This window comes from Vicia villosa, linkage group LG4, assembly GCF_029867415.1.
Source record: "Vicia villosa cultivar HV-30 ecotype Madison, WI linkage group LG4, Vvil1.0, whole genome shotgun sequence".
NCBI classification, from domain to species: domain Eukaryota; kingdom Viridiplantae; phylum Streptophyta; class Magnoliopsida; order Fabales; family Fabaceae; genus Vicia; species Vicia villosa.
Window position 1 is genome coordinate 138,163,815 of NC_081183.1, and position 72,089 is coordinate 138,235,903.

The 72,089-nt window shown below is 36.6% G+C and overlaps 1 protein-coding gene and 1 long non-coding RNA gene across 2 annotated transcripts; one reads left to right on the top strand and one right to left on the bottom strand.

Annotated features, from left to right (window-relative positions):
- The first annotated feature begins 24,466 nt into the window (after window positions 1–24,466).
- On the top strand, window positions 24,467–27,053 carry LOC131599773 (uncharacterized). The gene is made up of 6 exons (XM_058872038.1): window positions 24,467–24,668; window positions 24,813–25,194; window positions 25,332–25,528; window positions 25,615–25,756; window positions 25,934–26,093; window positions 26,255–27,053. Exons 1-6 carry the CDS (start codon window positions 24,595–24,597, stop codon window positions 26,293–26,295), a joined length of 996 nt encoding a protein of 331 aa, XP_058728021.1. The 5' UTR covers window positions 24,467–24,594; the 3' UTR covers window positions 26,296–27,053.
- Window positions 27,054–30,416: 3,363 nt separating this feature from the next.
- Window positions 30,417–30,901, bottom strand: LOC131599774 (uncharacterized). Its single transcript, XR_009282907.1, has 2 exons — window positions 30,642–30,901; window positions 30,417–30,554 (listed from the first exon to the last, which is right to left on the bottom strand). It is a non-coding gene; the product is annotated as an uncharacterized LOC131599774 (long non-coding RNA).
- Window positions 30,902–72,089: the final 41,188 nt, after the last annotated feature.

A 72,089-nucleotide genomic window follows, 5' to 3' on the forward strand; every position in this document is an offset into this window, starting at 1 on the left:
ATTCGAGAGGGAAATGGACTCCCAATTATGACGGCCCCTACGTGGTCGAGAGAGCTTTCTCAGGAGGAGCCTTAATACTCACGACTATGGATGGAGAAGAATTCACCCGTCCTGTGAACGTCGACGCAGTCAAGAAATACTTCGCCTAAATAAACAAAAGAACAGCTCGCTAAGTTGAAAACTCGCAAAGAGCGACTTAGGCAAAAAAGAGCGTCTCGGTGAATCGAAAACCCGAAAGGGCGATTCAGGCAAAAATTAGAGACATAAAAAATATATTAATCAATCCCGGTAGACTTAAAACCCGAAAGGGGTAGTTTACGCAAAAGTTAGGGATATATGGCAAGTAACTGTGTTCAGGACACACTTGATCATTCAAAATCCATAGCGGAGTATTCATCATCAGCAGGTCATCTTCTACAAAGCACGAATACAGCGCAACTCGGAGTGGAAGGGAAAGATAACGGTCGTCACGTTTCATCGTAGCCCTTTTCCCGAAAATTACCAATTTCCAACTTTGTAAATACTCCATGGAATCAAGCATTTGGCTGGTTACCATTCCATATATAATAATTTGAGCCTTGTGCTTTTCCTTTGCAATCTAGTCTTATTCAGTTTCTTGAAATGCATTTTAAGTTTAAACAGTCATTTTCTTGAAACAAATGTTTTCATAAAATAAAAATGAATTTACTTGCAAAAATAAAGGTGAAATTTCTTTCTGCGGTTTACAAACAATAGGAAGAATGCAAACAGTTGCTCCGAGAACGGTTGAGACTCCGGGAACCAAGTTTTCCCCATGAGGTCGCTTTGCGAACATCTCCCGATGACGGATTTTTTACTTCAATTCATATTACTCATTTCGGACAGCGGACAACTGATAACCAGGTATTCCCAACAGAGTCCGAACTACAAGAAGAGGACATCTTCTGATCCACAAGAATTCAAGTCGTATCATAGGATTTTCCATCCGCGACAATTCTGTTCACATTCACTTTACATTTTATCATTGTCATAATATTCATGCATACATTACATCATAATTGCATAGTCGCATCAGGCTTTGATCCTGTGAATGCCTAAGTCATTGAGGCATGAACTCGAGTTTCCCCTGCAAGTTCCGGAGAAACTTTTTCCTTCGAAACAACAGTTCATACACAAGGATCTCCCCAAGCAAGTCAACAGATGGTAGTCTCCCTCAAAGAGATAGTTTGTTCACTTTTGGAATTCCTCAGCCGAGATTCTCCTGCAGAGCGACATTCGACAGTCTTCTTCAGATAAGATAGTCTGCTTCACATTTTGGAATTCCCTGGAGGTTTGGAATCTCCCAGCAGATCGACAAATGATTCCCCAGCAGAATCAGTGAATGGTAGTCTTCATCCAGAAGATAGTTCATGATCCCCAGCAGAATCAGTGAATGGTAGTCTTCATCCAGAAGATAGTTCATGATCCCCAGCGGAGTCAACAAATGGTAGTCTTTTCCCAAGAAAAGACAGTTTGTCTGTTAAATACTCAAGAGATCGACAAATGGCAGTTTCTTCAAACAGTTTGTCTGTTTCAGGGATGTTTAGTTCCCCACAGAGTCGATGAATGGTAGTTTTCCTCTTAGGAAAACAGTTTGTTGATTCCCCAGGCACCAGTCGACGAATGGCAGTTTTCACCCCGAAAACAGTTCGTCCGCCTTCAAACAAAGTCATTAGCCCCTCAAAAGGTCATGAGGCCATATGACATTCTTTCAAAGACGTCAAGTCAAAAGGGAAGATGGTGAAGTTTCTTTATTACCATCAAATGATATCTCATCTCCAAGTGCTGATAAGAAGTTTGATGAGGAAACAACCCTTTGAAGTTTCTTTATTACCATCAAATGGTATCTCATCTCCAAGTGCTGATGAGAAGTTTGATGAGGAAACAACCCTTTGAAGTTTCTTTATTACCATCAAATGGTATCTCATCTCCAAGTGCTGATGAGAAGTTTGATGAGGAAACAACCCTTTGAAGTTTCTTTATTACCATCAAATGGTATCTTACCTCCAAGTGCTGGTAAGAAGTTTGATGAGGAAACAAATCTTTGAAGTTTCTTTATTACCGTCAAATGGTATCTCATCTCCAAGTGCTGATGAGAAGTTTGATGAGGAAACAAACCTTTGGAAATTTTCTCTTTATCTGAGATATTGTCCAAAATCACAACTGAGACCAGTTTCGAGATTTGGACATCCGGGACGAGAGGAGGTTGTTTACCTTTTTCTAAGTATCAACACTTAGTTAAAGAAGATGGATTGCGCATCCTACATTGCCATCCATTCACCAGAATCCACATCAAGTATTTCTGCAGGAGTTTGTCTCCTCATCCCCCGCCAAGTGCGACAACGGGATCAAATCATGCAAAGATTTTATCATCTCAGGAGCGCCCAAAATTCGGGCATTCTTTGATATTTAAGTCTCTTTTACGCAAGAGAGATCGAGATCTCAATCTCTCTCCCTCCAGATAAAAGAAACTTAAATAGGGGCATCTGTCATACCCTAATTTTTGACCCCCCTGAGATGACATATCTTCAGGATTTTCATCAAGTCAAAGTAAGTACCCAGGGCAGTCTGGCATTCAATCGAGGGTGTTCAAAGACAAGAAAACTCAGGCAAAGGATCAATCAATAGAGGGATTAGTCTCTAATACAATCATAAGACTCAAAAGCTTCATTATTTCACCTATGATTGATTAGACACCCAGTCATCTAAGTACAGAATTACTCAGATCAACAGACTAGGGTTTGGAGCCTATCAAGGACTAAAATCAGGGATCACTCTTGGGAAACCCTAAAAAGCCCCAGGGGATCATTCAAAGACATCAACCATCTTCAAATAACTCATATGACAAGATCTACTGGACATTACACCTCAATTCAAAGTCTACAGTCATTATTTTCACATGGTCGACAAATTAGGGTTTTGACCTAATTCACCAAGATGGTTGACTTTTAATCAGGGCATGGATCCAAAACTCAAGACATGATTCAAGAATCTCTACTACCTCAATATAATCCATTTACATCATTCATTTGAGGAGAATATCTTGTTTCTTCACAAAAGCCCAAAAATTCACTTTGTCAGGAAAAAGTCAACTGTGAAGGATCATCATTGACTTTTAAGGTTTTTGGTCAAAAAATGACTTTAAAAGATCAATATCATCAATATATGGATGTAAAAGTCATTTGACCAAAGAAATTCAAAGAAATTCATCAAGGAGCAAAAAGTCGGGAATTAGGGTTTTTGAGGGCATGGTGAGAACTCAAAATTTCACCTACACAACTCAAAAAACTTCCAACATGAAAGTTGTAGATCTTGCAAAATAAAACAACATCTTACAAAGGAACTTTTTTCAAAAGATCAACCATTTATGAAGTTTTGGAAATTTTGAAGTTTAGGCCATAAACACTTAAAAATTTTTCTAAGTGTTTTAACCTAGTTTTCATCCAACTTTGGGCTCATTTTTCACAAATTTCCCAAATGATTCTGAAGAAGACATAAACTAATGATTTAAAGTAGATGTTTAGGGCTTTCCAAATTGTGTTCAACCTTCTCCAAATTCAATTTGAGCTAGGAGTTATGCTTGTTCAAAGTTGGCCTCATGAAGTAAAATTATAGGTCATGTGCAAATTGGAACTTTGCAATTTTGTGCATTTTGCTTCATGAATGGATGCTACACGACCCATAACATGTATGAAACAATACCATGCATTCATTTTCACCATGCCATGATAATTGAAGAAGATTCCTAAAACAAGAACATGTGATTATGTAATGATTACTTTTGAGAATTTATGGCAAATTGATGAATCACCCAAGGAATCTTCTCACCAACCAATTAGAGCTCACTTTGCATCTGAATTGTCCCCTAAGATCAGATAGAATCAATGGATAGGGGAGGTGGCTCGAAAATGCAATGATCACACTTGGATATTCTTTGAAATTTCTTCATGGCTAAGAAACCAAACTTGCTTCACTAAGCAAGCTCACTCTCCCAATCAGTACTGAGACATTTGCCTATAAATAGAGGCCTCATTCTCATTCAAAAAACACACCAAAGCAACCATATTCCTTGCTTTCTCTTTCTCTTCTCATGTTCATTGTTTTTCAAAGTTCTTTGGCAAGAAGAATCGATTTCTTCAAACCAGAGCTTATCTTTGGAAAGTGAGCATTCTAACATCTCAAGGGAGGTCATTTGAGGTGATCCAAGCACCTGGATCACTTCTGTAAGTAGAGGAACACCATTGTTGCTCTCACTTTGGAGCATTTGCAGTTGGAGGTCCATAGAGTGATTCAGGAGGTTTCAAGTCAAGCCAATCATCCAGGCACACTCCTCAGGTCATAGTGAAGCTAACCAGATGGCTGCAGCTCATCTGTAACTCCAAATTCAACAACCTCCATGTTCACTTGAAGCTGAAATCGAGGGAGGTCCATATAACAATTCAGAAGGATTCAAGCTACAATAAGCATCCAGTTAGCATCATTGAGTCTCAGGGAAGCTATTGAGATCATTCATTCAAACCCAGGTGCTCTCAATCATCCTCACGACCTCCATTTTCAGAGGTAAGTTTCTGAACTTCACCTCTTTAATTTAAGCACTGACTGAGTTAAAGCTCGATTCTATCTTGTTTAGTATCATCAGAGGATTGAAAACCCTCTATCATCTTGCATTTATTCATCTTGTTTGTCATTTAATTTCAAATTTAGGGTTTATATGTTCTTAGAGTTTTCTGAGAAATTAGGTAGCTATAGTTCATATAAATAAATGTTAGTTACATATCTGGATTCGTGAGGAAATTTAGAACAAGATTGATGTTTACATCATGTCATTTAGTTGAGAAACCAGAGAGTTAGGATTTTGAAAATCTTTGAGCTCGAGGAAGAAGATGACTATGGCCATGGCGCGCAAAATTTCAATCTGGGGCCAAAGTTTATTTTATTTTGAATGGTATGCGTTCCTTAAACGACTGAACAAACTTGCCCTAGTGGCCTCCCATACGCCCTTAGTCTCATCATGCCTCAAGTCTGGGGTTCGAATCCCCCTCGCCCCAGACTTTTTGTTTCTTTTATTTTTCAATGATTTACTAGTTGTTTTGAAACATAACCAAATGAATGCAAGTTACTATCACCACACGCGCGTTGGCTCAGTGGTGTTTGTTTTGAGTGTGTAACCTAGAGGGCGTGGGTTCAAACCCTCCAAGGGCCAAAACTATTTTTTTAACACACAATTTCTTCCATTTTCTCACAAACTTCACATATTTATTTAACCTATCAAATTAATTTATTTTCACTTCATTTTTCACACACTTATCATTTAATATACCTATTTTGTGAATAATAAAAAAAAAATCATAAAAATATTATTTATTTCATATATTTTTATCAGGTTTAAAATAGTATGTTTTAAGTGTTTTCTTAAATACTTTAAATACATATATTCACTTGTTTTAACCTAATCATTTTGTAAATAAAGTTTATGATAAAACCCTAATTGTTTAGGTCTTAATTAAGTAAAAATCTTTATTTTTACTTTGATTAAGTTGACTTTTGTCAATATTCAAAACTGTTTTCAATCTCTAATTAAATGGATGATTAAGGTTTTCAAACAACAAAACCTTGTATCATTCCAAATCATTTTCAAATTGCTTTTACACCAGTACTGTAAAGTACTGGGCCTCTAATAGAGTGTAAGTCCCAAAAACCTTCTCTTCTTAGCTTGTTTTCAAAACTGTATTTTCAAAATCTTCTTTCTATTTTCAAAACATTCTTCTGGTATTTGAAGGGCATTATTCCCGGTGAAACTCTTCAGATACCTATGTGACCTTTGTCCATCTTCACTTCTTCTGTTTTCAAAAACCACAAAATCTTAACTGTTTATCATAAATATTCAACTGTTATCAAAACAACAAAAATTACTGGTAAGGCTTTGAACATACTTCTTCAATGGCCTCCACTCCATCCAGGTTAGGCTTTACAAGCTTTCAATTTACAGTCTTTATTTAAATTACTGTCAAATATAAACTGTGCATATATATTAGTTTAGAACTACGTTTGAGTATAAACCTTAGGACAGTTAAACTATATATATATTATAGGAATATGACCTAGGATTGAGAATGTCTTCCCGGTGAAGGCTCTTTCCTAATTAGAGATCTGTAGTTCAAACCCCCAAGATGAATTATTCCCGATGAAACATCTTGGTAAAAACCTTAGAATCCAAATATAGGACACATCCACCCAAAGAGGAATTATTCCCGGTGAAACCTCTTACCCATTTGCTTACAGCCAAAATAAGTTCAAAACTACATAGCTTTCTCTTGTGCTATAACAAGGACCCTCGATTAGCCTCCTCTTGGGCTTTGTACAAGGACCCACAGGCTTCTTAAAAGCATTTCCAGCTTCCTCTTGAGCTTGTATACAAGGACCCATCAGGTTTCTTATAAACATAGGAACAGGTCTTTAGTCACCTTTTAGCCTACCCTGGTGAGTTTCTTCCAATTTAAACCAGACTTTAAACAAGCTAAGTTTGTCTCAATTTTGCATTGAGTACACCTTTTGGAATGAGAGACATGGACAGTCTCTGTCACCCTTATCTTCATCAATCTTCCTTAGCAGAGTCTAGGATCTATGTTTATTTCCTCCTCAGCATGTGTCAGCCTTCATCTTGGGCTTTAAACAAGAAGTCTCCATTAGATAATCTTTCTGCCATTCATTTTCAAAAAACCCCTGGAAAGGGTTAGCCTCCAACATCTGTCTAAAAAATGTCAAACCCCTGGAAAGGGTTAGCCTCCAACATCTGTCTAAAAAATGTCAAACCCCTGGAAAGGGTTAGCCTCCAAAGTCAATTAAAATCAATCCATTTCAATCACAAAACCCCTGGAAAGGGTTAGCCTCCAAAGTCAATTAATAAAAAATGTCAAAAAATAAAGATTCATTTCTCTTAGGAGATAATTTCCCCAAAAGAGTCAAAACCCCTGGAAAGGGTCAGCCTCAAAAAAAAAAACATGATAAAGTCAGTCTTTTAACAGACAAATTTTCCAGCTGAGTCAAAATCCCTGGAAAGGGTTAGCTTCCAAAGAAAAACAGTCTTTTAATAAATAAAACCTCCTCAGTAGAGTCAAAACCAACAAAAATAGTTAGCCTCAACCTTGGGCTTCATACAAGGCACCAAACAATAAAACTCCCCTGTCAAGAGTCAGCCTCAACCTTGGGCATTGTACAAGGCAGATAATAGAGTCTCCCCAGTGAGTTCTTCATCACTCAGTAGCCACAACCTTGGGCTTTGTACAAGGCAGATAAACCATATTTTTCATGTGTCAAAGATTCCTAATACCTAGGATCTTTTCCCCATATAGTCATCCATACTTAATTCATTTAAGAGTCCGCCACAACCTTGGGCTTTGTACAAGGCAGAAAATACTGTTTTTCCTAGCTAGAGTCAGCCACAACCTTGGGCTTTGTACAAGGCACGTAAAATAGAGTCATTCATTCAATTATCCTCAACAGTCAGCCACAACCTTGGGCTTTGTACAAGGCACACAAATAGAGTCTCCCTAAGTAGAGTCAGCCTCAATTCTGGGCTTTGTACAGAACACAAAAATATCATGTAATTAATCCCCAGTGGAGTCATCTCCCAGAGTCAATAATTAATTAATCAATCAAAAAAAGCCTCAAGCTTGGGCCTCATACAAGCCAGCTAAAGTCAAATCTTTTATACAGTAGATAGACATAGCTTATCTCTATAGAGAGATATTTTTACTACTCTACCACATTCAAACAAACATTACATTTCAATTTCAATTTTAATCAAGTCTCCCATTTAGGATTTTGAAAGGCATGAGCTGGCAGTAAAACCCAGACATGTGGTAACTTTCCCTAATTTGGATGAGCATCTTTCTTTCATTTAAGAGGCATTTGACTGGTATACTTGCACATACACAAGTAAGGTCCCCCTCTTGAATGAAATGAATTCAGTTATTCTGTCACTCCTTTAAATGTTTGTGGTAGAATAGTACAAATACCTCTCTGTAGAGATGATTTCATGTCTCTTTACTGTAAACAGAGATTTAATTCCAAGCTTCAACCTTGAGCTTCAAGCAAGGCACAAAAAACAATTAATTTCCCTAGTTAGTTCCCCGAACTACATTAAGCTCTGACTTCCACTAGGGATATGTAGGCATGAGGTTCACAAGGAATCTCAGCGAGCTAATAAAATACCAAAAATAGTCAGTTTGTCTGTCTGTCTGTCTTTTAAAATCAATTCAATTCCTTCTCCTAATACAAAGGAGAAACTTTCCCAATCATTAGCAATAAACACAAACACAATGACACAGAGAAGGTTCCTGTAGAGTACTACAGATATGTAGGGTGTTTAAAAACTTCCCTATGTATAACCGACCCCCCGGACTCCAGAATTTCTAGTCTAGGTGAAATCCCCACACTTAGCAAACTCTTAGGGTTTAGTTGAGATCTTTTTTTCCCTTTCCTACTCGTAGGACCAATAAGAAAGTTCGTGTGATATCGTAGGAAGAACTGAAATAAAATTCATCCCACCACGGGCGCATTCTCCTTCCAAATTTCGCGTGAAGGGTTTAGCGTGCCGTCCTCCCAAGTGAAACGGGGAGGTAAAAGAAAACGACCACCACATATTATATAGATATTATATTTATATTTTCAATAATTCGTATACGCTTTATTTTAATTCCAAAAATTCATCAGAAATGTTTTTCTGTCTGATTTTATTTGCTTTCCTCGATTTAATTAATTAGGTTGCGAAACCAATAATTAATTAAATCGAGCCTTTATCTTATTTAAACGCCCGAATCAGGGTATATGAGAATTAACCCTGCACTGAATATTTCTTTTTTCTATGCCTTTTCAGGGTTGGCTTTTCAGGTATCTTCCGACTACGCGCCACGTCAAATACGAAGCTAAGTATTCGATTCATTTAAATTTCAAAGTCTATTTTGTTTCCTTTGATTTTAGGGTTTGCCCTTATATTTTTGAACTGTGCATACATTCACTCCATCTATTTTTCTGCCCTTGCCATTTTTCAGGGTTAACCCCGAGGCTTCCTCCGACTGCCAACCATACCAGATCAAATTCGAAGCTAAGTACCCGTTTACCTATCTTATTGTCTTAATTTCTTTTTACCTTCTTATTTTAGTGTTAATTATAATTACCCCCGAACCCTATTTTATTTAAAAGGTTTTTCTCTGTTCTTTTAGCCTTTCTAACTTGTTTGGATAAAATAAAAGTCGGTGGCGACTCTTGCTTTACCGCACATTTAGTTTAAAAGTCAGTTCACCGTATTACACATCAAAAGTCAGTTCACCGTATAACAAATCTTGTTCTAACAATCTCCCCCTTTTTGATGATGACAAAAACATATATAAATGATATGAATTTGCAATCAGAATATCAGACGGCTAAAGACAATTACACAGTTATAGCATAAGCATATAAACATAGTGTGTGAATATGTCTCCCCCTGAGATTAACAATCTCCCCCTGAGATAAATAATCTCCCCCTGAAATAAATACTGGAAGAAATTTATAAATAAAGAACTTCCCTGAGTATTTTCCATTTCAGTTGAGACGATCACATATGCTTAGATCTTCAGAACATTCATAGCTTCTGCTTCTTGCTTCCATAGGACAGCTTCAGAGCTTTGAATTTCTTCTTGAATCATTGCATGCTAGATTGTATCAGAACATTGTTGAATGTACCAGAGCATCATCAAAGCATCTCTACATCCTGAAATGTTATAGAACAAACTACACGACAAAAGTCAGAGCATGAATGAATCAGAACATAAAATATGTATCAGAACATATAATATGTATCAGAGCATAAATAATGTTTCAGAGCATATTAAGAACTAAACATGCATCAGAACATATAAGGAAAAAAAATGTGTTAGAGCATATTCTATCATCAAAATATCATAACATTCTTCCTTCTTGCTTCTGATCTTGAAGCTTCACAGCACTCAGCTTGCTTCAATTTCCATGAGCTTGTTTCCATACAGAATTGCTTTTCCCCATGTCTTTGCTTCTCATGTTGAGCTTTTAAGATTGGCTTCAATCCTGCAAAACACTCAAAGACACAGAACTTGCAAATTCTTGTTAGAAATGTGGAGACTTACTCCCAGCAACTGATAATATAAATCAGATCATTTATCACATTTTCTCCCCCTTTTTGTCATAACATCAAAAAACATAAAAGATTCAGATGAAAAACAAAACAATATGAGAGAAGGATAAAAGATTTTCATTCATTGGAAATAATTAGAAGATACAAGGGATAAGAAGATAGTTGCACAAAGCAGATGCAAAAAGGAAGGAAACAGCTAAGACACAAAAAGACTAAGACGAGCCTAGCTTAGACATCATCTTGGCCAGCATGTCATGAATCCCAGCATTGCTCTCAGACTGCTTCTCCATGAATGAGCGAAACTCATCGTTGACAACATCTTGCTTGTCCATGCGAGAAGCCAGTTCAGCTTGGTTCTTCTGAATAACCTCTAGAGTCTTCACCAGAAGAGAGGGTTCACCGGAAGAAGCTTCACAACTTCTGTTCAGAGGGACAACAATCTCAACAGCGGCATCTATTGTGAGATCATCATCATGATTTTCCTCAGTAGGAATATCTCCAACAGGATGAATCTCAGCATCTGCTTCTTCTCTGGAAGCATCTTCTTCATACTCAGGAGCAGGAAGATCAGAATCTCCATTCTCAAGTGCTTGAAGAATGGCAGCAAGATTCCTTGGTGGAGTAGGACCTTCAACTTCTGGAGGGTCAACAACTTCTGGAATCACCATATTGGGGGACTTCTCAGAAGGATTCTCCCTCAGAAAATCAAACAGCCACTTGAAGTCTCCAGTCAGAACTGGATACTTAGGTCTCCAAACCACAATCTCCCTTCAAGGATTATCCAGCAGTTCATCAATGAATTCCTTTTCTTCAAAACAATATCTCCCCCAAGACGACTGAACCAAAAGTCTTCATAGGGCCTCAGAATTCCACAAGGTCGTGGAGCAAGTTCTACACAAATTTCCTGGAGTTCTTGAAAACAAGCATCTGCTTTTATTCTGAAGAGTCTCCAAAATCTTCGCATAGCAACATCATTTAATCCAGCATGATGAGCTATTCTGAGAGTGTCAAAGACTCTTCTGACATTCCTCTTTACAATTTCATAGATTACACCAATAGGGTATGCTCGGCGAGATTTTATTTTGGTTATGGGAGAATATGGTTTTGGGATAGAATAGGGTTGAGGCTCTCTATCAAGATAGAAGGATGATTCTGCTTCATTCTCAGAATCTAACACTACCAGCTCAGCTTTAGGACGAGGCTTGGGTGTATAATTGCAGTCACAGAGCAATTGCTCATGTGATGCAGAATCTGGAAGGTCAGATAGAGAAGGATTATTTTGGGAGGTAGAAGGAATGGGTTCATAGTTTGCATGAGGTGGAGGTTTAGAAGTGGATATATATGTGTGAGGTGGAAAACGAGTTTGAAGGGGTTGGATATCAAGAACTCGGGTTTCAAGGGCCTGGTCACAAGCAATGTTGGTTGTGGATGGAGATGAAGGAATAGGAACATTTGTGATGGGTGAATGAGGAGGAGTAAGAGCATTGGTTAAAGGAGAAGAAGGAGGTGTGAGAACATGGATGTTTATGGGTGATTCTGATGGGGCTGTTTCTGGTTGATTTACTGGTTCAGGGGTTTGAGCAATATCTATTGATGCAACTTCTGAACATAAAGCAGGAACAGAAACGGGTTCAGAAAGATGTATACCTTTAGACACATTCTGAGTCGCTTCAAACACAGCCTCAAGATTTCTCTGCTTCTTGCTCTTCTTCTCTTCTACAATTTTTGCCTTTCCAAGAGAAATTTCTCTTCTTCTGGCACATTCCAGTCTTTTCTTCTCATTATCAGCAGCTTTTTGACCTTCAACTTCTTGAGTTGCAGGTTCTTGATAAATTTCTTGCTGATTCACAGCTTCTTGAACTTCTTCTTCATCCTCGGAGGCTTCTATGATAAGTTTTCTTTTTCTTGTCTTCTTCTTTTCAACAGCCTTTTCAACTTCCACATTCTTGTTATTCATCTTTCTCTTCTTCTTCTTCTTCTTCTTCTTCTTCTTCTTCTTCTTCTTCTTCTCAGCAGTCTCTTTTTCACTCTTTTTATTTTCAGCTAAAACATCCTGAACTTCTTCAGCAACAACTTCTTCTTGAGTAGCTTTCTCAACAACAACAGTAGCAGCAGCTACACTTTGGACTACCTTCTCCTGGTTAACAGAAGGATGATCAAATTTTCGCTTTGTCCTTCTTTCCTTTTTGACAACAGCTTCTGGTGCAGCTTCTAAAACATCTTCCGAAGCAGCAGGCCTAGAAGTAGAAACTTTCTTGCGACCACCTTTTGCAGAAGCATCTTTGTCTTTTTCTTCCTTTAGTGAGTTCAGATACTTAGTTCTGACTTCTGGCAGCTCACTTCTGAAGAAGGATTCAAATTCAGCAAGAACAGGATCTCTTCTGCTTCTAGCTCCAGGAAGAGGTTGAGGGGTTTGTCTGATAGCTTCAATAACACTCATCTTTCTCAAAGTGAGAGCATTCAAGCAGCTTCCAGTATCAACAGCAAGATCTTTGATGATCCCTTGAGCTTCCAAGTCCTCAACAATCTTGGAATGAACCAGAAGGTTTGTAATAATTCTTCCAAAAGGAATAATAGTACCCTTCTTTGTTCTGAAAGCATTTCTGGAATCCCTCACAGCAGTCCACATGTGGTTGAAGATTATGTAGATAATATCAACCTTCTTCTGAGTGGCAATGCAATACAGAATGTATTTCTGCTCATTGTTGACAATATCTGCAGAATGGGTTGATTTCCTGTGGTAGAAACACCCCAGAAGAATCTTGGTCCAGATTTCGTAGAGATCTCTCATGTTCTTGACATGCTTTGTTTTCTTCACGTCTGTATAAAGAGTAGCCAAAACCTCTTCCCAATCAGCCCTTTGATCAATTTCATGAACACCTTCAGGGTTTCTTAGGTCAAACATCATTCTCAGGATGTTTTCAGTAACAACCACGAACTTTCCATGAACAAAAGACAGAATTGATTTAGGGGCTACAACAGCGTGCACCCAAAATTCCTTTACAAGTTCTGGGTAAACCGGTCCACAGAACTCAGCAAATAAAGATGTCCATCCTTGAAATATGATATCTTCTTTAAGGTGAAACTCATGTTCTTCAAGACTATCAAAGTCTACCATAAGTTCACAAATAACTTCCAACTCCTTTTTGGGAATAGAGCAAGAGATCACAGGAACAATTTGTTATTCTTCTTTTTGAAGATGAAGAGGAACAGAGGAGCCAGCGTTGAGAGATGATGAAGCAGCCATTGAAACAGTACTGAGATTACAAGAAACTTTTCTGGGTTTGCGTTTAGGGTTTGAGAAAAGGGCAAAGAGGTTGCAAAAATGCATGCACAAGGAGAGAGAGAATGGGAGCGAAAAGGATGAACGTTATGATTTGAAATATATTTATAGAGGCGGATTTGAAAAAGAATGCAATTAAATTATGAGAATGAACAGTTACAGAATCAATTGAAATCAAGTGCATTAAATGATGAGTGACGTTAGGTGAGAGAACTTGGTAATTGAAATGATTTAACACAGTTACCTAGGGCGGCGTCACATCAGATTCACTCACGCTTTTACCAACCGTGCAAACACGTGTTCACCATCAGAAAACACTTGATGATAGTTGTGTTGCATTGCATTTGCTTCTGATGATGAATAGAGCTTTTCATCTTCTGATTCTGATCACTGATTCTGATTACTATTCTTTAGAAACGATATAGTTCTGATAGGATCATCTTTCTTTCCAAGAATCACATCTTCTGAGTGAGCTGAGGTGAGTCTAGAAGATCTTCTGATTGTTGGCTCTTCAGAAATTCTAAGATTCTCTAACGATGCAGCAACTTGATCTTCTGATCCTTTGCTTCTGAAATTTTCAGCTTCTGAAACTTTGCTTCTTGGTTCTTCAGCTTCTGATATATCAATATCTATATCTGCAAAATTCTCAAACTGCTTTGGCTTTTCAAGACCAAGCTTATCATCAAATCTGATATTGATTGATTCTTCCACAACCAATGTTTCAGTATTGTATACTCTGTATCCTTTAGAGCATTCAGAATATCCAAGAAGGAAACATTTTTGTGCCTTAGAATCAAACTTATCAAGATGATCTTTAGTATTTAGAATGAAACAAACACATCCAAAAGGATGAAAATATGAAATTTCGGGCTTTCTGTTCTTCCACAATTCATAAGGAGTCTTATTTAGAATAGGTATTATAGAGATTCTATTCTGAATATAACATGCAGTATTTATTGCTTCTGCCCAGAAGGGCTTAGCCATATTGGTTTCATTGATCATGGTTTTGGCCATTTCTTGTAGAGTCCTATTCTTTCGCTCTACAACTCCATTTTGCTGTGGAGTTCTAGGGCAAGAGGAATCATGGGCAATACCATTTTCTTTGAAGAACTCCTCAAAGAATCTGTTCTCAAATTCACCACCATGATCACTTCTGACCTTTATGATTTTGCACTCCTTCTCAGATTGAATCTGAGTGTAGAATTCAAAGAACACTGAATGAGACTCATCCTTGTGTTTTAAGAACTTTACCCATGTCCAGTGGCTATAATCATCTACGATGACTAATCCATATTTCTTCCCTCTGACAGATGCTGTTTTGACAGGTCCAAACAGATCGATATGCAGAAGTTCTAACGGCCTAGAGGAAGAGACAACATTCTTAGATTTGAATGCAGGTTTGGAGAACTTTCCCTTCTGACATGCTTCACAAAGAGCATCTGATTTGTATTTCAGATTTGGGAGACCTCTGACCAGATTTAGTTTGTTAATCTGAGAAATCTTTCTCAAAATAGCATGTCCTAATCTTCTGTGCCAGACCCATTGCTCTTCAGAAACAGACATAAGGCAAGTCACCTTCTGCTTCTCAAGATCTGAAAGATCAATCTTATAAATGTTGTTCTTTCTCTTGCCTGTAAATAGGATTGAGCCATCCTTCTGACTTACAACCTTGCAAGACTTTTGATTAAAGATTATGTCATAACCATTGTCCCTTAATTTACTTATGGACAATAAGTTATGCGTTAATCCTTCTACAAGAAGTACATTAGTTATGGAAGGAGAGTTACCAATACTTATGGTTCCAGAGCCAATTATCTTGCCCTTCTGATCTCCTCCAAACTTGACTTCTCCACCAGACTTAAGCACCAGGTCTTGGAACATAGACCTTCTTCCTGTCATGTGTCGCGAGCACCCAGAGTCTAGGTACCACGACATTTTGTGCTTTGTCTTCTTTGCTGCTAAGGATATCTGCAACAGAAATTATCTTCTCCTTAGGTACCCACAATTTCTTGGGTCCTTTCTTGTTAGTTTTCCTCAGGTTCTGATTGAACTTGGGTTTAGCATGATAAGTAACAGGAGGAACAACATGATACTCTTTAGGTTTGGCAGCATGATATTTTTTAGGTTGTGTCACATGCTTCTTGGTGTGTGTAGTGTTAAAGCTTTTCGCATGTGAAGTGAGCCTAATATCATGTGAGTGGCCATATTTGAACTGATCATACAATGGCTTGTATGTGATTTTCAAATCATCAACAGGTTCAAATTTGTGTGGGGTATCACCCTCATAGCCAACGCCAATTCTTTTGTTTCCAGAAACACCATATATCATAGAAGCAAGATGACTTCTGCCAATACTTCTAGATAGAAACTTTCTGAAGCTCGAGTCATATTCTTTCAGAATATGATTGAGGCTAGGAATGGATTTTTCTGATTTAGAAGGAGATCCAACATCTTTGGATAATTTTAAAACTTTTTCCTTTAGTTCAGAATTTTCCATCTCCAGCTTCTTAGTTTCAAATTCAAATAGCTTTTTCAGCTTTTTGTATTTGATACTAAGATGAGCCTTGAGTTCCAGAAGTTCAGTTAAACTGGAAACTAACTCTTCTCTAGATAGTTCAAAAAATACCTCTTCAGAATCTGATTCTGATGTAGATTCTGATCCATCATCCACTGTGGCCATCAGTGCAAGGTTTGCCTGCTCGCCTTCAGAGTCTGATTCTGATTCTGAATCATCCCATGTTGCCATAAGACCTTTCTTCTTATGAAACTTCTTCTTGGGCTTCTCCTTCTGAAGTTTTGGACATTCATTCTTGAAGTGTCCAGGCTCATTGCACTCATAACAAATGACCTTCCTCTTGTCAGATCTTCTGCCTCCAGAAGATTCTCCTCTTTCAGGCTTCTTTGAACTTCTGAAGTTCTTGAACTTCCTTTGCTTGCTTTTCCAGAGTTGGTTTACCCTTCTCGAGATCATGGACTGCTCATCTTCTTCTTCTGATTCTGATTCTTCAGAATCTTCTTCTTCAGCCTGAAAAGCGTTAGTGCATTTTTTATAATTAGATTTCAATGCAATAGACTTACCTTTCTTCTGAGGTTCATTAGCATCCAGCTCAATTTCGTGACTCCTCAGAGCACTGATCAATTCTTCAAGAGAGACTTCATTCAGATTCTTGGCAATTTTGAAAGGAGTTACCATAGGACCCCATCTTCTTGGCAAGCTTCTGATGATCTTCTTGACATGATCAGCCCTTGTGTATCCCTTGTCAAGAACTCTTAATCCAGCAGTTAGCGTTTGAAATCTTGAGAACATCTTCTCAATATTTTCATCATCCTCCATCTTGAAGGCTTCATATTTCTGGATCAAGGCAAGAGCTTTAGTCTCCTTGACTTGGGCATTTCCTTCATGTGTCATTTTTAATGACTCATATATATCATAGGCAGTTTCCCTTTTAGATATCTTCTCATATTCAGCATGAGAGATAGCATTCAGCAAAACAGTCCTACACTTATGATGATTTTTGAATTGCTTCTTTTGATCATCATTCATTTCTTGTCTTGTAAGCTTTACACCAGTAGCTTTCACTGGATGTTTGTAACCATCCATCAGAAGATCCCATAAGTCACCATCTAGACCAAGGAAGTAACTTTCAAGTTTGTCTTTCCAGTATTCAAAGTTTTCACCATCAAATACAGGTGGTCTAATATAACCATTGTTACCATTTCCATTGTTTTGCTCAGTAGAGCCAGATGTAGATGTATGTGTTGGATCTTCACCAGCCATCTTGACTTAAGCGTTTTTCTCTTCCTGAATCTTTTCTAAACACGGTTAAGTGCTTGCACCTTAGAACCGGCGCTCTGATGCCAATTGAAGGATAGAAAAACACTTAGAAAGGGGGGGTTTGAATAAGTGTAGCTTTAAAACTTGTAAGATAAAAACAGTTTGCACAATGATTTTTATCCTGGTTCGTTGTTAACTAAACTACTCCAGTCCACCCCCTTGGAGTGATTTACCTCACCTGAGGATTTAATCCACTAATCACACAAGATTACAATGGTTTTCCACTTAGATAACTTCTAAGTCTTCTAGAGTATTCTGATCACAACCTGATCACTCTAGGAACAAACTGCTTAGATACCCTCTAAGACTTTCTAGAGTATACTGATCACAACCTGAGCACTCTAGTCCACCCCTTGGAGTGATTTACCTCACCTGAGGATTTAATCCACTAATCACACAAGATTACAATGGTTTTCCACTTAGATAACTTCTAAGTCTTCTAGAGTATTCTGATCACAACCTGATCACTCTAGGAACAAACTGCTTAGATACCCTCTAAGACTTTCTAGAGTATACTGATCACAACCTGATCACTCTAGTTCTTACAACTTAATGTAAACAAATTCTTATAAGAGTTACAATGCTTCTTAATAAGCTATTATCACAACTGTGATTTTTCTCTTAAGTTTAAGCTAAGTCTCACTAATATATTACAGCAGCAATGTAGTGAGGTTGAAGATGAAGTTTGAGAGCTTTTTGAATTTGACAGCGTTTCTGTATGTATGCGCAAAGTATTGTTATTTCAGCCTCTCATCAGAACTTCTATTTATAGGCGTTTGAGAAGATGACCGTTGAGAGCATTTAATGCTTTGCGTGATCCGTACAGCATTGCATTTAATGTTTCACTCTTTTGTCAACTACCTCGAGCTTTGCTTTCGCTGTGTCTACTGACGTTGCCTTTAATAGCTACTAACGTTCCTTTTGTCAGTCAGCGTAGCCTGCCATCTTGTACTTGGTTATGATCTGATGTTTGTGTAAACAACGTTTGAATATCATCAGAGTCAAACAGCTTGGTTCAGAGCATCTTCTTGTCTTCTGACCTTGAAGTGCTTCTTAGCGTGATACCATGAGAACTTCAGTGCTTCTGCTTCTGATCTCAAGTCCTCTGATGCTTCCATAGACTATGTTCTGATTCTGCTTGACCATCTTCTGATGTCTTGCCAGACCATGTTCTGATGTTGCATGATGAACCTTCTGAGTCAGTGCTTCTTGCGCTGATTTTGTGCATACTCTTTATATAATTCCTGAAATTGAAATTGCATAGTATTAGAGTACCAAATTATGTCATACAAAATTCATATACATTGTTATCATCAAAACTAAGAATATTGATCAGAACAAATCTTGTTCTAACAAATAGTTGATGAAAACATTGGAGATCAAGGTGATATTGGTGTTGGCATTGAATCTTGTACAAGAAACAATCAAAATGAGAATGAATCTTGTACTAGAAATGATCATAATGAGGGTATTTGGATCAATCCAACCGTCTGCGTTGTTAAGAGACGCGTAGAACACAATCCTACCAAGAAAAGAAAGAGACGTTCGTGAAAAAGGTAATAGTATACATATTCCGACTAATGTGCTTTATTCAATTTGTACCGATTGTTATATATTCAATTTATGTAGTTTTTTTCAATTTGTATTCCGATTGTTACAATACTTATTCAATTTTGGTGCATATTTTCGTTTTGTACATAACTTTTGAATCACGTATCCGTTTGTCGACTTCTTTACATGTAGCTATACTATTTTGACGATTTTGGAGATGCTCATGCACTTATCTTTACATTTCGGGACTGTTTTGTTATCGGTTTTGCTTCTGCCCGTAATTAAAAGTCGGGCTTAGGGTCTGAATTTCGGAAAATCGACTTCATTTTTGAGTCCGTGAGGACGTTTTACCATAGCCATGTAAATTTCATTCAATTCCGTCAACTTTCTTTTTTTGACGCTTATTTTGATTTCACCGATTTCGATTCCGAATTACTTGTACATGCATGGTTTGACTTCCATTTGACTTGTATAGATTGTTAACTTATTAATAGTGTACTAATGTGGGGACTGTTTTAATTGACCGTATTGTTCTGTTCGTACTTTGCAGGACCAGGACCGTGCGCTCGGCGGATTTTGAGAATTTCGGGCTTATATTCTGTTGATGATTTAGTTATATATGTATCTGTTAGTAAACATGTGATTATGCAGAGGACACGAATTTCGGGCTTATATTAATGGTGTATATCTTTTATTTTGGTGTATAATGGTATTTTATCCATGGTATATATATTTTATTTTGGTATATAATGGTATTTTATCCATGATATATAATGGTATTATATTGTCCTACATATGGTTGAAAATGTTACAGGTTGAAAATATGTTACAGGTCGAAAATATTACAGGTTGAAAATAAATTACAGGTCGAACTGGGAGGCTTAAATTACAAGTTGCACTTTAAAATACTGCGTTTAGCAACGACAGCGCTTTTAAAAACGCTCTTAAAGGCCCACCTACGAAAGCGCTTTCTAACAAAAAGCGCTGCCTAAGATAAAAAAAAAGCATACAAAATAAAAAAATGTGCAACCTACGTAAGCGCTTCTTGAAAAGCGCTGCTATAGGGGGGTACAAGAGCGCTTTCTGGGAAAAGCGCTGCTATAGGGGGGATACGAGAGCGCTTTTCTCGATAAAAGCGCTGTTATAGGAGGTCCTATGAGAGCGCTTTCAAAAACGCTGTCGTTACCTACGGCAGTGCTTTAAAGCGCTTTAGTAACCCAAAAAAAGCGCTTTAGTAGCCCTTCCGTGTTGTAGTGCACATTATAATTTTGATGAACATGTCATCCATTTTCGGTCAGAAGTGAAGGTTTCCTATTTAAAAGATGAAGATCGGGTTATTGTGGAGGCTTGTTCGACTTCAGCGAGGGCGACCACATCCGTCTCATCTAATCTTCATTCTCCATACTTTTACTTCTACCTTCCTTTTATCAAGGATGTGAGGTTTTTTCCCCTCTCCTATTTTACTATGGAGGTTTTGAGGATTCTCAATGTCACACCCTTTTAGTTGTTCCCTAATAGTTGAGGTTATAGTAGGGCCTTCGAGATGGTATGTGAGGACATCGACATTGCTCTAACTGTAGGAGTCCTTTTCTCTTTTTACATCATCATGTCTACTATTTTTAAAAAATTCGGTATAAATTCATATTTTTATACCAAATTTTTTAAATATTTGGTGTAAAATCATAGATTTTTTGAAACACACATTATAATTTTTCAAATATTTGAAAAATATCAAAAATTATAACTTCAATTTTACATAGACCTGTCCAATATGAACTATTGAATTTTTTAAAAATTCGGAAATTAACATGGTTTACTTGTTTTTTTAAAAGTTTTAACTAAAATGCATACCAAATTTTAGATTGGTTTAACCGATTTTTCGCGTGAGAGCGAACATTTCTCAGCACCTTGTTGGTGAAAAAAAATAGAGGAAAATTTTAGTCTATATGAAAAATTGGAGAGTGTCATGTTTAGTTGGAAGGGTGGCAAAACAAATTCTCAACTCAAACCGATATGAAATTTGCCAAACCGTGAACCCGTAAACCAACAAAATCAATTGCATAAATGGTCGTAATTGAACATTCATTCTGAACCCGCAGTTTGGGCTAAATTGAATGTTTGGGCTCAAACTTAATCCAATATGTCCGCCTGTCCAACTTTACTACATCCCCATTAGGAGAAGGGAATTTATTTTTAGACCTCCTAACCTTCTTAGGGGCCTTTAGAGAAATTTCCTTTTTAACCCCTGAATTCGGAGATGTATCTTTTAATGCACCACAACTCATTTTTTTAAGGGTGTTTTTAGAGATGCATCATCGAAACACTTTTTTTTTTCAAAATGAGTGGTGTTTCGGAGATGCATCTTCGAAGAAACCTATTTTTTTTTAAGATTTGGGTTTTTCGGAGATGCATCTCCGAATTACAGTTTATACATTAAACCCGCGACAAAAATCCCTCATTCTGTCTATTTTCAAACTTAAACACCTCAAACTCTCATCACCCCAAAAATCTCTACTTTAGACAACTCTCAAATTATTTCTACACATTCCAACAAATTGCAATTCATTTCAACTCCTAATATCAACACATTTCAACAACTCTTGAAGCCCCAAATTTGAGTAAGTTTCTCAAAATTTTGATTTCTACTATGCATGTGTATAGTCATTTGTTTAGGATCATTTAAAGTTAGTGGTTTGAGTTATATATTATAAAATGTGGTAAAAAATGTGTAAAAGTTGCATCTTCAAAAATGGCTGTCACAGGTGGTTTCGCAAGTGCATCTCCGAAAACACCTCTGAGAAAATTCGGAGATGCATTTCCGAAATGATGCATGAGTTATTTTTTTTAAACTTTTCTTTGATGTTATTATTCCTTCCCTTTTAGTCTAATTAATTTTTTATCAAGAACATGGCTAACAACGCGAATAGAGTTAGACTCGGAAGGCCATCCTAAACTGCTTCCGTTCAGCATGAGAGAGCTAAGCAGGCTACGAGGGCTCGAGAACACTGCCGGGTACCACGGGAGGAAGTGGAGGGACCAACCACTTTTGCTCCTAGGAGTCGTTTATCCCGTACGTCCTCATCTAGGGGTAATGAGGATGCATCAGAGGAGGTTCACGTCCCTGCATCCGAGGAGGTTCGTGTTCCGACACCCGTGCATGTTTCCCCAGCTTACCTAGGAGGACCCTCTAACACCCCATATTGATATATTACTCCGATCATGTCGCCCGACATGTTTGGGATGGACAAGTATAATTTTTTTATTACACTATTACTTTTTTTATTACACTTTTTATTACACCTCCCTCTTGATATTAATTTTTATTTTACAGGAACAGACGATACTAAAGTCCGTGAACCACACTCGCAAAATATCCACTCTGCATCATCCTACTGCGGATTGGTTCAAGTAGGCCATTATTGCCTCTGGACTTTCCGAACTATGTTGTTCCGGTTACAACAGCATTAGCCACAGAATGCAGGGGCATTTGTAGAGAGATGGCATAAGGAGACATCATCTTTCCACTCAGTTGGAGAGATGGCACAAGGAGACATCATCTTTCCACTCAGTTGGAGAGATGACAATCACTCTGGATGACTTCGCCTACCTGCTACACCTTCCTATCCGAGGGAGGCTCCTTAACCACTCCTGCATCACCCGTGATGTTGCTATTGAACGGATGATTGACTATTTGGGTTCTCAACTAGAAAAGGTAGTTGAGCAGTGTTCCTTGACTAATGGGGCACATGTGAAATTCTCATTCTTGAAGGACCTTTATCACGACCACCTGATGCGGCAGCTGATTCCGAGATTGAGGGTGACGACTTCTTTGTTCAGTATCACTGTCAGGGTGCTTTGAGGTGTTACTTCATGTACTTGGTTAACACATCCCTTTATATGGACAAAAGTGCTAACTAAGTGGATGTAACATACCTCTGGTACTTCATGGGTTTGGATACGGTGAGGGAGTTGAACTGGGGGCTGGCTGTTTGGTATACCTATACCAAAAGCTTAATGAAGACTCTAACTGGAGGATGACGCAGCTTACAAGCTCTTGCACACTGCTTACAGTACCTTTCATTCCCACTATTAAATTTGTTTTACTATTAATAATTTTTTCTTACACGACTCTTATTCATTTTTCAAGGATGGATCATTTCTCACTTCCACCGCATTCATGATTTTGATCTTAATCTTGACTATACAGAGGTGATGCCGAGGGATGCCATGTATCTCCCCCTCATAGGGAATCAGGTTGTGCCTCCGTTCCGGATGTATCTTGATCGGACTGTTCACGATGACATCTTATGGACGCCGTTCGAGGATCATAGGGAGATTATCCCATTCGATTCTATCTCTTTATACTCCGAGTGGGGCATGTGGGACCGGCACTATGGTCAGGTATCTGCCAGAGTTATGCATGCAGCAGTTTGGCTATGTTCAAACTATACTCAGATCTCCAACTCAGGCTGTTCGTGACACCATTGCCCGTCGGGATCTCGATGACATCTTTGAGGATTGAGAGCAACATATGGTGCCAAAGGAGTATCGGTTGATGCAGGCATCTAGTAGTTGACATTGCGTAGAGGGATACATGACATGGTTCTACATAGTGTCACACTCTATCATGACACCGGATGCTCCTAGAAGTCCACCTAGGTCAACTCATGAGGAGATTTTGAAGAACCAGCAGGCTAAGGATGACCATGCCACTAATGTCTTGCCGATCTGTCAGCGGATACAAGCGATTGAGCAGGAGGCTTTGGACTTAAGGATAATTGAGAAGGGCGGACCTGAGGCACCATCATGGAGAGGATGGTTAGTGAGGCAACGAATGTGGTGGGATACATGAGGCAGAGGAGGGGTCAAGGGGTGGGAATTAGGCACACGCAGTAGGCTATGCTTTTTTTATTCCAGAACAATTATGTATTATATTTTACTATTTTCAGAACAACATTTTGTGCTTATTATCGTTTGATATTTCTTATCATTTTCCGTTCACGTTTTTATTATCGTTTTAATCTAATTACATGTCAGGAGTGATTTCGGAGATACATCTCCGAAACACCTTTCAAATGCATAAAAGGTGCTTTAAAAAATGCATCTCCGAAAAACATTTTGGAGTTTTATGGGATTTTTCACCCTTACAAGATAAAAAAGAAATTCTCGAAACTCTTCATCTTTTAGACTCCAAACAAAGCAATCTCCTCCGCATAGGTCGCACTAATATATACAATTGGTCATTATAAAATGAACCAACTCATTATTATTTTTATTCTATATATTCACATTATATTATTTTTAAATTTTTAAATTTATATTCCTAACTAATTTATTTTATAGAGATTATTTTATAAATTAAAAACTCCTTTCTATTTTATTTTGATAAATTTTTAAATATTCTTAACTTCATTTGAGTATCAAATATCGATACCCTCTAGAAAAAATTAATCTAATACAATATTTTTATCAATAAATAAATATAAAAAATAACATGAAATAAAAACTCCAAATTAGTGTCATGTTTGCCTTTATTTAATTAAACAAAAAATAAAAACTAAAAAACAACGAAAGGTCTTGAACATTCTATTCAGGCGGTTAGCAATATTCCTCTGTTCACTCAAATGTTCCTCTGTCATCAATCTTCAACAACACCTAACAAGAGTTCCAGAAACAGAAAGAAACAAATAGTGTTTCATTCATCTCTGCAAAACACACCATTAAATATAGTAAGAAAAGCTCGTTTAGATAATCATGGCCATGGAAACCGAGGTTGCCACCACCACTCCACAGTTGGCACTGTCCGATACAGACATAAACTGGGACAGGTAACCAAATATAACCATCACTTCTATTTTTTGTCTTAACTTATACTCTGATCGCCGTTTTGTCGTAGTCGTTTTTGCAGTAGCTCTTTTAAAACATTGACTCTGATATTCAAATAACAATATCTATTTTTTTTTTTGAATTAGATTGGATAAGACTAGGTTTCATATCATAGGTGCAATACTCTTCACAGCTCAGTCAGCATTACTTCATCCAACAGCAGTGGTGAAAACAAGGATGCAAGTAGCTAGTTCAGGACTCTCTAACATGAAGGGAATGTCAGTGTTCACTCATATTTTGAAGAGTGATGGAATTCCAGGAATCTTTAGAGGTTTTGGTACTTCTGCTATTGGATCAATGCCTGGTAGGGTTTTAGCCCTCACATCTCTTGAGATGTCAAAGGATATTGTGTTGAAACACACTCAAGGTAGTGATATTCCAGAAGCTTCAAGGATTGGACTTGCAAATGGAGTTGCTGGCATGGTTTCTAATTTGGTATCTTGTGTTTATTTTGTGCCCTTGGATGTGGTGAGTAATATTTTTAAATGTTGGCGGGTATCTGCACCCTGCATCTGATGTCATGCATCTGATGTCAGTGCACAACTACTAACTGAACCGACTTAACAGAACATTATTGTGAATAATTTTGTTTGATGTTTTCTCAGATCTGCCAGAGGTTAATGGTTCAAGGTCTACCTGGAACTTCATGTTGTAGAGGACCATTTGATGTTATCCGAAGAGTGCTGCATGCGGAGGGTTTTCGTGGTTTGTATAGAGGTTTTGGATTAACGGCTGTAACGCAATCTCCAGCATCTGCACTTTGGTGGGGTTCATATGGTGCAGCACAACACATAATTTGGAGGTGCAGTATGTTTTGGAATAATCTACAAAATAATTGAATTTGTTCCTTTTATGGTTTTAGCTTATATATGGTTTTATTTATTTTAGGAGTTTAGGATACAATGATGATATGGAAAAGAAGCCTTCACATGTGGAAATGGTGACAGTTCAGGCTACTGCTGGGATGGTGGCTGGCGCTTGTTCGTCTGTTATCACTACTCCCATAGATACCGTTAAAACACGACTTCAGGTATTCGAAACTTTTGTTTCTTGGACTTGTGCAATTAAAGAAGAAGAGAAAATGTTATACTTTTTAGTAATTTTCGGATTGATATTCATTTTTCACTCAATCAATCAATTGGTATTTCTTTATTGGTTTGAACCGAATATGGTTATTTTGGATGTGTCATATGAAATTTGTACATAGGTTATGGACAATTATGGTTCTGGAAGGCCATCTGTACTGAAGACGGCAAGAACTCTCGTTAAGGAAGATGGATGGTGGGGATTTTACCGAGGGTTTAGACCAAGATTTTTGAATATGTCACTCTATGGAACAACTATGATTGTTACTTATGAACTCATAAGTATGTCACATCTTTTGGTTATTTATATAAGCACCAATTTTCTCTTAAAATTACTTGTTGATATGACTTATGACTCAAACTTATCCATTTTTTTGAGGAAGATAATTCTAATGTGTTTCTTATTCCTTATCTGTTTTCTCTTTTAACTTCTTTTTAAACAGAGAGATTATCAGTACAACCAAGTATGAGTTCTTTTGCTTAAGAAGTGCAACCGTGCTGAGACAACGGAGACAAAGAATCAAGCTTGACTTTAGCATCGCTAACCTTTGTTTAGTGACAGCTGATGGGTAGATTCCTTCATCCTCAAGCATTGCATGATGCAGTACGAGAAAACCTGATAGGTCCCTTATAGGTACGGCCTTCTCGTACTTCATCATGCACTGTCAATTATTTCTTACAACAGAAATAGGGGAATAATAATGTAAAACTTACAATGTATTCTCTTGGCATTATAGTTCTGTTAACATCTGACTGTGATATATTTTGAGGCCTTGGTGAATTGATGCTAAATTGTAAGGAATGGGACAATATGAATTGGTTGTGCATTTAGGAATGCAAAAGCTAGGAAAATTCATGATAAGCTGCATGAGAAATGATCCGAGTTAGATGATTGACTTGTAATTATGTCACTTTCTACAAGTGCTTGTTGAGAAATCTAACAAAAGTTCAAAACTGAAAGTTGACATTTAAATGTTAGTCAATCAATCAGCTGGTGATTATTTTAGAAAGTTTCTCAATTGCCTGTCCAATATGCTCTTTTTGGTAGTGTATATCTGGCATAAAACATGATTATGTTGGATGTGTAACTTTTAGTTTGCACAAAGGTTATGGGAAACTAGTTCTACAAGATCATCATCAACTTAAGGAATATGGATGGTGGGGATTTTACAGGCTTTTGGACCAAGATTTTTAAGTGTCTTACCTGCATATTTTGGATTGGTAATCAGACTTTTTTTTTAATGTTGGATTTTATTTTCATATTTTAAGATTTTACAAAAAAGAGCGAAGATCTCACCGAAATTGGAGAGTCTAAAAATTAATCTCTAAGAATTTTTTTTTTCATTGCAAAATTTAACCAAAACCCTCGATTAATGGGCAATTGTTCTACCACTAAACTAATGTATTTTTTTATGATTTAATTTATAAATAATATTTATATCAATATATTTTCTTATTGTTATTTTAATTATTAGCAATTCTTAATATATTTTGATCTTTAATACAAAAAATCTTATTTAATCTCTTAGAAAAGAAGAAGATTAATTTGATGAGCAATGCTATTTAACACCGTATGCTCTTACACCGTAGCTTTGCAGCACATTTAATTATAGCACATTATTTAAGACAGGCAAAAAATAATAAAATATAGGAAAAAGTAGATTGTACCGTATTTATATACGGTGCAGTTGTCATTCTAAATGTAAACCTATCATTTCTCTAATTTGATTTGCCGTATAATATCGGTTGGAAAGTGATTATCTCAATGAAGAGTGACAGTCTAAATACTTGTATTTGTATGTGGGAAAAAATGAAATGAAGTATTCTCAATTAGCTTTTTTATTACTTAATAATAATAATAATATATCCGTCTACTACATTGAAGTGAAATGAGGATTGACCTATTTGTAAAAAGATTTCAAAATAATTGGTCTTTCAATTTTCTACAATGTTGATCTTTTTTTCAATTTTCTACAATGTATGATATTTATGAGAAAATAAATTCCTAATTTATTGTTTAAAGTGAAAATAATATATTAATGTAAACACGAGAAAAATGTCTGCGTACATCACCAATACTCGTTCGAACGTACATGTAACCATATCAAAATCCGTTCGAAGGTACGGGTTATTATATTTTTTGTATAACTAAAAAAAAATAAAGTGAAAATAATGTATTAATCTAAAGACAAGAAAAATGTATTATTTTTAATTATTTATTTATTTAATATTTTTATTTTGATTTTTTTTAAAAAATTTAAGATAATTTATTTTAAGATAATATATGGAAATTTATTGATGTAAAATAAATTTATTTTTATTTTAAAAATATGTGTTTCTTTAAAAATAACAATCTATTTTGATTAAAAAATTTGTTTTTTTATTTATACTTTGAAAACAAAAGTATGCGTACAACGAATATATGAATGGTTAAAATATATACTATTGATGTAAAATAATTTTAGTAAAAAAAATATTTTTCTTTTTAAAAATATGTCCTTCCTTTTATAATTAATAGAAATACATATTTTTAATTCAAGTATGTCTTTCTCATATTTAAATATTGTTTTTTTAATATATATTACCATTAGATTAAAAATATAATTAAATAACATTTAAGTATTTAAGTTATAGTTATGAATATAATTAAGAATGCAACATAAACATTCTTTTTTCATCCCCATTTTTTTTATATCAATTAATATTTTGATATTTTATAATTTATTCAAAATTCTATGACAAACTGGTGACAAATACGCGGTCCAAACCTGTACCCGTGCATAATAAACGTACGAGTAATCATACCAAAACTCGTGCGAACGCACTCACTAATAGCACATCATTACCGTGTGAACGCACAAATAATCATACCAACATTCGTGCGATTGCACATGTTATTATATTTTTTTGTACAAATAAAAAAAATAAAAACTAGTTGTACTACTCATTTTTCATTTATTTTTAGCCTAAAACTTTATTTTCATTTATAATTCTACTGATTTTTAACTAATTTTAATTTTAGATATTTATTTATCTCATTTATTAAACTATAAATCTTTTTATTATTATAACTCTATCAATAAAAACACTTTTTATTTTATTTTTCACAATTGATTTTTATAGAGCACGTGTTTAGTAGTTTTTCTTAACAATAGTTATTTTTAAAAACTTATACAATTATCTTACAATTTATTTTTTTCAATAATATTTCAATTTTTCTAATTTATTTAAATTTTTATGATAAATTGATGACATATCAGCGATCCACACCAAAACTCGTGTAGACATACAGATTTTCCACTAGTATACAATAAAAACAATATATATCCTAATGAATCTAAAGATTGACGGTGTTTATTAGTTATTTGGGAATATAATTGCTCTAATATATCTTGTCTTTTGTCAAAAATTATTTTAAATGTTTATACATTGTTTTTTTTTTGCAATTTAGTTTTATTCAAAAATATATATATTTTTTATTTATTATTTAAATGTGAGTTAAATTTTTTTCTCATAATATATTTAATCATTTTCATTTATCAATCACACGAGTCATTTTTTTCCTTTTTTATATAGTTATTTAATACATTTGAGTTTATATAATTATTTTAAATTCAGATCTTTATCTAAGTATATTTTATACTCTAACAAATAAATTTATTTGTGCGGGAGCACAAATATCTTACTAGTTTAATAAAGAAAATTAATTTTTATAATTATTATTTGAAAATAATTTTATTATATACTAATTTTTCATATTTTGTTAATTATTAATTATATTAAAAATATAGTCTGCAAAATGAACATTTTTGTGGCGTGTTTACGGCGACGCAAATCTAACACGTATTTTTTTTTGGCGTGTTTACCACATTGCAAATCTGTCTACACCGCACTCTATTCATGTGCCTATCTTTGGAATCAGACTTTGTGACGTGAATTTCACGTGACAAAGAATTGCGACGTAAATATCACATGGCAAATTTGTGACGTGATTTTCACGTGTGACACATCCCCGTGTCATTACTCACATCGCTAAATGATAATTTGTGACGTGATTTAATTCTTTGTGGCGTAAAAATCACGTGGCTAATGAGTGTTTTTTATAGTGATATTGCTTGGCTGAATGCAACTTCGAGAGTACTTATAGCATGTTTGAATTGACTTTTGAAAGACTCAAAATCAATTCTAGAGGTGTAGAATTGATTCTGGGTGATTTTGAGGTATTTGTTTTATCAAAAGTAGAATTGATTCTGCCTCCATAATTGATTCTACTTGAAGCTAGAATTTGTAGTTTCTATCTCCAAAATTGATTCTGGATAATTTTTACATTGAAATTTATTGTTCAACTCACTTTTCCATAAATGTATCCAAACATAAATCAATTTTGCTAAACTCAATTCTGTTAAAATCAATTCTACCAAACTCAATTCTGGTAGAATCAATTCTGTTTACCGCCAATCTAACACACCTTCAGTATGGTTGCAATATTCTCACAAAAACTAATTCTTAAATACTATTCATGCAACAATATATATGAGTCACCTGCTATAGAGATAAAAAAAAAACACTTATAAAAATGGATTATAAATAATAGAAAACAGGAAATAATAATTAATATATTTTTATTTAAGTTTCGTGATACATTTTATTACATTGAATTTCGCAATACATACGAATTACTTATTTATTATCACTGAAACTCTCCAACACATAGCAATGTATGTATGCACGACATGCACACACCTACAAAGGAAAAACAAATATTAATAAATAATTTAATTTTTTAGTGAAAGTCTAAACCAAAGATGAAGAGAAGGAAAACCTATTTACCATGGCTTAAGCTAAGGATGACTTTGTTAGCAATGTTTTCTACATTCTCTCACACAGTTATCAAACTCCGCACCCAGATTCTTTTTGATACATTCTGCGTCACATTTTATTTCACAAAAAGGCTGTACCAACTTGGTAGATTTATATTCTTGAGATTGAGAGATGGATTCAACTTGTATTACAACTAACATAGTAATTAACATCACCACAAGACTAGCTTTTACGGTACTTACTGCCATAACTCTATCAATTTTTGTTTAGGCTCTGTTGTTTGTGATTTTCTTACATTCTACGAATGATCTTATTTATAGCCAAACTATTGTATGCGTAAGATATTCAAACGTATGTAAAAGACCTAGCGACAAGGCTTAATCTAGAAAAACACCTTTACCTAATATGAAACTATACAAATAATATATATATATATATATATATATATATATATATATATATATATATATATATATATATATATATATATATATATATATATATATATATATATATATATATATATATATATATATATATATATATATATATATATATATATATATATATATATATATATATATATATATATATATATATATATATATATATATATATATATATATATATATATATAAAACTATTATTACTATTAATATACCAATTATTAATGTTATTATTAGTATTATATTCTTCATATAAAAATGTACTTTTTTATTAAAAAATTAAATGATAAATATTTAAAACAAAAGTAAAAGATAGATGTTGAATTACCTAATATGAAATTTGAGTTGAATTTTTTTTTTCCTTTATCTTTATTCTTTCAAAATAAAATAGTTTACAAATTAAATATTGAAAACTTTCACTGTTTTTATACATAGACTTCCTGGTCTTACATGGACATCCTCATCTTATCTTAATTTTAATGTTAATTTATATATATAAAATTGTGAAGATGATAACTATATCCACATTTCATCTTGATAGTAATCTAGATAAAATTCTAGCTTCATGCTGACGTGACATTTCCATAATAACTTTCACCAAACCTAATTCTATTTTACTTTTCAAATTGATTTTTTATTTTTTTCTTGAATTAAGAGTCTTATAAAATTAATTATAAGAAACAAATTTATAATATTAAATTTTATATAAATTTTAAAATATTTTCATATCATACCATGAATTTATATAAAGAGACGTATTGCAAGATTTTTTTTCTTTTCAATAAAGACATTTAAAAAGGCTCATAAAAATAATTTGAATTTTTTTAACAAACTAATAAAATAAAAACTCATAAAATAAAAAATATTTTGTGATTTAAATTTTAAAAATATGAATATTATGTAATCTTTTGATGTATAATAAATAGTTAAGACAAATGTTTTTCATATTGTATAATAATACTCAAATTTTAAAATTTGTAATAATATTAATTGTTTAATACTCAAATGCCACTGTTAAAAGCAATAATAATAATAATAATAATAATAATAATAATAGTAATAATAATAATAATAATAATAATAATAAATTTTTTATACCATTATATATTTTATACAATTTTATATTAAGCTTCTAAATAATTTTAATATTCAATATATTATATTTCTTTTAAATGTAACTCATACATTTTGCCTAAAAATAAAAGTCAAATAATTTTGTGGTTAACTTTTACAGTTTATATCACAATTTACATTTTTTTAAAGATTTTTACTATCTTTATAACTTATAGTATCATTAAATATTATAAATTTTTAAATTTCTTTTCTATTTTATAAATTTGTAGTAATAATAATAAGAGGCCCGCTATTTAGGACGAAAAGAAATACACGAAGGCAAAATATTTAATTACTAAGAAAATATTTTCTTAATAATATTTAGCCTTCTTAAGAAATAGTATTTTCTTAATAATAATATAATATTTGACTACCATTATTTAAAATGATAATAATAATAATAATAATAATATAATAATAATATTTTATACAATTCTAAATTATGTAAAATTATATATTTACCTTCCAATTTTTTTAAAAATATTTTATACAATTCTATATCTCTTTCAAATGTAACTCAAGTAAAATTGTTATTAATAATAATATCAATAATAATAATAATAATAATAATAATAATATTTTATATAATTTTATATTTTATACAATTCTATATTCATCTTTGTAACATTCTTAGATTGCTAATCACACTAATTATATTAACATTGATAGTTAGGCATGATTATGATGATTAGTAATTAGAGGAGGATGTTAAAATATATTGGTGAAGCTAAACATGATTAGTTTATGAGAGTTTAAGTGGAGGACATATTAGTCCTTTTACTTGTGAACTACATAAACCAATTTTGTAGTATCTAACTGATTTTTTCCTTCCCATCTGTTCCTTTTCACTCTTAGAGAAATTCTGAAATCAAGAACAAGAGGAGAAGAGGAAGAGAGGGGTGGACAAGAGAAGAAGAAGAGAGGAAGAGGATTCCAAGTTTCTTGCATGCAACATCATCATCCTTATCACCATACTAGCCTCCATCTTTCATCTACTTCCTTTTAAGATGGGTTTCTAGGTAGTGCCTTGGGTAAATTGTTAGGGTTTATGATAATGGGGATTTGGGGTTTTGAGAGTATTGCATGTCTTGGTGTGAGCTTGATGATCATGAATGTTGTTTTGCATGTTCTATGAGTTGTGAATTTTTTTTGATCCTTGATAACATGAGTGTGTATGTTGGATACTATGATATCTTACTTGTGAATTCATGATAATTGAGCTCTTGCCATGTCGAGTTAGCTTAGGATGAGAATAGAATGTGTTTGGAACTGATTTAATGCAGGAAAAATGGTATTTTAGATCTGGTTCAGTGAGCAATCGATTGCTATAATGGTGCAATCGATTGCACTGTGAAAAATTGTGATTTTTGCTTCTAGTTCAGTAAGCAATCGATTGCATGGGTTAAGCAATCGATTGCATGGGTTAAGCAATCGATTGCACTGTGAAAAATTGCCATTTTGGACATTCTGTTCATTGAGCAATTGATTGCACAACAATGTAAATCGATTGCACCTGACGGAAAATTTTCCTTTTATAAGATTCCTAAGCTTCCACAACTATAGAACACTCTTAATTATTATAAAAATCAATGTTTATATTATTCTATCTTGATTAATAAAGATTAAGACTTGGAAAGATGAACCTTAGGAAGCATAAGTAAGAGTAATGGTTGGAAGTTGTCCGTTTTTCCCTTTTTTCCTTTAAATGTCTCCTTCCAAGATCCTACAATATATTGTTGAAGTAAGTATGGGACAAGGGGTTAGAGAACAGACAGAAGGATAGTAACTGCTCATAGATCATGGTTGATCTGAGAATGAGGCATGTTACACATATATGTTGGCTACTTCTTGCGAGATGATTCCAAGGATGCCCCAGTGCCATATATATGCAGGTTATTTCCCGAGCTTGAGTCTCGCGAATGGGTCGTGCTCCATAGTTCAAGAGCTATTCTTCGGGGATGAACTCCTAGAGATGTGGGCCACCACCTTTCCTTTGTCACCTCCCATTACGGGTGAATGTCGTTGTACGACTCGGACCCTGGGATATTGGGGGAGTTGAATCGTAGTGTTGATTCAATGTTGATCTTATGATTCTCTATAGTCCATATGAGTTACTTACCACAATGTTGGAAATAAGATTCCTTCCCTAGGTTGAAGTAAAGTACTTCGAAACTGTATGGGTAAAGACTTGCTAGGGCTTTCGTTTCGAAACCTTGTAGAGCCGAGTGAACCCTAAGATAGAGAAATCCACTGAGATTAGTATCTCACCACATTCCTATTATTATTTTTGCAGATGCTTCTTTTCAGGAGAAGGGGAAAAGCAAAGCGGCGTAGTGATGGGTGTGATGGATGTTTCGTGAAGCTTCCGTTGTAGTCTTTTGTTCTTTTGGCTATTTTATGTTTATGTATTTTGGATTACTAGTGTTGTAACGAATACATAACTTATGGCCGTTTAGGCGTATTGTATGTTTTAGTACCATCTTTTGACTATGTAATACATTATTCTAGACATATGTTTTGCATAGTTGTCACAATCTTTCAATTTTTTAAAACATTTTATATAATTTTATATTTCTTTCAAATGTAACTCAAATAAATTTTTCTTACAAAAAAAGAACAGTCAAATAAAATTTTCATTAATTTTTATAATTTATATCACAATTAACATTCTTTAAAGAATTTTACTACCTCTTTAATTCATATTGTTATTAAATATTATAAACTTTAAAACTTTTTTATTTTTTTAAAATTAGTACCCATATATATATATATATATATATATATATATATATATATATATATATATATATATATATATATATATATATATATATATATATATGTTGAAGATGTGAGTCTCTTCCATCTTCTGCAAGTGAAAGTGAAAACCAGGAAAGAGAAGCTAATGCAAAAAGAGATTAGATTTCATTGATAGTTAACACATACACGTGTGCAGGTTTTATATATCCTGAATACACACTCAGCTAAGGGTAACTATACAAGGAAAAGTTTGTTACCACACTGTAACAAACTATTAACTGAAAGTAGTTATGTAGTACATCTATGTATGTGCATGGAGAGTTTATATCATACATTCAGGTAATTACCATAGAGATATATATATATATATATATATATATATATATATATATATATATATATATATATATATATATATATATATATATATATATATATATCTAACACCCCCCCTCAAACTGAAGAGGTCGATGGAGGGCAGAGAACCTTGAGTTTGTGACGCAGCTGTTCAAAGGCAGTAGAACCAAGTGGTTTAGTTAAAGTATCAGCAATCTGAGCAGCAGCAGGAACATGTTGGATCTGCATTCGTTTGGCCACGACCCTTTCCCGCACAAAGTGAATGTCTAATTCTATGTGCTTCGTACGAGCATGTAACACAGGATTATGGGAGAGGAGAACAGCACTGAGATTGTCACACATCAGAACTGGTGTGTGAAAAGGGATGTGAAGCTCTGCAAGTAACGATTCCAACCATAACAATTCAGAGGTGGTATGAGCCAGCGCACGATACTCAGCTTCTGTACTCGACCTGGCGACTAACGACTGCTTTTTAGAGCTCCACGCAACTAGATTAGGGCCAAAATATAAGCAAGATCCTGAGGTCGATCTTCGGTCATCTGGATCGCTAGCCCAATCAGAGTCACTATAAGCGCGCACAGAGAATTTAGAACCTGCAACTGAAGGGGAAAGAACCAAACCCCAAGTAATTGAGCCACTCAAGTATCGTAGAATACGCCGGACAGCTTCCCAATGAGAGTCCAGAGGGCTTGACATGAACTGACAGGCTTTGTTCACACTGAAGGAAATATCAGGTCTTGTTAAGGTAACATATTGGAGAGCTCCAACAATGGACCTGTACAAATGAGGGTCAGCAAAAAGATCGGTGCCATGTTGTAGCGGCGGAAATTTTGAGTTTAAGTCATTAGTTAACTTAAATCGTTAAAAAAGCAAGAGTCGCCACCGAACTTTTTTAATTCCAAAAGAGGAAAGGGAAAAAACTCGAAAAAAAACCACAAAAGAAATCTGGATACGGGGGTTGGTTATGTAAGGGGAAGGTGTTAGCACCCCTCACATCTGTGGTACTCCACAGGAACCTTTTGAAAATCTGTGTTTGTGTTAAAACTATTTTTTTGTTTGCTAAAAGAAATGAGAAAAGAAGTATATACAAAAGAAAAGGTTATTTACAAAAGAAAAAGGGTATTTACAAAAGTTTGCTCGGTAAGATATAAAATCTTGTGCCTACATACCTCCTCAGTGCAATGGAGAAGTCAGAGCATTTGTAGTTCTGCTCAAAAGTTTTGAAAAAAGGTTTTATTTGAAAACAAGTTTTAAAGGGAAAAGAGTGCAAGCGCACAAAAGAGTTTAAAGATCACATGACAAAAGTCAAGGTTTTATTATGGAAAGAGTTTTGAAAAACAGGTCGATGGCGGTGCTCAAGGCACTCGACTTACAAAGAGTTGGTTGAGAGCTTGGTATATGGACCAAGTAATGCGGGGGTGAACAGTTTGTTTAAAAAGAAGATGGAAGAAGTAAATGGAAACATACAAGCTAATACATGTAAAATCCATACAAGCAAGCATACAAGTTCAAGCATAAAGGGATGAACATGAAAGAGGTATAATAAGGGTGTACGTGCGAGTGTGCATGTGTAAGTACGGTTGATGGCGATGCGTGAAGTGCAATCGACTTATGGTAGAAAACGGCTAAGAACCTAATTTTAGTTTGAAAAACGGTTAAAGCATGCAAGCAATAATAAAATAAAGCGGTAAAGGAAAGCGGTAAAATTATTACAAGGCCTCGGGGATGGGGATTACACACTTAACGAATGGGGATGAAACTTAAAGGAAATTATTACAACCCAATCGAAAATTAAAGCGGAAAATAAAAGGATAATATGTACAGAAATTAAAATGAATTATGAATATCCACAAGATAGTCCAATAGTTCAATGATAGTAGTACCTCACAAAAGTCGAACAAATGTTAGTCACGGATATATATAATGATGCATGAAAAATGATAAAGAAATGCTAACAAATATTAATCAAAATTAACTAACGAAAATATAGAAATAAGTATATTAGAATCTAAAAGAAAATTAAAATTAAACAACATATTTTTGATATTTTTTATGAGAAATAAAATCTAATAAATCTAACATAATAAAATATTTTTTGTATTTTTTGAAATTAAACAAATATTAAAGATAAACTATATGAAACTAAATAGTCAAATAAAACATGCTAAAACAGTAAATGAAAGGGTGTGAATAGAATTTGGCCGCTGGGCTTTAGAGATTTAAACAGCAGGCCCAAAGTCACAAGGATAGTGAAGATCACAATAGGGTGCAGCATGAAATGGGTGTTGTGAAGAGCAAACCGAGTTGGGTTTTCTAACATTAAGCCCAAAATCAAATTAACACACACAAAGAAACCCTAAGGATTAAAACTATCGGCCTCCCTCTTTCTTTCCCAGCCTCACGTCTCTCACTCTGTTTCTAATTCTCTCTCAAAAATTCTCACAACAATAGCATAGCAACAACAAATAACCTCTCATCTCTCTCGATTCCGATTCTTTCTCACTCAAAAATCAAACAAAGCCGACAGTAAACATACAACAACAAATAATCATGGAAAGCATTGAGAATTAACAGTAGCAATACAAACAAAATAGAAACAACAAGAACAAGTGCTACACAAATTAATCTCATCTTAAACGGAAATCAAACGACAACGAAGAAGCAACGAAGTCAAACAAACACGAAATCCAAAAGCAAGTGAATGATTCTGAGTTCATTACCGAATTTGACGGTGAGTTGTGTGGTAGCTGTTGCGTATGACTCTCGGATCTGTTGTTGTTGAAGGACGTTGCGCTGCGAACTGATGTTGATGATTACGTTTCAGATCTACTGAGTTGATGTTGAATCCGATGACGTCGACGGTTGCGTTGAAGCTGAGTGAAACGAGTGAACAGATACGTTGTGCTGCGATTCGTTTCTATGAAGATGATTGATGGTTGTGAGATTGGATCGGTGTATTTAGCTTTGGTTTATGAACGCAAGGTTTTGCGGTTGTTTTGGTGTTGATGTGCAAATCGGTGAAGGAAGTGATGGACAAAGGTGATGGTGATATGAAGGTTCCGATTCGGTTAGGTTGTTGTTGATGGTTTGGAACGATTTCAAACAGGTGAGTATGAAGGTTTATGAATGATTATGGTGATTGATTTTGAAGTTATGAGTGGTGATGAAGGTTTCACTGTGAGTGTTTGGAGGAAGCTTTTGGAAACGATTTTAGCAGAGTAACAGTGCCTTTTCTTCCCCCCTTTTTCTGTGAGTATGAGCATGGTTATATAGTACAGTGAGAGTGAGGATAGTATGGTAATTCAGGAGAGGATTGAGAATCAAATTTTGTTACAAAATTGATGAGCTGGTGCTGATTTCGTGGGATGCAGAAGGAAGGAAAGAGAAACGCGTGAAGGCTGTGATGAAGATATTTTCTCTTTTTGTCTGTAGTGAGCATGAAGAGTGTGATGAGATATGGATGAAGAATTTGTGGCCCTTGATGATTTCAAATGAAGGGTGGAGATTGGATTTGAATGAATTGTGAATTGAATTTGGATGAAAAAAACGTGAACTCCCTTCCCTTGGCTTTGCTTGAAACGTGAAAATTTCTTTGAAGTGGTCCCCCGCTATTTTTGTTCAAAAATCTTTTAACACTTGGCTTGACTAAAAAATGCTGATGGGCTTTGGGTCAAAATGACATGGGCCCTCTAATTTTGCATCCCTTGATCGAATTGGACCTATACAAAAAAAAACAATAAAAGAAGAAACAAACAATAACAAATATGATAAAATTGATTTATTAATTTTAATTATAAACTCAACTTAAATCTAAATTGAATTTAAAATTAAAATTATAAATCCTAAAAAGGATTAGTAAAATAAACAAAATGCTATTAATTCTAACATGATGTATGAAATAAATGTATATCTATTTTTTTTTTTTATGCAAATGATGCAAATGAACTTATAAGATGCTACATATATTTTTTTGATTTTTTTTTTTTCAAATGAATGCAAAATGAAAGTTATGTAGATGAAAAGTCAGGGCAAAATTTAGGGTACAACACATGTTTACTCAGCTTGTAGGTGCTTAACATAGGAGTAGGAACCCCATTTGCACCACTCATCTTAGCTCTGGAAAGGAGATCTCTGACATATTTAGTTTGGGTGAGAAGTAGAGACCCATTAGACTGAGAATGCACTTCAATTCCCAGAAAGTAACTGGGTCTGCCTAGTTTCTTTAGAGCAAATTTAAGATGTAATTTGTTGATAAGATCATGAATGAGAACAGAGCTGGATCCAGTGATCAAAATGTCGTCCACATAAACTAAGGCATATAGAGAAGTACCTTGTTTGGAGTAAACAAACAGAGAAGTGTCACATTTGGAGGCAGTGAAACCAAACTGCAGGAGAGCTTGAGTGAGCTTCTCATACCAAGCCCTAGGGGCCTGTTTAAGTCCATAGAGAGCTTTGTGAAGCTTGCACACAAGAGACTTGTCACTAGATACAAAACCAGGTGGCTGGGTCATATAAACTTCTTCCTGAAGAATGCCATTCAGAAAGGCATTGTTGACATCAACCTGTTGAATATCCCATTGATGAGTAAGAGCAAGGGTTAAAATAACTCTGATGGTTGTTGGCTTAACCACAGGTGAAAAAGTTTCTGTAAAATCAAAGCCCTCCTCTTGATGATAGCCTTTGGCCACAAGCCTGGCTTTATACTTATTGATGGACCCATCAGCATTATGTTTGAGTTTGAAAACCCACCTGCACCCTACAGCTTTTCTATCAGGGGGCAGAGTGGTTAAAGTCCATGTTTTGTTTGCTAATAGAGCATTGAACTCAGTCTGCATAGCTTGTGCCCACTCTGGTTTGCTCAGGGCCTGTTTAGCACTTGTAGGTTCACAAGTAGTGTTGGCTAAAAAGGCTTTGGGTTTTGAATGGCCCGTTTTGGTTCTAGTTAACATTGGGTGATCATTGACTAGCAAAGTAGGAGGGGAGCCAGAGGCATTAATAGAGGGAGAATTTGAAGAACTAGAGACAATAATAGGAGAGGAGATAGTTAGTTCATTTGAGGAAGGAGATAGGTGAATTGAGTCTGAGGTAATAGAGACTCTGGGGGGAGAAGATGGCAGCTCACTATGTGTAGTACCCTCAGGGTTGTGAGCTGGAACAATAGGCAGGTTACCTGTATTACCCTCAGGGTAAATAGGCAGTTCATTTGTGATGAGATTTACTGAATTATCCTCAGGATAAGTAGATGAGTTAGTAGGTCTAGAGACACCCTCATTGTGAGGCATAGAAGTGAATTGTTCAGGGGATAAAGAAGGGTGCTGGTGATTTAGTGTAGGACTAGCATTGGCAGACTGCACACTGTGATTTGACACAGGAGGACTGAAGTGATCATTTTGGGCAATAGGCATAGTATTGGACACATGTGTAGGGGACTGGGACTCTGCTTGGGATAGTGGAGAGGCAGACTGAGCATTGACCAAGGAACCTGGTACAGTCACAGCAGGACAAGGTAAAGTACATTGGTCCTGCATGGAACTTGTATTTGACTGCACAGTGGGAAACAACCTGGAAAAAGGAAATGTGAACTCATCAAATGTGACATCTTTGGACACATATATCTTGCCCTCTGTACTGAGACACTTGAACCCTTTTGTGCTGGGTGGAAACCCCTAAGTAGACACATTCTTGACTTCTAAGTTCCAGTTTGTGCTTGTTATAGGGTCTGAGGAGAGGGTAGCAAGAGCAACCAAATACCCTTAGAGTACTATAATCTGGCTGCTTGTCATACAGAGCATGGAAGGGAGAAGACTTGTTAGGTAGTGAGACAGTAGGAAGCCTGTTGATCAAATAAGTGGTAGTGGAAAAGCTGTGGTCCCAATAGGTCATGAGAATTTTAGAATGAGCTAAGAGGGTTAGACCCATCTCAACTATATGTCTGTACCTTCTCTCAACTGTTCCATTTTGATGTGAAGTGTGAGGGCATGTCAGTCTGTGTGTAATGCCTAGTTCAGTCAGAAATTTTGTGAAAGGACGAAACTCACCACCAAAGTCTGATTGAACAGACTTAATTGTAACCTGGAATTGTGTTTGAACAAACAAATGGAACAACTTGAATGCCTTAAGTGCATCAGATTTTTGTTTAAGTAAGTACAGCCAAGTATACTTGGTACAACCATCAACAAAGGCTATATAGTACCTATAGCCCGAGCTAGAGGGCAAGGGAGAAGGTCCCCACAAGTCAGTATAAATGATATCAAACGGACTAGAATAGATAGTGGTAGTTAAAGGAGCATGAATTCTATGTGCTTTACCAAGACTACAAGCAGTGCAACAGAAAGAACTATGTTTATTAATAGCAGAAATGTTACATTGTTTGAGAATTTGAGCAACAGAATGAAAATTAGCATGCCCTAGGCGATTGTGCCAAAGAATACTAGTATTACTACTTTTATTACTAGAGGAATTTAAATTGGAGGCAACATAGCTATGAGCACCAAGAGAAACACTCAATGCTGTATCAAGATTATTGGACCTGGATTGCTTCAATTGAGGCAGGAGCTTGGGAAAACAATAGAGACCACTCGCATCAAGTGAGCCTTCAACAAGGACCTGCTTAGAAGCCTGAGATTTTATATAGCATTTATTAGGCAGGAATTCAAAACTAACATTGTTGTCACTAGAGAACTTTGAAACAGAAAGAAGATTTCTAGTAATAAGAGGTACATGAAGGATATTAGTGAGAACTAAATTATGATTTGGGAAGATGTTAGAGTAAAATTGGGAGGACCCTACTGCTTGTATATCTAAGGACTGACCATTACCTACATAGATTTTATTTGATCCTAGGTACGATTTCTTGTTATGTAAGTAAGAGATATGAGGAGTCAAGTGATGTGAAGCACCTGAGTCGGCGAACCAGGCTTGGGACTCCAAGTCTGATGGCAAGGAGTACTCCTGAGTGAAGGGAGACTGTTGGTTTGTAGTGGCCATCATAGCTACAGACTGAGAATTCTGAGATGCACCTTTGGTGGCTTCTTGACCAGATGTTGTTGCTTGGCCTGACTGGGCATTTGTTGCAGAAGGTGGTGCAAAATTCTCATCAAAGCGGTGCCAACAAGACATAACTGAGTGCCCATACTTCCCACATAACTGACAGGTAGGTCTGTTGCCGGTGGAGTTAGTGACTCTGCCACGCCCTCTTCCACGGGGAAAGCGATTTCCACGCCCGCGGTTGCTTGAGTAAGCTCCTCTGGAGTTACCAGCTTCATGTCCTGAATGAGCAACATTTACAGCAACAGTTGATGTAGCCAATTCTTGGCGAAACTTTTCTAGCTGTGCCTCCTGAACATAGAGTAGAGCTTCTACTTCGCACAGTGTTAGTGCAATTGGACACCCATACATTTGCATAACGAACGGACTATACTCCTCAGGGAGTCCATTCAAGATTGAATCAATTTGGTCTTGATCAGTGATTACATCACCTACAGCCAGCAAGGAATTCGCTATGGCTTTGATCCTCAGGACATACTCAGTGATTGATTTGTTCCCTTTCTTGGTAGACTTGAGTTCCACTCGCAATTGACGAACCCTAGCTTTCATCTGTGCATTGAAGAACTGATGAATCTTGTCCCATACCTCAAACGCGTGTTTGCAAGCTAAGACTCTAGGCAGAACAGATTCAGAGATAGTAGAGAGCAACCAGATGAAAACAGCTTGGTCTTGAACAAGCCAAGATTCATACTCTTCAGAAATCGTACCTGTGATACGATCTTGATCGGACTGAAATTTCTGAGGAATTTGCGGATTCACGACTATTCTGTGCATCTTCTGAGTCAGAATAACGCCTTCAACCTGTTGGTTCCATAGGAGATAGTTGTTTTCTTGCAACTTGATTGAGAGTTTGGGACCAAAGGAATTGGATTTGGACGAAGTGATTGTTGATGAAAGGACTTGCGTCGGAGAAGGTTCTTTAAGTGGTGAGGTCTGGTTATCTGAGGACTCCATTGATGATGCTGCAGAGACGACGATAGGACGCAGGTGAAGCGGAAGCGATTTGGATCAGAAAGCGAATGATACCATGTTGAAGATGTGAGTCTCTTCCATCTTCTGCAAGTGAAAGTGAAAACCAGGAAAGAGAAGCTAATGCAAAAAGAGATTAGATTTCATTGATAGTTAACACATACACGTGTGCAGGTTTTATATATCCTGAATACACACTCAGCTAAGGGTAACTATACAAGGAAAAGTTTGTTACCACACTGTAACAAACTATTAACTGAAAGTAGTTATGTAGTACATCTATGTATGTGCATGGAGAGTTTATATCATACATTCAGGTAATTACCATAGAGATATATATATATATATCTAACAATATATATATATATATATATATATATATATATATATATGTCGCACGCTCGCGAAAAATGAACAGAGTCGCCACTAATATATTTATCCCATAAGGGAAAGGAATATCAGGAAACCTAACAAAGGAAGGAACAGGGTCTTGCGACCAGAGAATAGGGCACGAAAGTCGGTTACGCGAGGGGAAGGTATTAGCACCCCTCGCGCCCGTCGTACTCGATGGTATCCACCTATGTTTGTTTCTATCTAAAGGGTGTGTACTATGTCTATGTCTATATGCGAATGAATGCAAAAGGAAATACGGGGAAAAGAAGGAATATTTACAAATGTGCTCGTTCAAGCCCCGCGACTTGATGCCTACGTATCCTTTTCAGGAATCAGAGCGCCGTAGTTCGGCTCACGATTTTCTGTTTGTTTTTGTGTTTTTTAGCTGGGCGGCGTTAACGTTCGCGCTCTTGCATAAGGGGACAGCCTAGGATGCAATGGAGCGGAAATAACGGTGCCTTTAAGAAAGCGAGAGGAGAGAGAGAGAGAGTTTGAGTGTTTCGAGGAAATCCCTTAAGCAAGGGAAACTCGAATTACTCTTTGGTTTGTGTTTTTTAAAGATTGGGAATTTACGCCTGAAATGGAACCCTTAAGCAAGGGAGATCCAAGCACTCGAACATTCCCTTAAGCAAGGGATGTTCAAGCTTCCATTCCCTTTTTAAGAATTTTCACTTTGATTATTAGTGTTTTAAGTATTTTCTTTGTATGTTTTAAAGGGATTTTATTTTGATATTTTTAGATGTTTTAAGTTGTAAAAGAAAAAGAAATGAAAAGTGGGGGACTAGCCTAATTCTCTAACCTAATGTTATCATGGTTTCTACCTAAGGTTAGGAGTAAAAGAAGCATGCAAATTAAAGTCACAATAGAAGCAAAAATTTGAGAAACACAATGGTACAAAAATCGGCATACAAGCATATAGTAGCAAGTCAAAGATATAGTACAAAATGAAATAAAATACTACTATTTTCATGTTGATTTTTATGGGAGAAATTGGATTGCAAGTCAAGTAAAAGACTAAAACAAAATAGCCTAAAACTACTATTTTTTATGTACATTTTTTATGTGGAAAATTATGTACTAAAGTCTAAAAATGATAGTAGAAAAATCAGTATTTTATCACCTAAAAGAAAATAGAAAAAAAGTCTAATTAAACCTAAATTCTAGTGATTAAAAAAAGAGGAAACAGGGGGGTGTAAGTTGAAAATGAAGGTGTAGGTAGCAGTATGGGCGCAAGGCCCAGTCAGATCAAGGTCCATGAATGTTTGTTTTTTTGTTCAGGTTTTTTACAGCCAAAAAAGAGCATGGGCCAAGGAGGAGGTGAAGATAGCAAATGGCCCAAGGCTGATCCAAGACTTTTCCAGCATTCAGATTTTTTTGACTCAATTAACACCAATTTATTCAAATCAAATGTCATTAATTTTCATTAGTCTCAGTTAATATCAGTTAATTGCAATTGATCTCCTTAATTAATAATTAATAAAATAAATAACAAAAGGGAATTAGGTTACCAATTGAGACGCATCGGCTTCCTTCTTCAAAGAGAATCCCTTCTTTATTCTCAGACGTGAAACGGCCGCATCCCCCTTTTTCCGATGAACTTCGACGGCGTTACCATACAATAACCTCCGTCTCCGCCTCCTTCGGCTCTCGCTTTCTCTTAGCCATCGAAACAAACACCTACTCGCGGCCTCTCCACTCACGAATAAGTCACAGCGGCGGCCAGAGATCCTTCTCATTCCACCGTCACCATGAACAGCGACACAGACTCTCCGCTCTCCTCTCACTCGCGTTCTCATTCGATCTCCTTCTTTCCTAATTTGCAATCACATTATTCATGCTTGATTCAGCCGGAGAAGCTTCAGAGACGATGAATGACAAGCGAAATTGTTGATGACGATGCGTTGTCGAAGGCTCTCGGTTGAAGATTGATTGGATACTGATGGTGATGAATGTGACGATTATGTGGAGGTTCGTGATTGTGAGGATTGAGCGATGAAAACCGATTCCGGCGATCGACGAAGAACTCCGATGAAGATTTTGTGGTCAGTTTTCCTTGCTACAACCTTTTCCTTCATATATTTTCTTAAGAATCTCTTCTTCCGCTGAACTGTGCCTCGGTTCCTGTTTTTGAATTCTGAACGATTTGCTACCGTTGTTGTTGCTACATGATGATGATTCTGTTAAGGATTTTTTGGAGATTGGATAGGAGATTGAGGTGCTGTGAAGGTGAGGTATGAAGGTTGTTCTTGCGGTTATGAAGCTGTGTACGGAGATTGAACAGATGAAGATGGCTGCGATTTTGAGAAGGTGATGAAGATGAAGAAATTGAAGAGAGGGATGAAGGTGATGATGATGGATTATGGTGGTGGAAGTGGAGAGAGGAAGTGGAGAGAGGAAGTGAAGAAGTGAAGAAGAATGAAGATGAAGTTGATTGTGGAGAGTGGTGGAGCTGTTGAATATATAGGTTGATGGAGGGAAGAGAAGTTAGTTACAGAGTGAAGAGATCTCAGCCCTTGATTGAGTAGGTTTGTTACACAATAGATGGAGAGGATTGAATCTGTTTCAGAGGTAAAAATCTATTCCCTGCATTCTCTTTTCTTGTTAACTAAATGGTTATAGTTAGTTTCAATTGGTTATGGAACTCTGTTTTTGTTTTTCTGTTAAATGGTTTTGATTCTGTTAGTCTGTTATGATGAGCTGGAGGTTAGTTAGCAATTCTGTTATAGGTTTTGTAGGTTGTTAGTGTCGCACGCTCGCGAAAATGAACAGAGTCGCCACCAATATATTTATCCCAAGGAGGGAAAGGAATATCAGAAAACCTACGATGAATAAGAACGAGGTCTTTCGACCAGAGATAGGGTACGAGAGTCGGTTACGCAAGGGGAAGGTGCTAGCACCCCTCACGCCCATCGTACTCGATGGTATCCACCTATGTTTGTTGTTATCTAAAGGGTGTGTGCTATAAATCTAAAGCTTAATCACTAAGGGAATGCATGCAAATGAAAGAAAAATAAACACGGGGAGAATAAGGTTTATAAATAGTTGTGCTCGTTCAAGCCCCGCGACTTGATGCCTACGTATCCCTTTCGGGAATCAGAGCGCCGTAGTTCGGCTCTTTAGTTTTTGTTTGTTTTTGTGTTTTTTAGTGGACGAAGTTACATTCGCACTCCGCTGCTCGACCTCTGGAGTCTTAAGCTGGGAATGGAGCGGAAATAACATGTCCGATTAAAGAATGCCTCGGAGGCGAGATAGAGAAGAGAGTTTGAGCGTTTCGAGGAAATCCCTTAAGCAAGGGAAACTCGAGTTACTCTTTGGTTTGTGTTTTTTAGAGGTTGGGAACTTACGCCTGAATGGAACCCTTAAGCAAGGGAGCTCCAAGCACTCGAACATCCCTTAAGCAAGAGAAGTTACAAGCTTCCATTCCCTTTTTATTAGTCAAAGTATTTATTAGTCATTTTTTATGAGTTTTCTTGGTATTTTTTATGGGAAGTTTATTTGGATATTGTTAGGTGTTTTAAAGTTGAAAAGGAAAAGAAACTAACCTAAGTATGAAGGGAATTTCTACCTAATGTTATCATGGTTTCTACCTAAGGTTAGGAATAAAAGAAACATGAAAATTAAAGTCACATCATGAGCAAAATTGAGTAAGGATACAATGGTACAAAATTATACACAAGTATGAAGTAGCAATTCGAAAACATAGTACAAAATGAATTAAAAATACTACTATTTTTTATGTTGATTTTTATGAGAGAAAGGGAATTACAAGTCAAATAAAAAGACTAAAAATCAAATAGCCTAAAAACTAATATTTTTTTGTGCACATTTTTATGACAAAATTGGATTAGTCTAAAAAGATTAGCAAGCAAAATTAGCAATTTTATCACCTAAAAGAAATAGCAAAAACTACTAATTAAAACTAAAATTGGAATTAAAAATAAAAGAGACACAGGGGGTGTAAGTTGAATCCTAAGGTGCAGTCATTGGAGGGCCCAGGGCCCATCAGGGAGAAGCCCAACAAAGGTTTTTGTTACAGATTTTTGTATGCCAAAAAAATGCAATGGGCCACAGGGAGGTGTGATGTAGCAATTCGCATGGCCCATAGTTATTGTTTGTTTGATCCAGTTTATCATTCTTATCAGATTTTTATTATTGGATTCAATTATTGCTAGTTAAATCCACACTTATGTGACATTAACACCTTAATTAATATATTAATTGGCATGATTGTACGTTACTAGCTTAACATCATACTTTAGGTAAAATATAATTAAGTGATAAAATGGAAGAGTGGAATCTAGGTTTAGAAATGCGCCGTTTCGTCTCTCACTCTCGGACTCCTTCTTTCTCGTTCCATCTTTCCCCTCCCCAAACGGCGCCGGAGAATTCCTTCTCCGAACGGCCACCGTCGCAAGAGGCCAACCGAACCACCGTCTCCTTCCATCTCTTATTGTTCCATCCAAAACATCTTTGATTCAAACGAAACTCAAAATCCCCAATCCGAACCCTAACTCACTCAGATTGAAATCAAACAAAAAGCTGACCCTAAACTCATTCAAACATTGCACCATGGGGTTCAAACAACGATGCTATGCCATGAACAGAGAGGATTTAGGCTTACCTGAAGTGAGAAGTGTCGAAGAAGACCGGAGTGTGTTCTTTGCCGATGCTTGAATCGCGAAATAAACGCGAGAATGAACCTTGGCTCAGGTGCGTCTCGATCTTTTTCTTTATGCTTTTGAATCGTCTTCTTCTTCTTGACTCCGTTTCTTCTTCTCTCGAGTTTTGATTTCTGAATTTTGCCTTGGATACGTTGCTCGCGATGATGATGATGATGATATTATTATTGCTGCTTTAATGTTGTTGCAGAGATGACGTGGATCGCGGCTTGAAGCTTTTACATGGAGAAGATGGAGTTGATGCTTGAAGTTGCAAGATAATTGAAGATTCAGTTAAACGATGGTGATTTCAGAATTGAAGTATGAAGGAAATCGAAGATTGGAGAGAGTGAAGTGGTTATCAAGATTGAAGGTTGAAGAGATTGGAAGTGGTTTTGAAGATGATGAATGGAGTGAAAGAATGGATCGAGGAATGGTTATGGAGGTTGAGAAACTGTGAGGAAAATGGTGGAGAGTGAAAATGGTGGAGAATGAAAAAATGGAGGATGAATCGAGAGACTCTGAAATGAAGCAGAGAGCTGATTTTATAGAGCCAATTCTCAGGTTAGCTCAATTCTCTTTTTCCTGATTTTCTGTTCTGAATCTGTTATGTGGTTGTTGATTGTTGAGAAGTTAGTTAGGTACTTGTAACCGAATCAGTTAGTTCTGTTAGAAGTTATGCTTGACAGTTGGATTAGTTAGAAGAGTTTGTTATTTCTGTTAGGGGAGTTAGGTTGTTAGGATTGGTTGTTGGAAATCTGTTACATGTCTATTATCTGTGGTTAGAGATGTTAGGGGTTTTATTGGAGAGTTAGAAGTGAGTATGCCCATGCTGAATCAACAGATTTTCTATGTGCAGGTCTTTTAAACGGTCTATCAATATCAATATGCAGGGCTGAATTTGTTAGTCATGCCACTGTTTTTTTTTGTTGAATGCTGCAGGGACCCTGTTTATGTGGAGAAGCTGGCAGGTCTTGGATCATTAGTGAAACAGGGGGTATGTCCGCATCAGAACTTGGCAGCAGGCTGTTTGGAATTATTGTGCTGAAGACTTGAGACATTTCTATTTGTAACACATGACACAGAGATTAGGAGCACTGATACTTATCATAAATTTGTTGTATAACTCCCCATGTAGTGTAATGAAGACTTTTATATGGAGTTCATTGGTACTGAACTTGAGTTTGATCATGTGTGAATCTTAAGTGAATATATAAATGTCACTTTGATTAAAGTTTAAATAATTGCTGTTTGAATAGATGGAAATTGCAATGGATCTAAATGACCCTTTTGAGACCAACTTTGACCATGTACACTTTTAAATCAACTCTTGTAAGCGCTTCAAACATCCATTTACCTCAAGTATCATGCTTGCTCATTAGTGTTCTTTTCTCTTTTTTTTTTTATCCAAATAAATTTGAACTTAGCTTTTCCCTCCACTATTTCCGTATGATTTCTTGAATTCTCACTTTTGCAAATCTTGAATAATCACAACATTACAAGATGAAAGCCAAAGCTTAATATGGACTTTGGTCAAAAGTCAACCTTTTATGGTCACTTTGACCAAAGGTTAACCCTTTAGAAATTGACTCCAAAAATTAGGAATTATCCCATAAGCATCTTGTAGACCTCAAATTAAAGCAAATACCTTGCTACACTCTGCACTTTAATATTCAAATAAGGACTTGACGAATCACACTTGAGAGAAGTAGAACCCACTCTCTAGGATCCTTGATCCCATACCAAGTTTAATCAATTAATGAAATATGATGCATCAGATGACCTAATGAATGAAATTATGAGATGCATAAGCCAATAAAAAACAAAAATCAGATGGGCAAATTTTGGGGTGCAACAGCTGCCCCTATTTAATCATCTTAAACCTGAAGGTGAGATTGGCGTTAGCCTTTCGCAAATTCAAGGTGGAAGAAGATTAAATACTAAGTGAACCTGAAAATTTGCATTATGAGAGATATGATCCACTGGGGAAGAAATGGTGTCAACTCCATTGAGGAAGAATGTATCAATTCTGGATTGATCAAATTAACTCTGAGTTAGAAATGAACTGAACATCAACTCTGGGTTGAAAAAGAAAAGGGAGGCAACTCTGGGTCAAAGAATAAAGGGAAGTCAACTCTGGGTTGAGGAAGAAAGGAAGAAAGTCAACTTTGGGTTGAGAGAAGGTAGTTGGATAATGACTGTGGGTTGAAAGCAGAAAGATGAACAATTAGAAATAACCGTCAACTCTGGGTTGAGTAAAAAGATAACCATCAACTCTGGGTTGAGTGGGAAAGGAAAAATATAACCGTCAACTCTGGGTTGAGTAAAAAGATAACCATCAACTCTGGGTTGAGTGGTAGAAGGATCAACTCTGAGTTGAATAAAAGATAACCGTCAACTCTGGGTTGAGTGGGAGAAGGATCAACTCTGGGTTGAATAAAAGATAACCGTCAACTCTGGGTTGAGCGGGAAAAGGAAACAAGAGATACCGTCAACTCTGGGTTGAGTGGGAAAGGACAAAATATGACCGTCAACTCTGGGATGAGTGGGAAAGGAATCAATTCTGGATTGAGAATGAAAAAGGAAATCAATATTAATGGGATGAGATATAAGCATCACCTCCGGGTTGAGCAAGGGTATCAACTCTGGGTTGAAGAAGAAAAGGAAGTCAACTCTGGGTTGAGAAAGAAAGAAGATCAACTCTGGGTTGAGAGAAAGAAAGAAGATCAACTCTGGGTTGAGAGAAAGTAATTCAACTCTGGGTTGAAAGAGGGAAGATAGACAATTAGGAGTAACCGTCAACTCTGGGTTGAGTGGGAAGGAGAAATAAGATCAACTCTGGGTTGAATAAAAGAAAAGATATCCTTCAACTCTGGGTTGAGAAAGGAACAAGAAAAAGATCAACTCTGGGTTGAATAAAAGAAGAGATAACCATCAACTCTGGGTCGAGAGGGAAAAGATAATTAACTCGGAGTTAAAAGATGAATGGAAAGTCAACTCTGGGTTGAACACAAAAGTATCAACTATGGGTTGAAGAAAGATGAACATGATTGACTTTGGGGGATGACACCACAATGGTAACTCTGAGTGATCCAGTGGAATATCAATTGAATGCTTGTAGGGACCTCATCTGATGAGTAACTTGGCTTATGCTTCATATGTAATGTCTGATTTATTTTATGCACTTCTGAAGATGTGATGCAATGATTTCTATATGCAGTGTACTGATGGATCGTTCAGGGTTTCTGCTTTGCGTGGAATAGATCAGGTGGAGTTCTGAAACTCTGTTTGAGATTCAAGGTGAGGTGGATGCCCCTGCTTTATTGATGATTGGATGAGAATGAAATGATATGTATGATGCATGCATGGTTATGAATGGAATGATTTGTTTCCATGATGCTAGGAGTGAATGGAGTGTTCCTTGCAGGAAGGTCATTGCTTGAAGGATAGAACTTGTGATGGTGTTTGGGTTGAATCCTCGACACTTGTCTCAATATCTGACACTTGATTGAAGATGAAGAAATGATTTGTTTCTATCTTGCCCCAGCTTGTATGATCTTTTGAGATAGAACTTTGATATGCTTGAATCATGGAGACTTGAAATGGTATGCCCCAGTGTTGATCATGGAATGAATGCCCCAGATTGAAAGGAACTCTTCCACCAGATGGATGTTTCGAGTATTTTCCTTGTGGATGACCAACCTTTGCCTTTGTAAGATTACTCGATGGAATTTCAATGTTGAACTTTCCTTGGTATCAAGTACTTATTTTCAAGTTTAGAGACAATTCTGTTTTGAAAAAGATAATGAGAATGCAATGCACATGTTAATCTCAAAGGAAAGAGTTTATTTGCCAAAATGTTGTATTGATACTAACACAAGTGACAAGCAACATTAGGAGTCAGTTTTGACATGATTTTTCAGTTTGTATGCTTTCGGAACGAACCCTGCTTCAATTAGGACTTTTGAGGGTTGTAACGTGGCCGGGTTCACAGTTTGAGAAACAAAGGATAAAGGCTCAAGTTCTACTTAACCCACCCCTTCTTCGTGATGTTCTCCAGTCCTACGTTCAGCTAGTTCGACACGAGTATTCACCTTTCAGGAAGGATTGTGATGGATGAGGATCCTTTGTGACTTTGATGGAGGTGGCAGCCACCTTTTGGTGCTTTTGTTGATGGTCATAACAACTTGTCCCTTGGAGGATTTTTTTGTTCTTGTTCTTTTCTTTTGCTTTCCCTAACTTTTGCCTGGACAGAAAGTTTCTTTTGATTTTGGTGTTCGTTGTCCAGCGGGATATGCCCTAATTTTTGCCTAAGTCATTTGCTTCAAAGCTTTTCTTTTTCCTTTTGACTTAGCGGGCTATTGTTTCTTTTTATTTTCTTTTTATCATGATTCATAACTTTCTTTTCATTTTTTGTCTCGTTCGGGAACAAGTTGTATGACTTTGGTGATTGACTTGAAGAAAAGGTTGTGACTGCCTTATTCTCAGTGAATGAGAGACATCCATTGTGGATTATGCTCTTCTTCTTTTGTTGTGAGAGATGGGATATGATTGATCCTCTGATGGAATACCTGAAAGTTGAACGCTCGGTCGCACTAACTGAAAACTACCCTGCCCCTGGTTAAGATTGAGGGTTTTGTATTTTTTTTGAAAAGAAACTACTACTCCTTAGGCTCAAAGGGGTTGACGAGGGTTTCACTCCCTTATAACTCCAGTGTTTAGGAATTGAAACAATGCCTGTACATCGTCAGCAGGATCTTTGTTCCAAAAGCATACAGTTAGTAGTTCATGTGTTTTTTTATTTTCATCATTCTCCTTTTTTAGTTGCTTAAGACAAATGAGTGAAGTATCAATGAACATAATGACAAAGATGAAATGATTTGAGAAAAACATGTATATTACATTTTTATTTATTCAGACAAAATGAATTTCTTACAATGAGAAGTACTTGATAACAACAAAAGTAATACAATTGAAAGTACTTTGAAGTAATCTAGACAATGGCAAGCTTGGCCTTATTATAATGTAAATGAAATGTTCTCTGACAAACACAAAGTCTTCAGGCTCTATTGGTGGAAGGTGCCCCCTTTAGGGGGCATGGGGTTCTTAGATACTAGCTTGATCTTGTTTTTAATTCCCCATAATTCTTTGTCTGTGAGCTCTTGTCAGATATCGGTGTGGAGGAATCGTCTTGACTGATCTGATGGAGAGGAAGAGTGGTAAGAGTCTTGGTAATCATGGATGCATATGCATGAATGCAAGATGTTAATGAAGATGCAAATGTATCATAAATCAGGATCAAGGATCAAGGCCTCTTGGATAACAGCTTCTCATGGTCAATAAGATATGGTCGAATCCTCCAGATTCAGAGGTTCGACGTTGCTTTCTGGATAAATAGCTTGGGCATAAGTCAAAGATGGTCAAACCCTCCAGATTCAGAGGTTCGACGTTGATTCTGATAGATAACTGATGTAGAACTTCTGTATAAGTCAAATGTCCCAGGATCAAAGGTTCGACGCCCCTTTTTTGAATACCAGAATATCAAGCACCATGAGAACAGACCAAATAAAGGTCCGACCTCAAATATGATGAGCCAATGGTATGTAGGAGCCAAGGTTTCCTGTCCCACCCCAAACTCACGGGTATGAATTCTAGACACGGACAGGTGGTCCCTAATGGTCACTAGGGTCTACAGTTCCCATGGGGTACAAAGTGTTTGAGGCAACAAGCGTGCCAGACACAGTGTTCCATGAAAGAACCTCGCCCAGTTGTGGTACCCCATGTCGAACTCATCCATAGCAAGCGCTACGGTAGTCAACATGAGCATCCACGCTAATCCTATGTGTCACTTGGCCTGGGTAGTGGGCCTTTTACCTCATACAAACCCCCACCTGCAAAACAGAACAGAAGACCCCAAGGAACACAGAATATAATCCATATGCATGATGTGCAAACAGAAATAAACATCATATGCAAGCAGAAAATAAAACATGCAAACATATATACAAGATATAGACATAAAAACAAATGAACACCCAATAAAAGGAATAAACAAAGGCTAGGATCGACTTGCTTAGGATTTCCCCAGCAGAGTCGCCAGCTGTCGGACGCTCGCGAAAATGAACAGAGTCGCCACCAATATATTTATCCCAAGGAGGGAAAGGAATATCAGAAAACCTACGATGAATAAGAACGAGGTCTTTCGACCAGAGATAGGGTACGAGAGTCGGTTACGCAAGGGGAAGGTGCTAGCACCCCTCACGCCCATCGTACTCGATGGTATCCACCTATGTTTGTTGTTATCTAAAGGGTGTGTGCTATAAATCTAAAGCTTAATCACTAAGGGAATGCATGCAAATGAAAGAAAAATAAACACGGGGAGAATAAGGTTTATAAATAGTTGTGCTCGTTCAAGCCCCGCGACTTGATGCCTACGTATCCCTTTCGGGAATCAGAGCGCCGTAGTTCGGCTCTTTAGTTTTTGTTTGTTTTTGTGTTTTTTAGTGGACGAAGTTACATTCGCACTCCGCTGCTCGACCTCTGGAGTCTTAAGCTGGGAATGGAGCGGAAATAACATGTCCGACTAAAGAATGCCTCGGAGGCGAGATAGAGAAGAGAGTTTGAGCGTTTCGAGGAAATCCCTTAAGCAAGGGAAACTCGAGTTACTCTTTGGTTTGTGTTTTTTAGAGGTTGGGAACTTACGCCTGAATGGAACCCTTAAGCAAGGGAGCTCCAAGCACTCGAACATCCCTTAAGCAAGAGAAGTTACAAGCTTCCATTCCCTTTTTATTAGTCAAAGTATTTATTAGTCATTTTTTATGAGTTTTCTTGGTATTTTTTATGGGAAGTTTATTTGGATATTGTTAGGTGTTTTAAAGTTGAAAAGGAAAAGAAACTAACCTAAGTATGAAGGGAATTTCTACCTAATGTTATCATGGTTTCTACCTAAGGTTAGGAATAAAAGAAACATGAAAATTAAAGTCACATCATGAGCAAAATTGAGTAAGGATACAATGGTACAAAATTATACACAAGTATGAAGTAGCAATTCGAAAACATAGTACAAAATGAATTAAAAATACTACTATTTTTTATGTTGATTTTTATGAGAGAAAGGGAATTACAAGTCAAATAAAAAGACTAAAAATCAAATAGCCTAAAAACTAATATTTTTTTGTGCACATTTTTATGACAAAATTGGATTAGTCTAAAAAGATTAGCAAGCAAAATTAGCAATTTTATCACCTAAAAGAAATAGCAAAAACTACTAATTAAAACTAAAATTGGAATTAAAAATAAAAGAGACACAGGGGGTGTAAGTTGAATCCTAAGGTGCAGTCATTGGAGGGCCCAGGGCCCATCAGGGAGAAGCCCAACAAAGGTTTTTGTTACAGATTTTTGTATGCCAAAAAAATGCAATGGGCCACAGGGAGGTGTGATGTAGCAATTCGCATGGCCCATAGTTATTGTTTGTTTGATCCAGTTTATCATTCTTATCAGATTTTTATTATTGGATTCAATTATTGCTAGTTAAATCCACACTTATGTGACATTAACACCTTAATTAATATATTAATTGGCATGATTGTACGTTACTAGCTTAACATCATACTTTAGGTAAAATATAATTAAGTGATAAAATGGAAGAGTGGAATCTAGGTTTAGAAATGCGCCGTTTCGTCTCTCACTCTCGGACTCCTTCTTTCTCGTTCCATCTTTCCCCTCCCCAAACGGCGCCGGAGAATTCCTTCTCCGAACGGCCACCGTCGCAAGAGGCCAACCGAACCACCGTCTCCTTCCATCTCTTATTGTTCCATCCAAAACATCTTTGATTCAAACGAAACTCAAAATCCCCAATCCGAACCCTAACTCACTCAGATTGAAATCAAACAAAAAGCTGACCCTAAACTCATTCAAACATTGCACCATGGGGTTCAAACAACGATGCTATGCCATGAACAGAGAGGATTTAGGCTTACCTGAAGTGAGAAGTGTCGAAGAAGACCGGAGTGTGTTCTTTGCCGATGCTTGAATCGCGAAATAAACGCGAGAATGAACCTTGGCTCAGGTGCGTCTCGATCTTTTTCTTTATGCTTTTGAATCGTCTTCTTCTTCTTGACTCCGTTTCTTCTTCTCTCGAGTTTTGATTTCTGAATTTTGCCTTGGATACGTTGCTCGCGATGATGATGATGATGATATTATTATTGCTGCTTTAATGTTGTTGCAGAGATGACGTGGATCGCGGCTTGAAGCTTCTACATGGAGAAGATGGAGTTGATGCTTGAAGTTGCAAGATAATTGAAGATTCAGTTAAACGATGGTGATTTCAGAATTGAAGTATGAAGGAAATCGAAGATTGGAGAGAGTGAAGTGGTTATCAAGATTGAAGGTTGAAGAGATTGGAAGTGGTTTTGAAGATGATGAATGGAGTGAAAGAATGGATCGAGGAATGGTTATGGAGGTTGAGAAACTGTGAGGAAAATGGTGGAGAGTGAAAATGGTGGAGAATGAAAAAATGGAGGATGAATCGAGAGACTCTGAAATGAAGCAGAGAGCTGATTTTATAGAGCCAATTCTCAGGTTAGCTCAATTCTCTTTTTCCTGATTTTCTGTTCTGAATCTGTTATGTGGTTGTTGATTGTTGAGAAGTTAGTTAGGTACTTGTAACCGAATCAGTTAGTTCTGTTAGAAGTTATGCTTGACAGTTGGATTAGTTAGAAGAGTTTGTTATTTCTGTTAGGGGAGTTAGGTTGTTAGGATTGGTTGTTGGAAATCTGTTACATGTCTATTATCTGTGGTTAGAGATGTTAGGGGTTTTATTGGAGAGTTAGAAGTGAGTATGCCCATGCTGAATCAACAGATTTTCTATGTGCAGGTCTTTTAAACGGTCTATCAATATCAATATGCAGGGCTGAATTTGTTAGTCATGCCACTGTTTTTTTTTTGTTGAATGCTGCAGGGACCCTGTTTATGTGGAGAAGCTGGCAGGTCTTGGATCATTAGTGAAACAGGGGGTATGTCCGCATCAGAACTTGGCAGCAGGCTGTTTGGAATTATTGTGCTGAAGACTTGAGACATTTCTATTTGTAACACATGACACAGAGATTAGGAGCACTGATACTTATCATAAATTTGTTGTATAATTCCCCATGTAGTGTAATGAAGACTTTTATATGGAGTTCATTGGTACTGAACTTGAGTTTGATCATGTGTGAATCTTAAGTGAATATATAAATGTCACTTTGATTAAAGTTTAAATAATTGCTGTTTGAATAGATGGAAATTGCAATGGATCTAAATGACCCTTTTGAGACCAACTTTGACCATGTACACTTTTAAATCAACTCTTGTAAGCGCTTCAAACATCCATTTACCTCAAGTATCATGCTTGCTCATTAGTGTTCTTTTCTCTTTTTTTTTTTTATCCAAATAAATTTGAACTTAGCTTTTCCCTCCACTATTTCCGTATGATTTCTTGAATTCTCACTTTTGCAAATCTTGAATAATCACAACATTACAAGATGAAAGCCAAAGCTTAATATGGACTTTGGTCAAAAGTCAACCTTTTATGGTCACTTTGACCAAAGGTTAACCCTTTAGAAATTGACTCCAAAAATTAGGAATTATCCCATAAGCATCTTGTAGACCTCAAATTAAAGCAAATACCTTGCTACACTCTGCACTTTAATATTCAAATAAGGACTTGACGAATCACACTTGAGAGAAGTAGAACCCACTCTCTAGGATCCTTGATCCCATACCAAGTTTAATCAATTAATGAAATATGATGCATCAGATGACCTAATGAATGAAATTATGAGATGCATAAGCCAATAAAAAACAAAAATCAGATGGGCAAATTTTGGGGTGCAACAGTTAGTTTAGAGGGAAAGGAAGTTAGTTACAAAATTCTGTTTTTGGTTAGTTTGAAATTCAGTTAGTGGTTAGGTTAGTTATGAAGATGGTTTTGATATGTTCTTTTCTGTTGGAGTGTTAGTTATGTGGATCTGATTTCTTTTCTTGAATTCTGAATTCACATTTTCTTGTAGAAATAGGTTTCTTGCACTTCATTTGATCCTTGCTTGCTTTGAACCTGTGTTATGAACTGTTTATCAATGCTGTAGGTCTGATAATGATTGTTAATGTGTATGCAATATTTTTGTGGCTGATGTGCATTGGACTGTTATGACTGAATCAGATTAGTATGCCATGAAGCTCTGAAATTCTGTTTTGAGTTTTCTCGATGCAGTAGCCTTGAACACGCATAGTACGTGTATGTATACATTGTTGAATGGAGTGATGATGTTTGATTCATGATGTGCAGGTTCAGAATTGTTTGTGGACTTAGGATGATGATGCTGGACCTGTTTTGACTGGCATGTGTACAGGCTACTTGCAAGTGTGGACATGGAGCTTTTTTTTTTTGAAATATTATGAACTAAAGCTTGAAGACTTACATAGGAACATGAAGGTTTTAGGGATAAACTCAAGATGAATTTAAAATATGTACTCTGCACAGGATTTTGTGAATACAAGATTACACTCAAAGATGTTTTTGATTCATGGCAAACTTAAATAAGCATTCAAACAACAAGACGGAAGCAGAAAACTCAAAGAAAAGCAAGCATTGATCACTCATGATAGAATAGGTCAACCCATTATGTTTATAGGTTGACTCAACACAAGCAAAACAAGAAGAATGCAGAAAAGCAGCAGTTAGGTCGACCTACCATCAACCCAGGTCGACCTAAAATGGAGAAAAATTCATATACTCCTGCTAGGTCGACTCACACATCATTTAGGTCGACCTAAATTGATGAATTTTACAAACCAGCCTGTTAGGTCGACCTACACAACAACTAGGTCGACCTGATCTGAGAAAATGTTCCCAGAACGCATCAGAAGAGGATTCTGGTCGACCTACTCCTTCAACAGGTCGACCTAACTGGGAGCAAAATTCAGCAAGCTCTGCTAGGTCGACCTAAGCACTACAAGAGGTCGACCTAACTGATCAAGAATGCCAAAAATTCTGTTTCTCTCATCTCCAACTGCTAAGCTATCATATATATTGTCCAAGGTTAATTATTCAAAGCAACACCAACGACTGAAAGATACACAAACGCTTCTCATCTTCGTTCTTCATCATCTCCAACACAATTACACATAATCATTCTTGCGTTGCGGGTTAGTGATGAGTTCGATAACGTCCATGGAACGGAATTGAAGATTCCTAGTGGGTGAAGGTTTGTGGGGTTTGTTGGTGAATAAAATCTGCGGGTTTTGTCCTCCACGACGGGTGGTTCTTGGGGGTTTTTATCAAGAGGCGTTCATTGAGGATTCGGCTGAGTGTAACGATTGAGGAACGGGGAGTTCAAGGAATCAAGACACTGCAGAAGGGAATCAAAGTGAAGCTCTTGGATAACCTTGATCTTGCTCAAGATTAAGGGGGAAGAAGATTCAAAGGATCGACATAATTGGTTTATCGTTTATCGCTTTGTTATCTTCTTTGTATATACTACTTTCAACATTAATGAAAGATTACCCAATTTCAATTTGGAATTGGGGGCAGACGTAGTCGTAGCGAGGACGATCGACGAACTGCCTAAACAAATATTGTGTTCTTGTCGCTTTTACTTTTTCATTTACATTCTGTTCATATTTGGTTATAGTAGCAAATTGATCAACGATTCGAGTGTTAAGATTGTGAACTAAGAACGTTCATAAACATCACAATCCATCACACATTGAATTACCTTCAATTTGATCATTATCACCAAGTGTTTGTATATTTGTTTCTATCACTCTTACTGCATTGCAAACATTGTCCATCATACAAAAAGTTAATCTGATTTTCATAAGAGAAACGTCTTGATTCTGCAACATATACTCTTATCATTTACTTCAAGTCTTTGACTGGTTTTTTAAACACATAGATAATCGTTTCGATAGTGGTTCGGAATAGACGCGAGTCGATTCAGAATCACTTCCGCTGAAAAGTCGTTTAAATCCGTAAAACTGTGAACGATCTATTCACCCCCCCTCTAGATCCTAAGGCCAGCGTCTAATAAGTGGCATCAAGAGCTCTGGTTTATTCCGTGCTACGTGAAACACTTATTGGAAAGATGGCTTCCGGACCTAAAGGGGCTCATAATAGAGCTCCAGTTTTCAACGGCGAAAACTACGGCTATTGGAAGGATTGTATGTGTGTCCATATCAATGCAATTGATAGGAACATCTGGACAGCTATTGTCAATGGTCCATTTCAGATCACCATGACAAATGCAGCTGGTGCAGTTGTTCCAAAACCAGAAGATACTTGGAATGCTGAAGATGAAAAGAGATATGCATACGATTGGAAAGCGAGAAACATTCTAATCTCAGCTCTAGGAGTTGATGAATACTATCGCGTTTCCCATTGTAGATCAGCTAAAGCTATGTGGGACACATTGCAAGTTGCCCACGAGGGAACGGATGATGTCAAACTAGCCAGGATCAATACGTTAACTCAAGAGTTCGAACTTTTCCACATGGAAGATGGTGAAACCATCGAAAGCATGCAGAAAAGATTCGTTCACCTGAAAAATCGATTAAATTCTCTTGATAGACCTGTTTCCAATGCAGTTGCTACTAACAAAATCTTAAGGTGTTTGAACAGGGAATGGCAACCCAAAGTTACAGCAATTAAGGAAGCAAATGATCTCAACACTTTAGACATTACCACTCTTTTTGGTAAACTAGAGGAACATGAACAGCATCTTAAATGCCTTGACATGCATGAGAAAAGGACAAAGAAAGAAAAGAACATGGAGAAAGAGGTAGAGAAGAAGTCAATAGCTCTAAAAGCTTCGAGCTCCAAGACCTCAAAACGAGAGCCAAAGGATAGTGACACAAGTGATGACGAAGACTCCGATGATGAGGAAATGGGACTGTTTGTGCGAAGATACAACAAATATCTAAAGAAAAATGGAGCAAAACATTCCGACAAAGGCTTGAACAACTATAGAAAGCAATCAAACATGTTCAAACAAGATGACGACAACAAAGGAAAGATCAAAGGTCTTTGCTTCAATTGTGGGAAAGCCGGTCACTACAAACCGGATTGTCCATACCTTAAGAAAGAAAAGGAGAAGAACCAAAGCAAAGGTCATAACAAATCTAAAAGAGCTTACATAGCATGGGAAAGTGATTCATCTAGTGAAAGCTCATCAAGCGATGAAGAAGAATCAGCAAACCTATGTTTCATGGCTCATCAAAACAAGAAAAAGAAAGCTGTAAGTCATCTTAAACCTGAACTCGTAGATAAGGTGTCTCATTCTCAACTAAAACTTGCTTTTGAAGAATTACATAGAGATGCAATTAAAGCTTTCAAACTTTTGGCCTCAAATAAGAAAATATTTTCATATCTTGAATCAAAAGTTGAGAAAACCGAAAAGGATATGGAAGCTTTAAAACAATCTATGCTAGACATTCAAAAGGACAAAGTTGAAATAGATCCTACATCATGGTTTGGTTGTGAGACATGTCACATTTGGCAAAAAGAAGTAAGAGATCTAAAAGCCAAGTTAGACAAGGCTCTACAACCAAAAGTGACTTTTGCGGTTGATCCAAATAAGTTCAAAAGATCTTATACTCCTTTATATAGCAAATACACTTTTGTACCAAAAGTATCAACTAGCAAATCTCCATATTCTCATCATATTACCTGTCATTATTGTTGCAAAAAGGGACATACCATTGAAAAATGCAAATTTAGGAGAATTTTAGTTCCTAAAGGAGTATTTCAATGGTTGCCTAAGTGCAACAAATTGTGTACTCACTACCAAGGACCCAATGAAAATTGGGGACCTCCCTCTTTAAATTAATCTTGCAGGAAAAGTGTATTGACATTGCCGAAAGGTTGTGGTTCCTTGATAGCGGATGTTCAAGACACATGACTGGAGACCTATCTCTTTTCGTTGAGTTTCAAGCAAAGAAAAAGGGGTATGTCACCTATGGAGATAACAATCGGGGAGCCATACTTGGTAAAGGAAGTGTAGGTAACCCTTCTACCACTACTATAACTGATGTGCTGCTAGTAGAAGGTCTTAAACATAATCTTTTAAGTATAAGTCAATTGTGCGACAAAGATTTTAAAGTAATGTTTACAAATTCTGGATGCACAATAGAACATACTAAGAAAAGAGACATTATGTTTAAGGGCTTAAGAGTAAACAACATCTACATGCTAAACTTGGATGAGGTATCTAAGTCTAGTACCAAGTGTCTAGTTGCTCTAGGCGATGACTCATGGCTTTGGCATAGACGTCTCGCCCACATAAATTTTGACTTACTAAATAAAGTTGTCTCAAAAGATTTAGTAATCGGCTTACCCAAGATGAAGTTTTCAAAAGATCATCTATGTGATGCTTGTCAAAAGGGAAAGCAAACAAAAATCTCTTTTAAATCAAAGAACGTGGTTTCAACATCACGCCCTCTTGAACTACTTCACATGGATCTCTTTGGCCCTTCAAGGACTAAAAGCATAGGTGGAAACACCTATGGTTATGTCATTGTCAATGATTACTCGAGATTTTGTTGGACAATCTTTCTACCTAGTAAGGATCAAACTTTTCCAGCTTTCACACAATTTGCAAGATTATGTCAAAACAAAATGAACAACAAAATAGTTGCAATTCGAAGTGATCACGGTGGAGAGTTTGAAAACATTCTTTTTGAAAAATACTGTGACAAACATGGAATTGAGCATAACTTTTCAGCTCCTAGAACACCTCAACAAAACGGAGTAGTTGAACGTAAAAATCGGGTTCTAGAGGAGCTGGCAAGAACAATGCTAAATGAGAGTAATTTACCAAAGTATTTCTGGGCTGACGCGATTAGTACAGCATGTTATGTTTTAAATAGGATAATAATACGTCCTATACTGAACAAAACTCCCTATGAATTACTAAAATGTAGAAAACCAAATGTATCTCATCTCCATGTATTCGGTTGCAAGTGTTTTGTTTTGAACAATGGTAAGGATAATCTTGGCAAATTCGATGCTAAAGCTGATGAGGGCATATTCCTTGGTTACTCACAATCCAGCAAAGCATATCGGATATATAATAAGAGATTACTTATAGTAGAAGAGTCAGTACATGTTTCTTTTGATGAATCTTATGCAAAATATGTCGAGAAAGGTCTTTCATTTAATGGTGCAGGTCCATCCACTGAAGACATTGTCAAGGATAAGGAAGATGAGAATGAAAGTATTGTAAAGAAAGATGCTGAGAGAGAGAAAGATGAGTCTCACAATGAAAATGAAAAAGAAAGCATCTCAAACAATGAAGAACTTCCCAAGGCCTGGACAAATGTGAAAGACCATCCAATTGACAATATAATAGGAGACATCTCAAGGGGCGTTACAACACGCTCAAAGATAAGTAACTTCTGTCATCATTTTGCTTTTGTTTCACAAGTTGAGCCGAAAAACGCTAAGGATGCATTACTTGATGAGCATTGGCTAATGGCCATGCAAGAAGAATTAAACCAATTTAAACGGAATGATGTTTGGGACTTAGTCCCTCATCCGGGAGATCATCAAGTAATAGGCACTAGATGGGTTTTTCGTAACAAACTTGATGAAAACGGTGTTATTACTAGAAACAAAGCTAGATTAGTTGCCCAAGGTTATAATCAAGAGGAAGGTATTGATTATGAAGAGACATACGCTCCTGTAGCACGTCTCGAAGCTATTCGTCTCTTACTTGCTTATGCTTGTTCTAAAGACTTCAAACTATTCCAAATGGATGTTAAGAGTGCCTTTCTAAATGGCTATATAAATGAAGAAGTCTATGTTGCTCAGCCACCCGACTTTGAGAATTACATGTATCCAACTCATGTCTATAAGCTGAAACGTGCTCTATACGGTCTTAAACAAGCCCCTCGGGCTTGGTACGAACGTTTGAGCAAATTTCTCCTTAGTCAAGGGTACTCTAGAGGTAAAGTTGACACTACTCTCTTTATTAAAAGAAAAGATAAGGATATTCTCTTAGTCCAAATTTATGTGGATGATATTATATTTGGGTCGACTAATGCAAAACTTGTCAAAGACTTTTCTAAGCTTATGCAGAGTGAATTTGAGATGAGTCTCATGGGTGAGCTAAATTTCTTCCTTGGCCTACAAATCAAGCAACTTAGTCATGGAACGTTTGTGAATCAAACTAAATATTGTACGGAGCTGCTCAAAAGATTTGGAATGAGTGAAGCAAAGGAAATTGACACACCTATGGCAACAAATACTAATCTAGACAAAGATGAGAAAGGTAAAGAGGTTGACGTGAAATTATACCGAGGTATGATAGGTTCACTATTGTATCTTACTGCCTCAAGACCAGACATTATGTTTAGTGTGTGTATGTGTGCAAGATATCAATCTTGTCCAAAAGAATCTCACTTGAAAGCTGTCAAAAGAATTCTGCGATACTTACGTGGAACTACTACATATGGCCTATGGTATCCAAAAGGAAATGAGTGTCATTTGGTAGGATTCTCCGATTCAGATTTTGCTGGCTGCAAATCCGATAGAAAAAGCACTAGTGGAACGTGTCATCTATTCTCAAACTCATTGATAAGTTGGCATAGTAAGAAACAAGTTTCGGTTGCATTATCCACTGCTGAGGCAGAATATGTAGCTGCTGGAAGCTGCTGTGCATAAATATTATGGCTCAAGCAACAACTTCTTGACTTTGGTATTAAACTTGATCGCATACCTATCATGTGCGACAACACAAGCGCCATAAACTTGAGTAAAAATCCTGTCTTACACTCACGTACCAAACATATTGAAATAAGACATCACTTTCTACGAGATCATGTAGAGAAAGGAGACGTTACTTTTGAACATGTAGAAAGCAAGAAGCAACTAGCTGACATCTTCACCAAACCTCTAGCAACGGAGCAATACTTCAACATTCGTAGGGAATTAGGGATACTCGATATCTCTAATTTGGGCTAATTACGTTTGTTTTCTCTTAATATTATTTCTTTACTTTATGTATATGTATATTTTTTTTGCTAACATTTTTCTTAGCGTAAAGGTAGTTCGTCATCAAGCCAGGCGTCATATTGAAAAAGCGGTAACGTAATTGTTGTTCACTTCCAAAAATATTATTGATACTATAATATGCTATCAATTAACATGCTTATAGTGACTTCATGCATAAAAATTGCTCTTGCTCATATATGTGTCTCATGCTATCACTAACTACCTTTTATCTACTATACTGTACATGCTAGCATTGTTATCTATGGTTCTCTTGTTACTCTCCTATTCTCTTGTTTTCTCTTTTTGATGTTGACAAAGGGGGAGATAGATGCTGAGTGCTGAGTGTACGGGGGAGCTTTGTTGAGAGATTGCCTTGTTGAGAGATAGATGCTGGATGTACGGGGGAGCTTTGCTGAGTCTTTATCACTTACTACCAAAGCTTAGACGAATGGTTTGCCATCATCAAAAAGGGGGAGTATGTGAATACAAGATTACACTCAAAGATGTTTTTGATTCATGGCAAACTTAAATAAGCATTCAAACAACAAGACGGAAGCAGAAAACTCAAAGAAAAGCAAGCATTGATCACTCATGATAGAATAGGTCAACCCATTATGTTTATAGGTTGACTCAACACAAGCAAAACAAGAAGAATGCAGAAAAGCAGCAGTTAGGTCGACCTACCATCAACCCAGGTCGACCTAAAATGGAGAAAAATTCATATACTCCTGCTAGGTCGACTCACACATCATTTAGGTCGACCTAAATTGATGAATTTTACAAACCAGCCTGTTAGGTCGACCTACACAACAACTAGGTCGACCTGATCTGAGAAAATGTTCCCAGAACGCATCAGAAGAGGATTCTGGTCGACCTACTCCTTCAACAGGTCGACCTAACTGGGAGCAAAATTCTGCATGCTCTGCTAGGTCGACCTAAGCACTACAAGAGGTCGACCTAACTGATCAAGAATGCCAAAAATTCTGTTTCTCTCATCTCCAACTGCTAAGCTATCATATATATTGTCCAAGGTTAATTATTCAAAGCAACACCAACGACTGAAAGATACACAAACGCTTCTCATCTTCGTTCTTCATCATCTCCAACACAATTACACATAATCATTCTTGCGTTGCGGGTTAGTGATGAGTTCGATAACGTCCATGGAACGGAATTGAAGATTCCTAGTGGGTGAAGGTTTGTGGGGTTTGTTGGTGAATAAAATCTGCGGGTTTTGTCCTCCACGACGGGTGGTTCTTGGGGGTTTTTATCAAGAGGCGTTCATTGAGGATTCGGCTGAGTGTAACGATTGAGGAACGGGGAGTTCAAGGAATCAAGACACTGCAGAAGGGAATCAAAGTGAAGCTCTTGGATAACCTTGATCTTGCTCAAGATTAAGGGGGAAGAAGATTCAAAGGATCGACATAATTGGTTTATCGTTTATCGCTTTGTTATCTTCTTTGTATATACTACTTTCAACATTAATGAAAGATTACCCAATTTCAATTTGGAATTGGGGGCAGACGTAGTCGTAGCGAGGACGATCGACGAACTGCCTAAACAAATATTGTGTTCTTGTCGCTTTTACTTTTTCATTTACATTCTGTTCATATTTGGTTATAGTAGCAAATTGATCAACGATTCGAGTGTTAAGATTGTGAACTAAGAACGTTCATAAACATCACAATCCATCACACATTGAATTACCTTCAATTTGATCATTATCACCAAGTGTTTGTATATTTGTTTCTATCACTCTTACTGCATTGCAAACATTGTCCATCATACAAAAAGTTAATCTGATTTTCATAAGAGAAACGTCTTGATTCTGCAACATATACTCTTATCATTTACTTCAAGTCTTTGACTGGTTTTTTAAACACATATATAATCGTTTTGATAGTGGTTCGGAATAGACGCGAGTCGATTCAGAATCACTTCCGCTGAAAATTCGTTTAAATCCGTAAAACTGTGAACGATCTATTCACCCCCCCTCTAGATCCTAAGGCCAGCGTCTAACAGATTTGTAATGTTCAAGATTTGTAATGACAATGCTTTTTTCTTTCTTAGAATATGTAGGATTTTGGGCTTTTAGGAGTTGATTCAAGGTGTCATGAACACTGTGATGGATTGTAATGTATGGTTTTTGGTAATGAAATTTGTATGGAATTGTAATATGAATGTGATAGTGATGAATGGAATGGTATGAAGCTGCTTGAATTTTGATGAGTTGGTAGGCTTTGCCTAACTTTGACCTTGTGTGCCTTATTACTTAGGTCTCAAGAAATCCAAATGTATTATTTTCCCAACCTTGTAAGCTCACAAAATGAATTCATCCAATCCTTGAACATTTTCCACCTTCTATGAGAAATAGTGAATTTTATTGAACTTTAAGCCATGATCCTTGAAACACTAATTGTTTGAACTTTCTCATAATAACTTGCACTTGAAATAGTCAAAGGTAGGAAGAATGAAGCATGAAACGACAACCTTGTCCATGTACCCTTTAAATCAAACCTCATACGCGTTTCGAACTTTCGTAACAAATCAAACAATAATCTATCTTAAGTGCCATGCTTGATCCTTAGTATTTTTTCAACTTAATTTCACAAATCATGAAAAAACTGCTTGAACCTCCCTTGAGTAAAAATGAGAGCCTGAAAGTAATAGTAAAGTCCTAGTTCTTCGACACCCTTGATCCAAATGCTAGATTATTGATTAATGAATGCATGAGTTATGTTAATGACCTAATGGGAGGTATGTACATGAGACTATGAAATGCATAAGCTTAAGCCAGTTAGAAATTAAAGGGTAGGACAAATTTGGGGTATGACAGCTGCCCCTATTTAATCGTCTTAAACCTGAAGGTGAGATTGGTGTTAGCCTTTCGAACATTCGAGGTAGAAGAAGATTAAATATCAAAACCTGAAATTTGTCCTGAAAGGATGGTGTAGGTGTTATTTTTATTTTTTTTATATTTTGATATCTGCTGGGGAAAGAGAATTTTTTTTTTTGGTTTTCTAGTGGAATGATTTACAGTGAGTCATTGGATGAATGGTGAGAGCTTGTAACGTAGCCCAAGGTGCCAATACAAGGTTCTTAAAGGAAATGTTTACTACATGGAAGTGGTCGGAGCAGAAGTATGTCTGGTGGGAAGGTAAGATAGACAAGTGTTTTAAAGGAGATACAGACGAGTATCGATAGAATGACACATACGAGCATCCAAAGGGAGATACAAACGAGTATCGAGAGAATGACACATACGAGCATCAAAAAGAGATACAGACGAGTATCGAAAGAATGACACATATGAGCATCAAAAGGAGATACAGACGAGTATCAAAGGAATGACACATACGAGCATCAAAAGGAGATATAGACGAGTATCGAAAGAATGACACAGACGAGCATCAAAAGAAGATACAGACGAGTATCAAAAGTGAAATTCTGGACTCAGACACGCGATGTCTTACAGGATGTCACGACATCACTATCTGAATGTTTTTAAACAAATGAACAAAGTGTAAATAGAAAACAACACAGGAAAATTGTTAACCCAGTTCGGTGCAAACACACCTACATCTGGGGGCATACCAAGCCAGGGAGGAAGTCCACTATAAGTAATATCAATTCAAGGTAATACAACTCAATATTACGCCTTTCACTTAATATCTACCCAATGCAACTTCAATCTAAACAACTTAGACCAGAGATCCTACTCACTCCCCCTCAATCACAACAGTGATGAAGAACTAACAGACGAATGACAAAAGAAGACACTCTTCAAAAACACAACTTGATCTTGCTTAAAAGCTTTGATCAAGTACAATAGTACTCTTGCTTAAAAGCTTTGAGTACTTCTTACAACTCAAAACAAAAACGCCTAGACCAAGACAATCATCATGATGATTGTTTGGCTTACAAGAAACCTAAATCAAAAAGAGCTCTAACAGTTTCTCAACCAAAAACCCCTGACGACAACAGCAGCACCTGCACGGATTAAATAGCCTTCAGACAATACAGCAACTGGGCCTTGGATCCACAAAATAGTTTTTGCCCTAATTAAAACAAATCTCCATTACACAAGGAAATCATAATAGCAATCATCCAAGACGTCCTTGAAACAGATCAGAATCCATTATTACCAAATATAGCGCATAAGGTCTTATCAGATCATACAATCATAAGTAGTAATAGAAAATAACGAACAGCTGCGAATGTCATGACATCGGCCCTGACATCAGGTAAAGGCCTGCATAATGAAGGACTTCACAACAACAGAAAGCATGTCATGACACTGTTTTTGACATGATAGAACCACAATTAGTTTTACCAAAAATTACAGCCAATCAACAACATCTACAAACTCCCCCTTTGGCAAATTTTTGGCTAAAACACTAATAGATGCAAAACAGATATCAGAGCATACAACAGCCAACAACAGAAAAATAAATTCTGTAAACAAAACAGCAGCAACTTGATTCAATTGTTACAGAAACCACTTGTCATTGTCAGGGAGAACTAGAGAACACCCAAATAAAGGGAACCAAAAAAAACATGTCCAAGAAAAAACCAACAGATCATCAGAACAACAAGACAATCAATACAACCATTACAATCAACCCAGATCCTACAGCATCAAAACAACAAACACACATTACTCCCCCTTTTTAGCCACAAAAGGAGCCAAACATCAGATGAAGATTTAATCTTCAGAGCCAGCAGTATCATCATCATCCTCCTCTCTCATCTCTTCATCACTGTAGCTACTAGACTTATATTCATCCTCACTATCAGCATCCATATCAGCATCCATCTTCTCACCATCACCACCAGCAGCATGATCATCATCACTATCAGCAGACTGCTCAAGACTTTGTATAAGCTGTTCAAGCTTCATCTTCCTATTTTCCAGCTCTTTGCAGGTCTCCTTCAGCTCAGCTATAAGAGAGGCTTTGGTCACAGACTTGCTAGTTTGAGATGTTCCAGCAGATGTTGAGGCATCAGTCCTTTGAAGCAGCTTGTAGTGAAAAGTCAAAGCACTTTCCCTTTTGCAGACAGAATCTTTAGCTTTCAAGATGCCAAGATATTGCTTTAGGATGATTCCACATATTAGGGATGGAAAGGCAATAGGAAGCTTAGTAGCAGAGGTACCCGCATGTCTCATAGTCTGGTCAAAAATATAGGTCCCATAGTCAAACACAGTCTTGGTCCCTATACCATAAATGAATCTACCTAAACCAACAGCAATGGTAGAGGTGTGATTTGTGGGCACCCAATTGGCAGAACCAATTTTATGCAGCAGAGCATACTTGACAGTCAAGAGACTAGCAGACAGTTTGCTTTTGATGGGCCACTTTTTAACCTTACCCCCAGTGATGGTGTTGCAAACCTCATTATCAGTTACTTCAAGCTCAGGTTGAGCTTCAGCACTTCTACCTAGATAGTAATTTATAGCAGTAGGGGAGAATTCTATGCATTTTCTTCTAACATAAACTTTATGAAAATCATCTGTTCTACCATCAGCACAGTCTTGAGACAAATTAACAATAAACTCCTTCACAAGCATTTCATAACATTTAGAGAATTGAGAAATAGTCTTAATCAAACCTGCAGACTTGATGAGCTGCATAACCTCTTGATTTTCCAGAGCATCATTTGCTAATTCTCTTTCTAGGGCCAGCCTTCTTTGATACACAAATTTCCACTGGATTGCATTAGAGGCATAGTGTAGATATATGTTATCCAAAGGAACATCACGAACCTTTGTAGCAGATTTAGTAACAGCAATCTTCTTCTTGGAGGGGATGTCAGGGACATCACTTGGGACATCAGCTTCAGAGTCAGAAATGCTTCTTTCCTTCCTCTTCTTCACACTAACTTTGCTTCCAGATTTTGAGGGTCCAGTAGGAACTTTCTTCATCTTTTCTTTAGTAACAGTCTTCAGAGGAGTAACCTGTGGCTTGAGAGAATGTTGCTCACAGACTTGTTTTCCCTTACGAGCCTTGACCCTGTTGGAGATGCTGGAGATGAGGTCATCATCAGCAATATCAATAGGATCATCAAGTTCATCTAGATCCACCACATCATGCACATTAGGGTTTTCATCTTTCTTAGCAGGAACAGCAGGAACCTCTTCATCTTTCTCAGGAGCAAGAGTCTCATCATCTTTGGAATCAGATGCTTCAACATTGATAGCTTCAGATGTTTCAACATCTTTGGCAACAGGGGTCTCATTAACAGATGTCTCAACATCTTTAGTAACAGGGGTCTCATCATTTTTCTCAGCAGATGTCTCATCATTATCAACAGTTGTCTCAACATCTTTAGCAACAGGGGTCTCATCATCTTGCACACCTTGATCATCATCGGAAGCAGGCATTTGGGCTAGAGGAACAGAAATTCCTTCAACTTTATGCCCTTCATTCAAGATTCTGGTGACCATATTTGCAATCGCATTATGAACATAGGAAGAGCCCTCTCTACCCTGGACAGAAAAAGTTTCTGGAACAGATCCTCCGGTTGATTTTCTTGCATGCATCTTTCTTGGTTGACTGCGAACAGAATCGGAGGCAGGAACAGAGTTCAAAGGCACAACATCCAGCACAACATCTTGATCGCTCACAACATTTGGTGCCCTAGAACCTGATGCTGTTTCAGAGATAGGAGAAGATTTCTTTGAGGAAGA

Bases quoted from the DNA above. Each gene is read 5' to 3' on its own strand.
- LOC131599773 (XM_058872038.1), top strand. From the start codon at position 24,595: ATGGCCATGGAAACCGAGGTTGCCACCACCACTCCACAGTTGGCACTG. The intron at 25,529-25,614 runs GTGCAGTATGTT...TATTTATTTTAG, and splicing joins GCACAACACATAATTTGGAG to GAGTTTAGGATACAATGATG. The intron at 25,757-25,933 runs GTATTCGAAACT...ATTTGTACATAG, and splicing joins CCGTTAAAACACGACTTCAG to GTTATGGACAATTATGGTTC.